Genomic DNA, 70970 nt, shown 5'->3' on the forward strand with positions numbered 1-70970 from the left:
GATTAGCATTTTGCGCAGTACTTCCTGGTAAGCCTGCCCTCCAAAGCTATGGTCTAGAAGAAAATAACATAGATATTTGTCCACAGATGGGAACATTATAAATTGTATGTCTACAATAATTTACATTCAATAACTGGGCTTACGTCTTTTTTTCTTAAGTGTATGACCATTTGAAATGTGCTTGAAATGCAATGACAAATACTTTACAAGACTACCATCTAGTGGTGTTTTTACACATTTACCGCTGGTCAATTATCCTTCTCCGGGAGAGGAGAGGGAGGTGGAAGCGCGAATGAGCTTTATATGGGCACTGGTGGTGCAGAGCTGGCAGGAGCAGTGGAACAGCAACACTAAGGACAGGCATCTATTCCCTGTTCAGAGTAAAGTCGGGGAGGATGGTATGAAGGGACAGAAGAGAGGAGGCCATTTTTACAAGGCTACGGGTGGGACACAGCCGGTTTAATAAGTCATTATATGTGATAGGGAAGCGTCCAACAGGAAGGTGTGATTACCGCGAGACATTGGAGGGGTGGGTATAATTTGTGGAACGTTCCAACAGGAATCCGTTCCAAACACGTCTTAAAGTACAAGGTTGCCAACAAACGCATACAATGTAACATGATCAATTCACCTAACGTTTGCTAAATAACTATCGAGTTGGTATCAACTCACCACGTAGCTTATTCGTAATGTTTGTCAATAGGTTACCAGAGTGAGGACAGACATTTTTCGGAATAAACATGGTGAGTGAAAAACGTTATTAATTAGCCCACTCCCAACTCGGTTTCGTAATATGCCACTACACGACTTTGTATGCGTTATTTGTGGGCAACCTTGTTATTTACGAAGTTTTTGGATCAGTCTCCTGTTGGAACGTTCCAAAAATTATACCTACCAACATTGGAACATGTGCTGATACAGTGTGGGCAGTATGATAGGGAGGGAGAGAGAGAGACTGAGAATAGGGGAGAATGGGATCCAGTAATTGAGTTTAAGTAGCATACTTAGTTGAACATAGTTGGATCAAATATATAACAACATATTTGTGATTGTAAGAGAAACGTAGCTGGCAGATAGGATTCAGTTCCTCCCAGTACAGTGGGTGGCACTAACGTTATGGTGCATAACGTTGAATGCCAACTGCCGATAAACGCCAAAGAAGAAGAACAGCCGTACCGCCGATAAACCGAACAGAAGAGCGTCAGCTGTATTGACCACGTGACATTTGAAGATGGCTGCCTGCGTGGAGAAAAAAATAAATTCAGGTACGTGTCACTATCTCTGGATAACACCAATAATTAACCCATATGACTCCATAAGAAGTATATATGAACGCAATTTCCTATTTAAGAAATACATAATTTAATACACGTAACCCTTCAATATTGCTAAAGAAGTAGCCAGCTGTTCAACTTGTTAGCTAGTTGAGCTAGCTATACCTAACGTTACCTGTAAAAATGCAATTCTGACAACTTATTTTTCAGGATTTACTCATACGGTATAATGACTTTGTTACAAATAAAGTAGCTAAGTAATGTGTATAATGTTTTGGAGTCAGTTATTCACAATGTGATATTGTGCTTGTACTCATTGGGGCCGATTCAGACTTAAGAACTTTACGCCTTTTCTACCCCTTTCCTACGCACTTCTCAGTATTTAGTATTCAGACTTACCTTATTCAGTCCCATAACGTGCTCTGCAGTTGTGGATACCCAAAATATTTTCTTGTGGAGTTTTCATTCAATAGGATTTTCAGTACATTATCTTAAAGCCATCCCGTTTAAATACGGTGTACATTTTTTTTTTAGCTCGAATTCTGTCAACCGAATAGAATATATCGAGAAAGTGGTTCAGAATATTAAGGATCAAAGAAAGAAATCCATCAAATATATGTATATTCCTCTGTTTCATCAACAATTGGTAGATTTGAAAGGGGTACACAGAATCTCTGAATGTCTCCCCTATGTGGAAGCTAGGTAGTAAATTGCAACAGCACTAGGCTGCATTCAAAAGACATTTCCCCGTAACGTGGCGGAGACTCACGCTTGAGCATTTTACTTAAGGTTTTGGTCCACCAGCTTCAAACGGTTGTAAAAATGTTATTTTTGTTATTGAAAATATATTTCACAGCGATTTTAATGGTACAGGGATTCCTTACACGATTCAATATTTGATTTCTCACAAACTGAAATTGAGTTAACTGTAGAATTTAACAACCAGAAAATGAGCGGGCTGCTTGACCCGATTTCCACTAGGTAATTCAGCCACAAAATACAATATAATGCAAAAAATATATATAATCCTATGTGTAGCTCCTTTAAAAATAGTCTGATTTTGTAGATTATTTAGATTTAGTAAGTAACGTTATTTATGAATCAACCGTTCTACAACCCATGTTGGAATATTCGCGTACATAGAATTATAATGGTGAGAAAAGTGTACAATAGTAGGCTATACCCTCATTTATTGCCGGCAGTAACCATGGAACTGTGTGATGACGGGCAAAGTATTGTGCCATGAGTCGGGTTCTGTTACCGTTTGGTCTGCGTTCTGCTCCATAACGATTTTAAAAAGCCTACATGTCTTTCAAAAACATATTATCAACCGTTACTAATCCTCAGCAACAACCACACGGCCGTGACGGTGTTTACAGAGGAAGCAAATTAAGGTAAACTAAACAATGTAATTAAATTGAATGATAATTTAGGTTATACCAACTGAAGGGAACTAAAAGTACATTGACAGTTGAATGTGTGGTTATTAGGCCTACTGACGGTCGATACTGATAGTGGCTAATATTTAACATAATAGAAATGGTAAACAGCTAAGTCTGGGTAGCCTGAAATTAAGACATTCTAGGGTGCCCACCCTGCTAGTTAAAAGGCTGTACAATTTAAATTCTGCATAATGGTACAGCATTTCAAACTACTATGGTAAAGTTGATATGCTTCAGTCAGCCATATGACTGGTTTCACATTTGTCTCCAGCGATTTACAAGGTAAAATAGATCTAAAACAAGTGTCATTTATATTTATTATTCCCTTATCCAGATGGATTGGGCGTGTTTCTTACATTGGTACCCCAGGTCATCTTAGGTTTCATTACATACAGTCGAGAAGAACTACTGAACATAAGAGCAGCGTCAACTCACCATCAGTACGACCAAGAATATGACTTTCGCGAAGCGGACCCTGTGTTCTGCCTTTCACCCAGGACAACGGAATGGATCCCAGCCGGCGACCCCAAAAAACGACTTCGAAAAAGGGGAAACGAAGCGGTCTTCTGGTCAGACTCCGGAGACGGGCACATCGTGCACCACTCCCTAGCATTCTCCTCGCCAATGTCCAGTCTCTTGACAACAAGGTTGATGAAATCCGAGCAAGGGTAGCATTCCAGAGGGACATCAGAGACTGTAACGTTCTTTGCTTCACGGAAACATGGCTCACTGGAGAGACGCTATCGGAGACAGTGCAGCCAGCTGGTTTCTCCACGCATCGCGCCGACAGAAACAAACATCTTTCTGGTAAGAAGAGGGGCGGGGGCGTATGCTTTATGGTTAACGTGACGTGGTGTGGCCAAAACAACATACAGGAACTAAAGTCCTTCTGTTCACCTGATTTAGAATTCCTCATAATCAAATGTCGACCGCATTATCTACCAAGGGAATTCTCTTCGATTATAATCACAGCCGTATATATCCCCCCCCCCAAACAGACACATCGATGGCTCTGAACAAACTTTATTTGACTCTTTGCAAACTGGAATCCATATATCCGGAGGCTGCATTCATTGTAGCTGGGGATTTTAACAAGGCTAATCTGAAAACAAGACTCCCTAAATTTTATCAGCATATCGATTGCGAACCCAGGGCGGGAAAAACCTTGGATCATTGCTATTCCAACTTCCGCGACGCATATAAGGCCCTGCCCCGCCCTCCTTTCGGAAAAGCTGACCACGACTCCATTTTGTTGATCCCTGCCTACAGACAGAAACTAAAACAAGAAGCTCCCGCGCTGAGGTCTGTTCAACGCTGGTCCGACCAATCGGATTCCACACTCCAAGACTGCTTCCATCACGTGGACTGGGACATGTTCCGTATTGCGTCAGACGACAACATTGACGAATACGCTGATTCGGTGTGCGAGTTCATTAGAACGTGCGTTGAAGATGTCGTTCCCATAGCAACGATTAAAACATTCCCAAACCAGAAACCGTGGATTGATGGCAGCATTCGCGTGAAACTGAAAGCGCGAACCACTGCTTTTAATCAGGGCAAGGTGACTGGAAACATGACCGAATACAAACAGTGTAACTATTCCCTCCGCAAGGCAATCAAACAGGCTCAGCGTCAGTATAGAGACAAAGTATAATCTCAATTCAACGGCTCAGACACAAGAGGTATGTGGCAGGGTCTACAGTCAATCACGGATTACAAAAAGAGAACCAGCACCGTCACGGACCAGGATGTCTTGCTCCCAGGCAGACTAAATAACTTTTTTGCCCGCTTTGAGGACAATACAGTGCCACTGACACTGCCCGCAACTAAAACATGCGGACTCTCCTTCACTGCAGCCGACGTGAGGAAAACATTTAAACGTGTCAACCCTCGCAAGGCTGCAGGCCCAGACGGCATCCCCAGCCGCGCCCTCAGAGCATGCGCAGACCAGCTGGCTGGTGTGTTTACGGACATATTCAATCAATCCCTATCCCAGTCTGTTGTTCCCACATGCTTCAAGAGGGCCACCATTGTTCCTGTTCCCAAGAAAGCTAAGGTAACTGAGCTAAACGACTACCGCCCCGTAGCACTCACTTCCATCATCATGAAGTGCTTTGAGAGACTAGTCAAGGACCATATCACCTCCACCCTACCTGACACCCTAGACCCACTCCAATTTGCTTACCGCCCAAATAGGTCCACAGACGATGCAATCTCAACCACACTGCCCTAACCCATCTGGACAAGAGGAATACCGATGTGAGAATGCTGTTCATCGACTACAGCTCGGCATTTAACACCATAGTGCCTTCCAAGCTCGTCATCAAGCTCGAGACCCTGTGTCTCGACCCCGCTCTGTGCAACTGGGTACTGGACTTCCTGACGGGCCGCCCCCAGGTGGTGAGGGTAGGCAACAACATCTCCACCCCGCTGATCCTCAACACTGGGGCCCTACAAGGGTACGTTCTGAGCCCTCTCCTGTACTCCCTGTTCACCCACGACTGCGTGGCCACGCACGCCTCCAACTCAATCATCAAGTTTGCGGACGACACAACAGTGGTAGGCTTGATTACCAACAACGACGAGACGGCCTACAGGGAGGAGGTGAGGGTCCTCGGAGTGTGGTGTCAGGAAAATAACCTCACACTCAACGTCAACAAAACTAAGGAGATGATTGTGGACTTCAGGAAACAGCAGAGGGAACACCCCCCTATCCACATCGATGGAACAGTAGTGGAGAGGGTAGTAAGTTTTAAGTTCCTCGGCGTACACATCACAGACAAACTGAATTGGTCCACCCACACAGACAGCATCATGAAGAAGGCGCAGCAGCGCCTCTTCAACCTCAAGAGGCTGAAGAAATTCGGCTTATCACCAAAAGCACTCACAAACTTCTACAGATGCACAATCGAGAGCATCCTGTCGGGCTGTATCACCGCCTGGTACGGCAACTGCTCCGCCCACAACCGTAAGGTTCTCCAGAGGGTAGTGAGGTCTGCACAACGCATCACCGGGGGCAAACTACCTGCCATCCAGGACACCTACACCACCCGATGTCACAGGAAGGCCATAAAGATCATCAAGGACAGCAACCACCCGAGCCACTGCCTGTTCACCCCGCTATCATCCAGAAGGCGAGGTCAGTACAGGTGCATCAAAGCTGGGACCGAGAGACTGAAAAACAGCTTATATCTCAAGGCCATCAGACTGTTAAACAGCCACCACTAACATTGAGTGGCTGCTGCCAACACACTGACTCAACTCCAGCCACTTTAATAATGGGAATTGATGGGAAATTATGTAAACTATATCACTAGCCACTTTAAACAATGCTACCTAATATAATGTTCCCTACATTATTCATCTCATATGTATACGTATATACTGTACTCTATATCATCTACTGCATCCTTATGTAATACATGTATCACTAGCCACTTTAACTATGCCACTTTGTTTACATACTCATCTCATATGTATATACTGCACTCAATACCATCTACTGTATCTTGCCTATGCCGCTCTGTACCATCACTCATTCATATATCTTTATGTACATATTCTTTATCCCCTTACACTTGTGTCTATAAGGTAGTAGTTTTGGAATTGTTAGCTAGATTACTTGTTGGTTATTACTGCATTGTTGGAACTAGAAGCACAAGCATTTCGCTACACTCGCGCTAACATCTGCTAACCATGTGTATGTGACAAATAATATTTGATTTGATTACTTATTTAACTAGCTCTTATCAAGTTGTAAATGTAAAGTGCATGGAGGATGGTGGTGTTTTTATTGGGGAAAAATAAAGTAGATGCTTTATCCACTTGGAACCGGCAGGTACGCTAGACCTTATTCGTGTTTTCTTTGCGCAAAAATGTGGAATTATTAGGGAATTAAGTCAAGGTCAGAATATAAAATCAAATTTATTTATATAGCCCTTCGTACATCAGCTGATATCTCAAAGTGCTGTACAGAAACCCAGCCTAAAACCCCAAACAGCAAGCAATGCAGGTGTAGAAACGACTCCCGCCCCGTAGCACTCACTTCCGTCATCATGAAGTGCTTTGAGAGACTAGTCAAGGACCATATCACCTCCACCCTACCTGAATACAGCGTATCTGTAGACACCACACCTTCATATATGCTATCTCCACCCCAAACGAATAGCAGGTGAATAGCATGCTGTTCTCATGCTTAAGTTCAAGATCTATATGCATAGAGGTGCATACAAAGTGAATTACGTTCCATTTACGCGCGCTTAACTTTTTTTTGTTTGTCATATTGCTTCGTTTTAATGCTCGCTTTTTGAGAAGGGGTGAAAATCATATCAAGCGATGTTTAATAAGAGCATGTTTCACTCTCCCCTCAGATGAACAGGAGTGGATACTGGAGCCTCTGTGTTTCCCTGAGCAGCCTGCTACAGACATCGGCACCAACTCATCCTCTCATCATGACATGGAGGTGGTGACCTGTGTGCTCTGCTCTCACTCCGCCCCTTTGTCAGAGAAGGACCGCCTCCTAAAGCACCTAGTACTGGTGCACAAGCTGGTCATCGCTGATGTCAAACTCATCGCTGACTTTCCTAAGTATGTATCAGAGATACTATATATTTGAGTATACAAAACCATTATTTTCATGACAGACTGACCAGGTGAAAGCTATGATCCCTTATTGATGTAACTTGTTAAATCCACTTCAATCAGTGTAGATGAAGGGGAGGAGACAGGTTAAAGAAGGATTTTTAAGCCTTTGGCCATTGAGCCATGGATTGTGTATGTGCCATTCAGAGGGTGAATGGGCAAGACAAAATATTTTAGTGCCTTTGAACTGGGTATGGTAGTAGGTTCCAGGTGCACCGATTTGTGTCAAGAACTGCAACGCTGCTTGGCTTTTCACACGCTCAACCGTTTCCCCATGTGTATCAAGAATGGTCCACCACCCATAGGACATCCAGCCAACCTTGCACAACTGTGGGAAATATTGGAGTCAACATGGGCAAGCATCCCTGTGGAAAGCTTTCGGCAGCCATGTGTGGGGCATTGGAGGGCACTGGGGAGTCAGGTCTAGCCAATTAGAATTAGTTTATTTTTTTCCCACGAGCTTTATTACAGACAGAAATACCCCACCCCCCCAGATGATCCCGTTGGTGAAGAAGCCAAATGTGGAGGTCGTGGGCTGGTGTGGTTACAAGTGGTCTGCAGTTTTCTAAAATAACATTGGAGGCGGATTATGGTAGAGAAATGAACATTCAATTATTTGTCAACAGCTCTGGTTGACATTCCTGCAGTCATTATGCCAATTGCATGATCCTTCAATTTGAGACATCTGTGGCATTGTGTTGTGACACAACTGCACATTTAAAGTGGCCTTTTGTTGTCCACAGCACAAGGTGCACCTATGTAATGACCATGCTGTTTAATCAGCTTCTTGATATGCCACACCTGTCAGGTGGATGGATTATCTTGGCAAAGGAGAAATGATCACTAACAGGGATGTAAACAAACTTGTGCACAAAATGAGAGAAAATCTGGGACATTTCTGGGATTTTTTATTTCAGCTCATGAAACATGGGATCAACACTATGTTGCGTTTTGTATTTTTGTTCAGTGTAAAATTTATGTAGCCTCTTCAGTCCTGACCACATAACTAGAATGCATCTATTTCTATGGTCCTAATTATCAAGTTCCCTCTCACAATTGCGGCACAGGTTTGATGATGTTGACCTATACAAACAGTTATAAAACAGTAATAGCTGTCATGAAAACTGGGATAAATCACATGGAGAGATTGTCAATCGTGGCTGGTTACTTTTTGTGTACAGTTCCCTCCCTCTTCTCCAGAGGAAATGTATCACATACGGCCTGTCTCACACAACATATTAATTGTGTTCTACTGTGTCCATTTCTTTCAGATACATGGAATACTGGAAGAACAGAATCTCTGAGCAACCCATCACAGATTTCTGCAGTGTGATCAAGACTAACTCGCAGGGCCCTGTTGGTAAGTAGTATTAATTTACTATAGATAGCCTTGAGGTTCACAATATCGCTGCTTCTACTTTACCCTGTTCTTGCATTATCTTATTTAATATACCCTCTTTATGTGCTTTTCAGAAAAACAGGAGCACTACTTCCTTCTGTGCGATGTCCTGCCAGAGGACAGGGTCCTCAGAGAACATCTCCAACAGAAACGACTGGTGAGTTACATTTTAGTCATTTAGCAGACGCTCTTATCCAGAGGAAGTTACAGGATCAATTAGGGTTAAGTGCCTTGCTTGACAGATTTTTCACCTAGTCGGTGCTGGGGTTTGAACCAGCGACCTTTCAGTTACTGGCCCAACGATCTTAACCGCTATGTTATCTTTTCAGAACAAGCTCTATTTTATGTATACAATATACTGTATGTCCCTAGGCTAATATTCACAAAGCATCTTAGAGTAGGAGCTCTGAGCTTGGATCAGGTCTTCCCTGTCCGTAGAAACATTCTTATTATAATTTAAAAGACAAAACTGATCCTAAATCAGCACTTCTACCCTGAGACACTGACTTACCACTGGGACTGCATAGTTTAATTTATGCTACTAACTCACACTGTGTTGGTCTACAGGAGGAGATCCTGGAGCAGCAGCAGAGGGAGAGGGATGACAACAGCTTCCAGCGCATCTGCATGTTCTGCAATGACGAGTTCAATGGGAACAGGTCGTCACTGCTCAACCACATGGCCAGGGAGCACTCGTTCAGCATGGGACTGCCTGACAACATAGTGTACTGCGTAGAGTTCCTTGACCACCTGCAGAGCAAACTGGATAAGTAAGTTAGTTTTTGGAATGGATATCCTTTTTATGTTAATGTTTGTTTATGCTATTTTTATCATTTGAAAAGAAAATTGTTATCTGTAGCCATCTGTAATTCACTAATTGGTAACACTGTAGTAAAGTTTTCCAGTACTTTTTGTTTTTCTGTGAAGGAGAGCGCTGCTGTAGTAACGTTTTCCAGTACTTTAGTTTTCACTGTGAATGAGTGCTGGTTGGTGTCACACATTAGCATTACTCAACCAAACAATGTTTCACAGAGCATTGAGTGTTTCATTGTTTTTTTGTTCCCAGTCTGCAGTGCCTGTATTGTGAGAAAACATTCAGAGACAAGACGACACTGAAGGATCACATGAGAAAGAAACAGCACCGCAGAATCAATGGCAACAACAGCGAGTATGACTGCTTCTACATTATCAACTACCTGGTACGCTCAGTGTTGTGTGAGAGTATAATTAATATAAATGCATATTGCCATATTTGACCTGAAAATATATTATTTTCACATTTAATTAAGGGTCATCAAATAATGATAAAGTGATGAAGACTGGTCTATTTTCCCTGCGACAGGAGCTGGGGAAAACATGGGAAGAGGTCCAATCTGAGGATGATCGGGAGATGGAAGATGAAGATGAGTAAGGATTGTCCTAGTGACACAGTCATTGTTGTTTGGGATGGTCAAACCGTAGTTAGATTTGTAATCAGTGTTCTCTAGGATTGGTATGCACTTTTGCAGTGTTGTATTTACCATTGAGGAAATGGCTCTGTCTGTCCTCTCTTCAGTGATTGGTCAGACTGGCAGGCTCACCCAGTGTGTGCTGTGTGCCTGTTCTGTGAGCAGCAGTCAGAGAGCATGGAGAAGATCTACACACACATGGAGGTAACAGTCCCCTTATGCAGTTGTTGACAAATTTGGCCCATGGTTTGCCGGTTTGGGAGCAGCTACTTCAATATGGTTCATGGATCTGTTTTTCTTCACTATGCATTTCCAGGAAACCCACGGATTTGATCTGCACAAGTTGAAGACCGAACTCAGTAAGTAATATTGCACAACTGCTATGCTTTGTTGTACAAAACCCACCATAAAAACAAACACGTACACCCATCCAAATGAATGGGCATACCAGTCTTTCCCATACTAGGGCTACATTTACAGGCAGCTGAGTTAAATTTTTCCACTAATTGGTCTTTTGACCAATCGGATCAGCTCTTTTGCCATTAATTAGGCAAAGGACCAGAATTTGGTTGTGTGTGTATAAATGCAGCCTAAGTGGCCTGATAAGCATGTCTTCTCCCAGATCTGCGGTTCTACCAGCAGGTCAAACTGGTAAACTACATCAGACGAGAGATCCACCAGTGCCGTTGCTATGGTTGCCAGGAAAAGTTTGGGTCCAAACCTGAGGTTATACGTCATGTAATGGAGGCAGGTCACGTGATGCAGCTACCAGAGACGTCAACCTGGGACCAACCACAGTAAGTTTGGAGCTCTCGTAAGTGATGTGCATGGAACATGTATTGTTTACTTGTAATATTGTTAACTAAAACCATATTAATAACCATACTATTGTTTTACTACAGTTTAAAAGTGATGTGTTATTGGCGTGCTGAATGAATGGTATTGTCAATTGCTCAGTTCTCCATCTGGTGGCTATTGTGACTGTTTCTGATGTCTAAATGCCAGTCATTGCAGCTCATTCTCCAATCCAGGTATTACTTCCCCACCTATGAGAATGACGCCCTCCTCTGTGCCTTGTCGGACAGTGACAGTGAATCAGAACACACAGGCCCTTGGAGAGACGTCCCTGTCATAGCTGAGGACATCTCTAACCTGAAAGTCCTGAAGCAGACCAGTGTCCTCAGCCACCTTCTGAAGAACACAGACAGCTCTAGTTAAAAAGCTGGATGGATGGACCAATGATGTTATAAACTCAGTGGGGAATGCTCAGGGGAGAACGGCTCAGAGGGACACAGTGCAACAACTTCTCGCTTCGCTGTATCTCCAACAAGACGGTGATGCCCATCAGACACTGTGCACTTAGCAGACCAGCACACATGTGCAGAAATGAACATGGCCTGTTTCACAAGAATTTCCTGAGCCTGGACTACATTTATGTATGATTTAATGTCATACTTGGTACAAATCACCATGTACAACATACCTGCAGGTGGATTTGTTTCATATAGTATGATTGCTGACAAACATGACCTCACTGCAGAGATGTGACAATTGCTAAATGTAAATAAACATTATGAATATACTATAACTGATGATCCCCTCTCGTTTAGCTTGCTTATACAATAGTTGAAAGAATGGCAGGTAGCCTAGTGGTTAGTGTTGGACTAGTAACCGAAAGGTTGCAAGATCGAATCACCGAGCTGACATGGTAAATATCCGTTCTGCCCCTGAACAAGGCAGTTAACCCACTGTTCCTAGGCAGTCATTGAAAATATGAATTTGTTCTGAACTTACTTGCCTAGTTAAATAAATAAAACACAACACTACATTTTCTAAAATCCCTGAGCTGCAGTAAAGTAAAAAACAGTACAGATTTAAATTGGAATCTGTCTGTTACTTAATAGAGAGGGGATGGACTTCCATTTTCTAGTGCTTTTTGTCAACCTTGGTGGTCTTAACATGAATAATGTGTTGTGTGGCTTTGTCCAGAACCAACTGCCGTACAGTCGACCCCCAAACTGCAAAGTACTCAGTGTCTCCACCACGTCGTTCACATCAGGACTCTCATTCAAACACGTCACTGAAACAGACAAACGCAGAAGTAACACATTTTGGATAAGTAATACGTTCAGTTAAAATACATCACATTATCAATCATAAGCAATTCATCCTGTCAAGACATTTCAATATTCATATTTTGGAAATGTGGGTGTCAGATTATTTTCAGTATTTTAGAGAAAAACATTACCTTAGCATCTCTGATACATGGCTGAAGCAGGTGTGTAAGTTGAGTTTAAATGTCACATGCAGCGTGTTACATTTCAGGGCACTGAACCTAAGCACAGAGAATACCTTCTGTAAGTCATGGTCCTCTCAAATGCACAAAAAAATGTAAAACAATTGTCAAGAGTTCCAGAAGGCATGCCTAATCAAGCCACGCTCAATAATTTCAAAGAAAAGATCTGCCCCCATCTCCTCACATCAGTGTGAGAGCTACCTGTCCCAGGGACGTCAAGGATTTGTTGATGTCTGTCGTTTGGCTTCTGTCTTGGCGATGAGCTCGGAGACCCGCCAAGTCACACAGGGTCAGGGTATTGTGAGACGACACACTCTGTACCCTCCAGTCAGCGTGAGCAACAGGTGGCCCGAGAGTTGAAGAGGGAGAGGCTCTTCCTAGCAATGGGTTCACAACCATACTGGTATTGACACGACTTGGTAGGCCTACCTTTGTTTGTTTTTTGGTTGAGCCAATCTTTCTATTCTTTTCTCCATTTCCATCACGTTCAGAATGCCGTCCTCGGTCTTCAACTCGACGTGGGTCAGCCCAGACACAGAGATGGACTTCCCCTAGGTCCATATCTCTAATGAACTGGTGGGACTTTGACAGGAGATCATTTAGGTCAGGGTTTCCCAAATCCGGTCCTGGGGCCCCTCGGTACACGTTTTGTTAATTGTCCTAGCGCTACACAGCTGATTTAAATAATCAAAGCTTGATTATGAGTTGGTTATTTGAATCACCTGTGTAGTGCTAGTAACAAAAACAAATGTTCTAATTACAAGAGGTTGGTGGCTCCTTAATTGGGGATGGGCTCGTGGTAATGGCTGGAATGGTATCAAACATAAAAAACATGGTTTACATGTGTTTGATGCCATTCCATTTGCTCCGTTCCAGACATTACGAGCTGTCCTCCCCTCAGCAGCCTCCTGTGGTCCTAATCCATTGGGTTCTGTGTTTCAATTAAATTCACCTACCTGTGAGGTGCTGAAGGGTTAGACTTTATCAAAGAGGAACTTGTTCTTGGTTCCCTTGTTGTTGACCAGATGCTCCTGGTCTGAGTATCCCCCTGGAGCTTCTTGTAGAGGGCCTCCTTGTAGAGCAGGGATGGGTTGTGGGGGCCACAAAAAAAATCTTAACTCATCATGGGGGGGGCGACAAAACATTTAGTGCCCCCCTTAACAGTATGCTTAGGGTCATTGTCCTGCTGGAAGACTGAAACAGGTTTCCCTCAAGAATTTCCCTGTATTTAGCACCATCCATCAATTCTGAACAGTTTCCCAGTCCCTGCTGATAAAAAACATCCCCACAACATCTCAATTTTATTCTCATCTGACCAGAATACTTTCTTCCTTATGTTTGGGGAGTCTCCCACATACCTTTTGGTATATTTTTCTTTAAGCAATGGATTTTTTCTGGCCACTCTTCCGTAAAGCCCAGCTCTGTGGAGTGTATGGCTTAAAGTGGTCCCATGGACAGATACTCCAATCTCCGCTGTGGAGTTTTGCAAGTCCTTCAGGGTTAGTTTTTGTGGGTGGCCCTCTCTTGGCAGGTTTGCTGTGGTGCCATATTCTTTCCATTTATTAATAATGGATTTAATGGTGCTCCATGGGATTTTCAAAATTTCAGATTTTTTTTTATAACCAAACCCTGATCTGTACTTCTCCACAACTTTGTCCCTGACCTGAGAGCTCCTTGGTCTTTATGGTGCCGCTTGCTTGGTGGTGCCCCTTGCTTAGTGGTGTTGCAGACTCTGGGGCATTTCAGAACAGGTGTACAGTCGTGGCCAAAGGTTTTGAGAATGACACAAATATAAATTTTCACAAAGTTTGCTGCGTCAGTGTCTAGATATTTTTGTCAGATGTTACTATGGAATAGTGACGTATAATTACAAGCGTTTCATAAGTGTCAAATGCTTTTATTGACAATTACATGAAGTTGATGCACAGAGTCAATATTTGCAGTGTTGCCCCTTTTTCAAGACTTCTGCAATCCACCCTGGCATGCTGTCAATTAACTTCTGGGCCACATCCTGACTGATTGCAGCCCATTCTTGCATAATCAATGCTTGGAGTTTGTCAGAATGTGGGTTTTTGTTTGTCCACCCGCCTCTTGAGGATTGACCACACGTTCTCAATGGGATTAAGGTCTGGGGAGTTTCCTGGCCATGGACCCAAAATATAGATGTTTTGTTCCCCGAACCACTTAGTTATCACTTTTGCCTTATGGGCAAGTTGCTCCATCATGCTGGAAAAGGCATTGTTCGTCACCAAACTGTTCTTGGACGGTTGGGAGAAGTTGCTCTTGGGGATGTGTTGGTACCATTCTTTATTCATGGCTGTGTTCTTAGGCAGAATTGTGAGTGAGCCCTCTCCCTTGGCTGAGAAGCAACCCCACGCATGAATGGTCTCAGGATGCTTTACTGTTGGCATGACACAGGACTGATGGTAGCGCTCACCTTGTCTTCTCCGGGACAAGCCTTTTTCTGGATGCCCCAAACAACCGGAAAGGGGATTCATCAGAGAAAATGACTTTACCCCCGTCCTCAGCAGTCCAATCCCTGTTCCTTCTGCAGAATATGAGTCTGTCCCTGATGTTTTTCCTGGAGAGAAGTGGCTTCTTTGCTGCCCTTCTTGACACCAGGCCGTCCTCCAAAAGTCTTCCCGTCACTGTGCGTGCAGATGCACTCACACCTGCCTGCCATTCATGAGCAAGCTCTGTATTGGTGGTGCCCCGATCCAGCAGCTGAAGCAACTTTAGGAGACAGTCCTGGCTCTTGCTGGATTTTCTTGGGCGTCCTGAAGCCTTCTTCACAACAATTGAACCGCTCTCCTTGAAGTTCTTGATGATCTGATAAATGGTTGATTTAGGTGCAATCTTACTGGCAGCAATATCCTTGCCTGTGAAGTCCTTTTTGTGCAAAGCAATGATGACATGTGTTTCCTTGTAGGTAACCATGGTTGACAGAGGAAGAACAATGATTCCAAGCACCACCCTCCTTTTGAAGCTTCCAGTCTGTTATTCGAACTCAATCAGCATGACAGAGTGATCTCCAGCCTTGTCCTCGTCAACACTCACACCTGTGTTAATGTTAACGAGAGAATCAGCGACATGTTAGCTGGTCTTTTTGTGGCAGGGCTAAAATGCAGTGGAAATGTTTTTGGGGGATTCAGTTCATTTGCATGGCAAAGAGGGAATTTGCAATTAATTGCAATTCATCGGATCACTCTTCATAACATTCTGGAGTATATGCAAAAAAAAAACTGAGGCAGCAGACTTTGCTAAAAATAATGTGTCATTCTCAAAACTTTTGGCCACAACTGTATATAGAGAGATCATGTGACAGATTAGGTGACAATTTGATTGCACACAGGTGGACTTTAACTAATTGTGACTTCTGAAGGTAATTGGTTACACCGGATCTTATTTAGGGGCTTCCGAGCAAAGGGGGTGAATACATATGCGTGCACCACTTTCCATTTTTTTTTTTTTAACAAGTTATTTTTTTTCACTTCACCAATTTGGACTATTTTGTGTATGTCCATTACATGAAATCCAAATAATATCAATTTAAACTACAGGTTGTAATGCAAGAAAATAGGAAAAACACCAAGGGGATGAACACTTTTGCAAGGCACTGTATGTGAGTCCCCAGGACTAGGGGGTCCTGATTTGAAAAACACTGTATTAACATTAAGTTTGTTACAAATCTGTAAACTCCGTCAATATCTAGCCTAATGTTCTTTGATAGCCTGAAAGGAGGTGGCTGGCTGCATTAGACTAATTTACACTTAATGAAGAGATTACAGCAAAGTGGAATAGACAGGCACACCAGCAGAGCGCATAATTTGTCCATATATCAATTAAAAACACTGAAATCTCCATTTTTATTGCATAGTTGAGAATTCTGTCAATGCTTAAGATTAAAACATTTCCATACACACAGTTGATTAGGCTAAGCTTGAATATCTAAATCACTGTATATGATAAACCCAGAATACAATCACGCATAAATGCAAGATCACATCCTACATTGGGTCCATATTCCTCCAGGTAGTGCAATCAGTATAGGTACAGTAACAACCCTCAGACTCCCTGAGGTAATTATGGTAGATACCAGACGTCCCAAAAGCAGTAAAGTTATTCATACAAAATAAATGAATAGCAGATGTGAAACAGCAGTGATTAGGGAAAGGGGGATACCTAGTCGGTTGTACAACTGAATGCATTCAACTGAAATGTGTCTTCCGCATTTAACCCAACCCCTCTCAATCCGAGAGGTGTGGAGTGCTGCCTTAATCGACATCCACGTCTTCGGCGCCCGGGTAATAGTGGGTTAACTGCCTTGCTCAGTGGCAGAACGACAGATTTTTACCTTGTCAGCTCTGGGATTCAATCCAGCAACCTTTCAATACTTTTCAAAGCTTTGACATAAAGTAGTTAATTAAAAGCTGAATATACAAATAGGCCTAGATGTATGGAAACGCATGGATAGCAATCAAATATGAAAGTATCGAACTATAAATCCACATTCCACTCTTGAAAATAAATGAACTATTATCGTAATACAATATCTTAATAACCTGATATCCTTTTTTGAACAGGGACAAAAGGCCATTTGTGAAAAATATCAGATTTACAAAGCTGGATGGGGGCATGCATTGGTCATAATAGATGAATGGTGCAATCAGTGTAACCACTGCAACTTTTTGTTGTTTGAAAATCCAATCTGGGAGAGTGACAATATGATACTACTTCACTACAGCAGCAGGGCTTCTCAGCCTGAAATTGTGATAAACAGGGAAAAAGAGGTATACATTTCAATTAGAATTTTTAGAGAGATTGAATTAAGAGAAAAGTTTTTTTTGAAAGGTGGGAATAAGCCGGTACAACTGGAGTTCAGAGAACGGTACAACTACCCCAATAAACCCACCAAAAGACTAGAAATTAAATGATTTAAAACAAAACTCTAATCAAATCAAATAACCACCACTAATGAATCTATAGAATGACTTAAGGAATAGCCAAACAATAATTTGGGAAAGAAATATGTAGTACATATAAAGTACTACATCAAAATACCATAGTACATCAAAATCAGGAACCTCATATCAGTAACTTAGTACTTTAGCACACATAAGCAAAACATATAGCTCACACACACTATCTGTAACTGTCTAGTTAGTCATTAAAGGGAAACCTTGGGATTTCAGCATGCTAGCAGATACCCATAGACATCCACTCATTGTGCTAATGCTAGTGACCTCTAACTTCCTTCATACTTGACACAGAGACATGATATCTACTAGTTCATCTGACTCTGGGGAAGTAGATAAAGAGCCTCATTGCCAAACTCCCGAAGTATCCTTTTAAGATTTCACAATCAACAGCTGCCTTCACTGAGGGTCCTAAAAACTCAGCGATCAATATCACGCAACCAATCAATCAATTACAAAAACTGATTTAGAAAAAAATTCTGTACGGTGAAAAACATGTAAATACAAAGTGAAGAAGCCTTAGACAGTATGATTCTTACAGAGGTGAATTTCTAAGATTTGACCAACTTGAATCCTTGGCCAGTGTCTAGTATGGCTGGGGGAAACCAGTTGAGTTTGACCCTTTTGAGGCACCGTAGGCAGACACTGCATAGCCAAAGCAGGTTCAGCCCCCCACACCAGAGCGCTAACTGGACCACGGGGTAGGTCATCCTGGGGAAGTACATCCTCCAGTGTTGAGTGACATCACTTTCTGTGGGCAGGTGCAGTGTGTAATCACTCCAGTGCTTAGAAATGCCGTAGGCAGCGGTGACAGTCCTTCCCCTCTCTGACCACTGGACAGTGCTGTCTGCATTGCAGTTGTACTCCACCCACTGAGAGGTGAAGTCCCCAAGCTGGGGGGTGTTCTGGAGCTCAATATCCGTGGCTCGGGCTAGTTGGGCCCCCTGCACCGCCACATAAAGCCCCCCCACCTTCCTTACCTCCTTCACCCAGGGTAGGGAGTTCTCACTGTCCAGGACCAGGATGAGGCGGGAGCAGGAGTCATTGTTCTTCTCCCTCCACCATTCCAGGATCTTGTCCAGTTGAAGGGTGCCCCCTCCTGACAGACAACCACAGCACAGGGCAGAGTTAGAGAGAGAGCAGTGGAATACTGCGGTGGATAGTACTTTATTTTGTGGTTTCAGTACCATAAAAGAATGTGCTACAGAGAGTGAGTTAAAGTAACTGAGCTTCACAGAATGACAAAACTTCTAAGTGATTGGTACCTGCTAGTGCCCACTCCCCACTGCGGTGGGTATGCCCACTGTAGAACACCACATAGGTGTCGTGGCGAGGCCCATCGGCTGTGCAGAGCTCCATGAAGGCTTTGAGCTTCACCTGTAGGGCTTCCAGAGTCACCCCGCTGGTGGAGTAGTCGCAGCCGAACGTCTCGATCATGTGGTGGGAGAAGAAATTCTGTATACTGTTCAACATGCCCGTGGAATGCATGTTCAACATATGTACCTGGTCCGGAGGTAACAGAGTGGGCTGCCCATCAGGACTGCAAGGGAGAGAGGAGGAGTGAGGATGATTGCAGTAAGGGTAAGTTAAATTAAAGACTGTACAAAAGTATGCGCCCGTGTGTTGAGTAAGTATAGTATAGTTTGTACTGTACAGTGCCTTCAGAAAGTATTCGTACCCCTTGACTTGTTACACATTTTGTTGTGTTACAGCCTGAATTCAAAATGGATTAAATATTATTTTCCCCTTACCCATCTACACACAATACCCCATGACAAAGTGAAAAAAAAAATGTTTTTAGAGATTTTTGAAAAAAAAAAGTATTGACAATTAAATACAATAGTATTTAGTATCTCATTTATATAAGTATTCACACACTTGAGTCAATACATGTTAGAATCACCTTTGGCAGTGATTACAGCTGTGAGTTTTTCTGGGTAAGTCTAAGAGCTTTGCACACCTGGATGCTACATTATTATTTTTTAAATTCTTCCAAGCTCTGTCAAGTTGGCTGTTGATCATTGCTAGAAAGCCATTTTCAATACGATTTAAGTCAAAACTGTAACTAGGTCACTCGGGAACATTTGATGTCGTCTTGGTAAAGCATCTCCAGCGTATATTTGGCCTTGTGTTTTAGGTTATTGTCTTGCTGAAAGGTGAATTGGTCTCTCCGTGTCTCATTGGAAAGCAGATTGAGCCAGGTTTTCCTCTAGAATTTTGCCTGTGCTTAGCTCTATTATGTTTATTTTTTATCCTGAAAAACTCCCCAGTCCTTAATGATTACAAGCATACCCATAACCAATGTGCCCTCTAATATGTGGTGTTCAATGCAGGCCTACATTGCATGAGACTTTTAGAAAACATTTTTAGATTATGAAGGGCTTGATATGAATAAATGATATTTTACTTGATCTGTAACACCATGGGCCAAATAGGTGACTGTAAATTGCATTGTATTGTGAGATGCAAGAAACCACTTTACAAAATATAATGAATTATTATTACCATACAGAGAATTAGATAATGTAGGCTACCCCTCTACCTATTTGCATAATCAAGCCTGTCTCAAAATACAACACTGCCCCTTGAATTAAAACATAAGCTTTTTTTTCTCTCACCTGACTGGCTTTACAACAACAGCTTGAAATGTAGGAAACAGTAATTCCCCATTGCTGACCTATACTTATCTATAACTGGGCTAATAACTCACACCTAGCAAAGAATATCAACAAATGTGCACATGCGCAGCTCTGCACTCTGATCTGAATAGCGCATTCACTCGCTGATTAAAAGACCGCTTGTGGGCTACACCTGACGATAGAATTCTCTGGCTCTGCCTATAACAAATTTGCAGACTTAATCCTGCAAAGTTAGATTTGGTTTGGTCTGTTGCATTGAAAAGGGGCAGATTTGATGTGGATTCCATCACAGAAAAAACATTGATTTATATAGTGCAAACTAGTTGTGCAAACTCAGTAAGGTTTCTTCTCTTGCGTCTCTGCCCGGCATGGCATTTCTTCTGCGTGTCCTGGAGGAAGTGTGTGGCTGCGCACACACACAGTTTAGAGGGAATATATCCCAAAACATGATGCAGCCAACTACTATGCTTGAAAATATTAAGTGGTACTCAGTAACGTGTTGTATTGGATTTGCCCCAAACATAACACTTTGTATTCAGAACATAAAGTTAATTTATTTGCCACATTTCTTGCAGTATTACTTTAGTGCTTTGTTGCAAACAGGATGCATGTTTTGGAATATTTTTAATTCTGTACTTACTGGCTTCCTTCTTTTCACTCTGTCATATAGGTTAGTATTGTTGAGTAACTACAATGTTGTTGATAAATCCTCAGTTTTCTCCTATCAGAGCCATTAAACTCTAACTGTAAGCTGAGTTAGGAAAGACACCTGTATCTTCGTAGTGACTGGGTGTATTGATACACCAATTAATTACTTCACCATGCTCAAAAGGATATTCAATGTCTGCTTTTTCTTTTACCCATCTACCAATAGGTGTCCTTCTTTGCAAGGCATTGGAAAACCTCCCTGGTCTTTTTGGTTGAAATTCAATGCTCGACGGAGGGACCTTACAATTAATTATGTGTTGGGTACATATATTGGGTAGTCATTCAAAAGTCATGTTAAATACTATTATTGCACACAGAGTAAGTCCATGCAACTTATTATGTGATTTGTTAAGAAATGTTTAACTCCTTGACTTAAGGCTTGCCATAACAAAGGGGTTGAATACTTATTGGCTCAAGACATTTCAGCTTTTCGTTTGTAATTCATTTGTAAATATTTCAAATAAAACTTTGACATTATGACGGTATTGTGTACAGGCCAGTGACATAAAATCTCAATTTAATCCATTTTAAAGTCAGGCTGTAACATGAAAATGTGGAAAAGGTCAAGGGGTGTGAATACTTTCTGAAGGCACTGTATATATTTGGGTGTCCACTATCCATACATTCCTACCTGCAATAGTTGGTGGGGATGACCACTGCATACCCCACACATGTGCCACCTAGGCAGTTCCCCAGCTCATAGAAGAGGCCATGGAACAGAGACTCCAGAGCCAGGACCAGCAGGAGCATACTCATAAAGATACTGCTGGAGGACTGAGACACAGACAGACACAATGGGTCACATTCACACACTAACCAAATAAGGAGGACTATGAGGTTGAGAAGATGGCTCTGAATATCAATGACCTCAAAAACTATGGGAAAGTGTCCAATCTCAATTTATTTTACGCCAGTTAACATAGCTTATCAATAAAACAGACTAAGTTATATGAGCCATTAATGTATAACATTGCTTGTCTGGACTGAATAACAGTGCTATATCAATGACTGGAGACATACCTGCCATGATAAAGCAGCCAAGATGACAGTGGACACCAGACTGAAGAGCACCAGGCGTTCAGAGATGAGACAGAAGTGTCTGACTCCTTTAGAGGCCATAACCTTGTCTATGCAGCTGCTTCCGGCTCCCTGGGCCAGACACACCCTCTGGCAGTCACTAAGCTTGGTGTGGAAGCCCCACAGAGTGATGATGAACACCACGTGACAGATGGCCCAGAACACCCCACTCAGAATGAAGCCCGGGATCATCAGGTACCACCGGTCCAGGTCCACCAGCTTCAGGGCTGCCAGGATCCAGAAGCCCACCTGGGAACAAGGACCACAATGCAAGTAAGTCTCCTGTTGACTATGTGTTTTTATCCTCAATTATTTTTTGTGTGCATCATTGTACTCACATGGCTGGGGAAAATCTATGTGCATTTTAAATGTGTCAAATAAAATGAATTCAAATCACCTCCGCCAGCAGCAAAGGCAGGAGGGACAGCCTGCGCCACAGCCCCCTCCAGGCAAGGTAGGGCAGCCAGCGCTCGGTCACCGACAGCCCACTGAAGTACACGTCCAGCAAGGGGTCGCAGATCAGCTGGCTGAAGAAACATGCCAGGGCGAAGGGGTTGGTGGTGATGCCCAGAGCCTTGAAGAACAGCACCGCAGTGATGATGGAGAAGCAGACCAGGTTGGGCAGGGCCAGGAGAGCCTTCATGCGCAGGGCCACCATCAGAGTAGCCAGGGCCACCACCAGCACCACTACGCTCATGGACTTCTGGATGAATAAGACAGTACTGGCGATGGCAAAGCCTGCCAGCTCCAGGGCCTCTGCTGAGGTGAGGAAGGCAGGGCGGTACCTGGTGCAGCCACACATCCTCTCCAGCAGAGCCCACAGCGTCCTCAAGACAACACTGGCCAGCAGGAGGTAGTTGGTAGCTTGCTCTTTGATGTTGCTCTCCAGAGTGGGGTTGTTGAGGAAACACAGGAGGCCAAGCAGGAAGCCAAACCACAGGTGGAGGAGGCTCAGGCTGACTTTTTCCATGCTGAAGTAATAGTACAGTATGCTTGCTATACCGAGGACAAACAGGGCCAGAACAAATATGATGAGGATCATGGGTTCCTCAGTCTTCTCCCATCGCACATAGAGCCCCAGGCAGAGTGCCACCAGCAGGTTCAGACCAGACAGGTAGCCCAGACATCTGACAGAGGACCACATGTTGACCTCTCCGTTGACCTCCTCCAGTCTGGTCATCGCTGCATGCAGACAGTGACTGACACAGTACCGTAAGCGAAACATTTTGATATGGAAGAGTAGTTAACAGTTTGTTACAGCTGGTAACGTTATTAGTTAAGAGTTCAGAGGCAATTAAAACCTTTCCATGAAGCAAATTTAGCTAGCTAGATTGCAAGACCATGGCGAAAAAAATGTCACTCACTAGCTAGCCACCTTGAACTAACAGAGCAGCAAACTTTGAGCTAGTGATAGGTCGTCTAAGCTAGCTAACGTTAGCTAGAAGTTACTAGCTAGTTAGCTAGTTTTTGCTAGTTAGCTAGCTACATGGTTTTTGCTAGTTAGCTAGCTACATGATTTGCCGGTAGCTAGCTTGCAGTTGTACGACTGGCAGATGGTACGCTTGATTACATGGTCCGTTTGCTGTTTCTCTTCTTTCGTATGTAAATAGATACGTCTCATACAAACCTAGCTAGCCCAAATTAACTTATTTCACTTGAAGAAGCAGGAGACAAAAATACTTATTTTCCACTTCGAAAACTTTTCGGTCAAATGACTGCCGCCATCAAACTAGAACGTCCTCTCGACGTCACTACGGCAAGTCAGTAGTACAAACAAAGTGGCGGAAAGTCGAAGTATGGAAATTCATAATGTGTGATGACTAATCAATCAATCTAGACGTACTGTAAATGAGGCTCTTCCACTGAATATTACAAATACTTTATCAATATAGGTCAAAATATACTACACATTGATATACTTATGCCCTAACTAACATGATCAACACCTAGTAAGCAGATTGTAACGGGCTAATGTGATGCTCAATTAGCCGTTACAAGACAGGTAGTTTGGCGTAGCAGAGAATTTTAGACCAACCTTGGCCATACTATCTTCTTTAGAGTCACCCAAACATGTATCTTCTAGAATGTTGGTGTCCAGTTGCAGGTGGTTCCCTTGAATTTAGAAAATGTACCATTATTAAAATAAATGCAAATGTTGTAATCCAACAATGCATATGCCACTATCTTGTCTACTTCATATCTTCTCTCATTGCGACAGTTGAGTCCACCCGAAACTGCCGCTTGTCGTGACACTCACTGGTCTCGATCAATGAGAGAATATTTGAAATAGAAACAATCGTAGCGTACCCATCATTGGATTACTTCATGAAGCAAAAACATTTTAATAACAGAGGATTTTCTCAATTGAAACGAACCACCTGAAAATGGACATTTTAGAAGCACATGTTTGGCCGACTCGAGAACGAAGATGGTATCGCCAAATTAAGGTTGGTCGAAAAGTCTGCTACGCCAAACAGTACCTATCCTGTAATGGCTAATGAAAGCATTACATTAGCCCGTTACAATCTACTAGCTAATCAATACCATGACTCAATTAGTTTACTTCAGTCCTATAGGAAAACAGTGAATGGAAGAGGACACAATAATCACACATGAACACTGCATTTCCATTCATTTATAAAAGAGAGAAGAAAAAAAATACACTGTCGAATTCCTTAATACTGAAAATGAAGCTATTCATGCAAGTAATGGACTTAAATTCTTGGAAGACAGATGAGATGTATCCCTAAATGCTAACTGGTACAATTGACAACGCTCAAGAAAATGAACTATAATGAGAAATGTATTTTGTATTTTCTGTTAAAGAGAAATAGTTGAAAGTGCACCAAACATGAACTGACCAGAAAGTTAACAGATTTAGAGCAAGTTGAATGCAAAGTAATTATTAATGAAAAATGACAAATTTAAACAAAATATATTGTTCTTAGGGTAAAACATTGAGCCAATGATACTTTGCAGTGGTAGATGGTAGCTCATTTGGGCAGTTGCACATGACAAACATTTGGCAAAAGAAGCCCGTTGTATGCCGCCAAGTGAAGTGTGAGTTTTCCAACACAGTATGGCATGAGAATCAGGATTGCAAAAACATTACTGGGGATAAGTAAGAAGGCACCTTTAGGATTACAGGTATCCTGATGTACATCATACTGTTTATACTAGTAAGACTATGGTTGTTTGTGCAGCATCCCAAATGGCACCCTATTCCCCATATAGTGCACTAGTTTTGAGCAAGGCCCATAAAGAATAGGATGCCATCTGGGAGACCTAATTCCTAAATCCCCCATGACAGGAATCACATGACTCATGGCAGCTGAGAGATTCATCTACTATTTATGAAGTAAAGTGCCACAAACAAGTACATTACAACAAACACACATCCACACTAAAAAGGGGAACATAAATACCATTCCCCATAAGATACAGTACTTTCAGGATACACCTGGCTATTGCTAAAATGCACTTTGATGGGATCAGAAGTTGCATGACCAATGATGAGACAGCAGGGTATTAGTGCAAAACCTCATTGAGGTGAATCATTTGGAATTGTTTGAGCGCTCATAACAAGATCATTTTAAATTGTTTGGAGTTAAAACTTAAGCAGAGTACACATTTAGTACTTTCATGTGTAAAGTGAAAGTCAAAATGTACTTCCTGATGCAATGAATGACTCAGTATTTGTTGATACACCTATACTAGCAACCCATGAATGAAAAAAAAACAAAAAAAAAAACAAAATCATAAAAACAATTAATATTTTTAATTCAGAAATGACGAATGCTAGTCCCATGTAGGATTACATGGTAGAGAGTGGCACTTGTAGCGCCAGGGTTATGGGTTTGATTCCCACGGGGGACCAGTGTGAAAAAAGTATTAAAATGTATGAACTTACTACTACTGTAATGACAAAAATGTAAAAATGCTTAAGGCAAATGTTTCTGTCCTCAGATACGACGTAGAGTAAAGGAAGAGAGATGAACAGCAACTGACAGCTAGAGCTTTAGTCTCTTGGTCGACCTGTTTCACGTCAGTGAACATAATAAAATGTTTTATCACTACATACACCGGATAGGTGCAGTGAAATGTGTTGTTTTAAAAGGGTCAGCCATAATAGTACGGTGCCCCTGGAGTAAATTAGGGTTAAGTGCCTTGCTCAAGGACACGTCGACAGAGTGTAGGCAGTCTTCTTTTTTGGAATATGTTACCAGTACCCATAGAAGCTACCAGCTACCTATAAAGAAGCAAAGACATAAATCCAGACATATTATTGATTTGATAATGTAGCCTAAGTATTGTTACAGAAAAGTGATTACAAACAAGGATGTAATGACAAAATGCTAAATCTTCTGGGTTACAACATTGAAGGTAAATTAACATGGATTAAAACCAGTTTCTTCACACCAGCACAGAAAAGAGAGCAATGACTATTTCACAACTCGTACCATGTTACACAATGAGAAAAACACAGTTAAGTTTCACATTAGTAAAAGTAATTACGTACACCTATCTTAAAGTTCTGAAAATGCTACAAATCTATTGTAAAAGAGCCATGAAATCAGCCAAAATGCTGAATTAAATCGCCATTTTCACACACTTTTGGCTGAGAGTACAATGTATTTTTCTTCTTATTTTTTTAGAAAATGTAAATGCACACCAAGAATTAGAGAAATTCTAGCCTCACCTGACTAACATCTCAATTGCTCCACTCCAACCAAACTTGACAAACCTCTGTGGTATGAATCCATTTAAGAGGGATTTAAAGTCAGCGGCTTGCTGGCACTGAAGCACATTCACTGTCTAACTACTAAGAAAAAGCCTTTGAAGGAGTAAAGATTGCTTTTCTTCTGTTAGTAGAGTGAGATCAAAGATGTTTTTTTAAATCCAAGGGGCAGACTTACTCTCAGTCTATCCTGAGGGTATTCAACGACCAAGTTTTTATTTTTTTAAACTACCTTATTTACTGACGTGTGTATTGTGTTGAGTGACTAACCATCGAAGATATTGAAAAAAAATAAACTGACTTCTGTAAACATCTTTTTCTTTCACTCTGTGCAAACTGCATGGTTTAGTTAAGGAAGAGGAGGAGTGTGAGAAGAATGCAGCAGGTTCATTTGGTAGCGCAGCAGTTGTGTACAGACAGACTGTATCCCTCCCCCCTTGGGCCTAACCACTCGATGTTGCATGTCTGAAGGCTCTGGATAGGTATAAGTAGTGTGGCGTTAAAGCGTCACCCATATTGCTTCCACATTACAGCTCTGCAAACATTGAAGGGTTATGGCCAAGAGGAGTGGTGGGATCGAATTGGAACTGGTAAAAGAGAAGAGAGTAGCTAGTAGGGTTTTAGCTGGTCTAGCTCAGCTCTGCAGTAGAATGGGGTCCTCCAGCTCGTGTAGGAAGGGTACAGAGCTGCTCTGGCTCTCTCCGCTATCCGAGTCATATGGCGTGTCGGGCAGCTCCATGAAGCCCCACGCCAGCTGGTCGTCCTCGAAGTCAGAGCGCACTTGAACTGGCACGTCGGTGTAGTCCTCCTCCTCGGGGGATTGGAAGTCCTGAGGAATGTAGAGCATCTCGGGGTAGTTACGGCTGACCAGGTCGCTGGTGGTGGCCAGGGACACCTTGCGGAAGGCGATGAGGTGCATGTGGGAGAACTTGATGTACTTGCAGCGCCTGAAGCCAAGCGACTCCACCGCCACGCGCCAGCTGCGCATCATGAGGGTGTGGCGGTTCTGGTGGGAGGAGTCTGGGGTGATGATGAGCAGCAGGCCGTGCAGTTCCAGCAGCTCGTGGGCCTTCTTGCAGCAGATCCAGCGCTGGTAAGGCGAGGGGAAGTAGGACAGGAGCAGAGAGAAGACTACTACGTGGAAGAGCTGGGCGGGCAGGGAGTCGATGGGGCTACGCAGCTGTCTCAGGAAGGCTTCCACTGTGTCGCCAGCCAGTTGCAGAGGCTGCTGGAGCTGGAGGTTGAGGAAGTCACACTTGTATACACTCTGAGGGGAAAGGGTAGAAACAGATACTTCAGAGCAACACAAGCTGTTCTCATCATTCAGTGGCATTTTAGACCCATATCTAAGACGTACTGTTCTTAATCCATTTAGTTATCTAAATCACTCGATGCTAATATTCTGCCAGTTCCTTCACAGCAGGTCAGGTTTCATTCCCATCACCTGTTGACACTTACTGTCAAGGGACAGCATTGTTCTGTGGTCTGATATTCACACAATGAATATCCCTGACATTTTAAATTTTTTATTTAACTAGGCATTTTGTCCCGGTAGCAAATTAGTGAGTAAGACACTAAGAGTCAGAACTTTCTAGCTGGGACCGAGGGAGTGATCACGGAGAGTAATAGTACATACCTCGACCGCAGGCACTATGTCAATACCGACTGTGAGGAACTCGTCAAACTTCAGGAAGGGGTTAAAACAGCTGCCAACGTCCAGCAGCCGCATTTTACCAAGCTGGGGGATGGACCTTCAACCAGAAGCTTTAAGTTAGCGTTAAGTATGACAGAGTAAGAATGCTTAATGAGAGCAGTAGCTAATATAGGTAAGATGTGTCAATATGAACGCACAACAGAGCATGCTGAAACAGAGCAAAAGTCAGATAAAAATGGACATGTTTGATTTAACACTGTCACAATACAGTACCTGGGGATAGAGGAGCTATAGGGCTGATCACTCAGAGCTGTGGCCGACATGGCCATGGCAAGCCTGGCACTCTTCTCATCCTTCTCCAACATTCTTTTCATCCCACCATCCTGAAAATACTCCTGGCAAACACTGGAAAAATAGTCCCGAAACATCACACATAATGGTATTAATGCCTTACTGTTAAAACAGTGATATGCTAAGAAATAAAATGGGGCAAATCCTAACTTTCCATTGGAATAAATGCATGACTAAGTGAAAATTCAATAAGCAGAAGTTAGGATTTACCCCACAGTGTTGATATCGAAAGGGCTGGATGAGTCATCGGAGTAAGCATAGAGCAGTGGAGTTCTGAGCTAGTACAACACAGCCAGAGGGTTATTTACAAGGTCTCCTTTTGTGGGGGACTATTTTACCTGCGACACCACTCGATGCGTCCCTCTCCCTCGCAGGTCTTGGCCCAGTGGTTGTCAGCCAGGTTCCTCATGGCCAGGGCGTATTCACTCAGAGTCTGTTCATCTTCACAGTGCTCTCGCCAGATTTTCTCAAAATCCCCCACTGTGGAAAGATAACAGGCAGCAGGAGGTTGAAACAAAGGCAACCAAATCACCTCACACCATACAGTATGACATACTGTATGACTACTAAGCACTGTAGGCTACATGAAAGTGGGCCAAACACTGATGCTTTGTTTTCCCCATATCATCACATTGAAATTCTTCATTATAAAATGGCAGGAATTGAAAGTTTGTCCTGTCAGTTTTGTTTCTAAAAAATAACACGCAAGCATAGTACGTACGTAGAGTGCACAATAAGCCAACATGAATGTACCTACTTATAAAGTGTGGCCATTCATTCAAGAGGAATCACAATCGTTCAGCCCTTCAGATGAAAACACCACAGGCTAACACCGCTGCTTCAACATTTTCAAAACAGTTACTCGTCATTATATGTCTGGCATATCTGAAAACTGGATTTTCAATAGATGTCTTCACTTCTGTTCCTAGGTCTAGATCTTCACAAATTTCCTGCAACAGGTCTTCCCAGACGCACAGCAGAATGTGTGTTTCGTGAGCAAACACGCTGATAAGGAAGAAATCCCATGACCACATGGGGAAAAAACCTATATCAGATTTGCAGAAATGAAACGACAACAAGACGGGCTGGAATAAACAGCAGTAGTACAAAGCATGATTACTGTGGTAGCAATGCCAAGCAGACCAGATCATGCTTTACTTATTAACCAATCATGGTGTCAGCTGACAGGGTCTTTTCAAGAGCATCAGCTAGCCAGTCCTTCTGCTAAAGTGGAAAAGGACCTGTTGAATGCTACTTTTTTTACTTTGTGTGATTATTGCAATATATACCTACATACCAGTTGAAGTCTGAGGTTTACATACACCATAGCCAATTACATTTCAACTCAGTTTCACAATTTGACATTTAATCCTAGTAAAATGTCCCCGTTTTAGGTCAGTTAGGATCACCACTTTATTTTAAGAATGTCATGTCAGAATAATAGTAGAGAGAATGACTTATTTCAGCTTTAGTTCTTTCATCACATTTCCAGTGGGTCAGAAGTTTACATACACTCAGTATTTGGTAGCATTGCATTTAAATGGTTTAACTTGGGTCAAAGGTGTCGGGTAGCCTTCCACAAGCTTCCCACAATAAGTTGGGTGAATTTTTTGCCCATTCCTCCTGACAGAGCTGGTGTAACTGAGTCAGGTTTATAGGCCTCCTTGCTCGCACACGCTTTTTCAGTTCTGCCCACAAATGTTCAATAGGATTGAAGTCAGGGCTTTGTGATGGCCACTCCAATACCTTGACTTCGTTGTCCTTAAGCCATTTTGCCACAACTTTGGAAGAATGCTTGCGGTCATTGTCCATTTGGAAGACCCATTTGCGACCAAGCTTTAACTTCCTGACTGATGCCTTGAGTTGTTTCTTCAATATATCCACGTAATTTTCCTCCCTCATGACATGATGCCATCTATTTTGTGAAATGCACCAGTCCCTCCTGCAGCAAAGCACAACATGATGCTGCCACCCCTGTGCGTCACGGTTGAGATGGTGTTCTTCGGCTTGCAAGCCTCCCCATTTTTCCTCCAAAACATAACAATGGTCATTATGGCCAAACAGTTCTATTTTTGTTTCATCAGACCAGAGGACATTTCTCCAAAAAGTACAATATTTGTCACCATGTGCAGTTGCAAACCGTAGTCTGGCTTTTTTAAATTAATGACGAGTTTGGAGTAGTGGCTTCTTCCTTGCTGAGCGGCCTTCAGGTTGTGTCAATATAGGACTCATTTTACTGTGGATATAGATACTTTTGTACCCATTTCCTCCAGGATCTTCACAAGGTCCTTTACTGTTGTTCTGGGATTGATTTGCACTTATCGTACCAAAGAATGTTCATCTCTAGGAGACAGAACGAGTCTCCTTGCTGAGCGGTATGACGGCTGCGTGGTTCCATGATGTTTATACTTGCGTACTATTGTTTGTACAGATGAACGTGGTACCTTCAGGCGTTTGGAAATTGCGCCCAAGGATGAACCAGACTTGTGGAGGTCTACAATTGCTTTCTGATGTCTTGGCTGAGTTCTTTTGATTTTCCCATGATGTCAAGCAAAGAGGCATGGAGTTTGAAGGTAGGCCTTGAAATACATCCACAGGTACACCTCCAATGGACTCAAATTATGTCAATTAACCCATCAGAAGCTTCTAAAGCCATGATATAATTTTCTGGAATTTTCCAAGCTGTTTAAAAGGCACAGTCAATTTAGTGTATGTAAACTTCAGACCTACTGGAATTGTGATAGTGAGTTCTAAGTGAAATAATCGGTTGAAACAATTGTTGGAAAAATGACTTCTGTCATGCAAAGTAACAGACTTGAAAAACAATAGTTTAACAAAAATTTGTGGAGTGGTTGAAAAATGAGTTTGAAATGACTCCAACCTTAGTATATGTAAACTTCTGACTTCAACTGTATATACATAACATTCAGCTATTTTTTTTAGCTGCCCGGCATCTGAACAAAACAGGCTGCAGAGCAAAAATACTAATAGGGCTGGATTCAAGCCGTAGCTCTGAAGTTCGACGTTACAGCGCAATTGAATTTTAAAAGGTCATTTCCGATTGAGCCGACATATGGAGCTTTTACCTTTAATGCAGTCTCTGCTAACACGGGAACATTGCCTTTAACATTTGATATCGCGTTGTTGCGTAGCTGTTCAGCGCTACAGACTGAATTTAGCCCTAGACGCTGCCCAGTTTGATAATCACAACATAAGAGCACAGGGCAAATCAACCATTCAACTGGTAGAATAACTTAACACAATCTAGCCTTAATCTGTGGCACTGGATACTCTTTCAGTAAGATTAGCTAATTTGGGATCATGCATTGCTGCAACGCAACCAAAATATCTGCAGTTGAGAAGACTTGCCTCATGATAAACAGTCTGTTAGAAATTAGTGATGGGGGAGGGGACGATAAGTTACATGTCAGGATATTTAAAATAAAATAATAATGTATGTACAGTATCCTATTAAACAATATGTTTCCTTCATAGCTTGTACTCTTTAAATAGAGAGCCAATTTGTTTTCAGCACTTTAATTTCCATGACTGATTAAAACTAGTTGCATGCTCTCTCGTCCCTCTGCAGCAGACAGTGCCTTCAGAAAGTGTTCACATCCCTCGACTTTTTCCACATTGTTGTGTTATAGCTGGAATTTAAAATGGATTAAATTAAGATTGTATGTGTCACTGGCCTACACACACACACAATATCCCATGATGTCAAAGTGGAATTATGTTTTTCAAAAATGTGAAGATGCTGGAGGAAACAGGTACAAAAGTATCTATATCCACAGTAAAACGAGTCCTATATCGATATAACCTGAAAGGCCGCTCAGCAAGGAAGAAGCCACTGCTCCAAAACCGCCATGAAAAAGCCAGACTATGGTTTGCAACTCCACATGGGGACAAAGATCTTACTTTTTGGAGAAATGTCCTCTGGTCTGATGAAACAAAAATAGAACAGTTTGGCCATAATGACCATTGTTATGTTTTGGAGGGAAAAGGGTGATGCTTGCAAGCCGAAGAACACCATCTCAAACGTGACGCACAGGGGTGACAGCATCATGTTTTGGAAGGTGCTTTGCTGCAGGAGGGACTGGTGCACTTCACAAAATAGATGGCATCATGAGGCTGGAAAATTATGTGAATATATTGAAGCAACATTAAGACATCAGTCAGGAAGTTAAAGCTTGGTCGCAAATGGGTCTTCCAAATGGTTAATAACCCCAAGCATACTTCCAAAGTTGTGGCAAAATGGCTTAAGGACAGCAAAGTCAAGGTATTGGCCATCACAAAGCCCTGACTTCAATCCTATAGAAAATAGGTGGGTAGAACTGAAAAGGCGTGTGCGTGCAAGGAGGCATACAAAGGAGGCCTACAAACCTGACTTAGTTACACCAGCTCTGTCAGGAGGAATGGGCCAAAATTCACCCAACTTATTGTGGGAAGCTTGTGGAAGGCTACCAAAAACATTTGACCCAAGTTAAACAATTTAAAGACAATGCTACCAAATACTAATTGAGTGTATGTAAACTTCTGACCTACTGGGAATGTGATGAAATAAATAGTGAAATAAAAATCACTCTACACTATTATTCTGACATTTCACATTCTTAAATTAAAGTGGTAATCCTATAAAACAGGGACTTTTTACTAGGATTAAATGTCAGGAATTGTGAAAAACTGAGTTTAAATGTATTTGGCTAAGGTGTATGTACACTTCCGACTTCAACTGTAATTTTATGGTCCCTCAGTCAAGTAGTGAATTTCAAACATATTCAAACATGGAGGTTTTCCATTCCCTCGCAAAGAAGGGCTCCTATTGGTAAAAATAAAAAAGCAGACATTGAATATCCTTTTTTAGCATGGTGGTTATTACATTTTGGATGGTGTATCAATATACCCAGACACTATAAAAATACAGGTGTCCTTCCTAACTCAGTTGCTGGAGAGGAAAGAAATTGCTCAGGGATTTCACCACAATGCCAATGGTGACTTTAAATTAGTTACAGTTTAATGGCTGTGAATGGAGAACTGAGGATGGATCAACAACATTGTAGTTACTCCACAATACTAACCTAATTTTAAAAAAGAGTGAAAGTAAACCTGTACAGATTAAAATATTCAAAAACATGTATCCTGTTTGCAACAAGGCATAAAAGTAATAATGCAAAGAAATGTGGCAAAGCAACTATTTTTTTGTCCTGAATACAAAGTTATGTTTGGGGCAAATCCAATACAACACATTACAGAGTACCTCTCCATATTTGCAAGCATAGTGGTGGCTGAATTATGTTATGGTTATGATAGTAATCGTTTTAAGGACTGGAGTTTTTCCAGGATAATTTTTTTTTTAACGGAATGGAGCTAAGCACAGGCAAAATCCTAGAGGAGAACCTGGTTCAGTCTGCTTTCCACCAGACACTGGGAGATGAATTCACCTTTCAGCAGGACAAGTGTGGCCAAGTTACAGTTTTGACTTATATCTACAGCAAGACCTGAAATGGTTGTCTAGTAATTATCAACAACCAATTTGACAGAGCTTGAAGAATTTTGAAAATAATGGGCAAATGTAAAAATCCTGGTGTGGAAACCTCTTAAGAGACTTACCCAGAAAGAGACTCACAGCTGTAGTTGCTGCCAAAGGTGATTCTAGCATGCATTGACTCAGGGGGTTGAATACTTATCCAAATCAAGATGGTGGATTTTTTTCATTTTTTTTATACAGAATGTCAGAATTTTTCTTCCACTTTGATATAGTATTTTGTGTAGATCATTGACAAATAAAAGGACAATCAAATCAATTTTAATCGCCTTTTGTAACAAAACGTGGGAAAAGGTGAAAGAGTATGAATACTTTCTGAAGGCACTGTATGATGGTGAGCAATATTTTTGGAACATCCAATCGCAATAAAATCACAATACATATCGTATCAGCACCTAAATATTGTGATAATATCAAGTCGTACGGTTCCTGGCAATTCCCAGCCCTATTAGGAATACGTTTACTGGCAGATTCCTCCATTGGTTATGTCTGTACCGCCTGCACTACATCTGAATGGAAGACAAATTCCTGCAAAGGCCAATAAAGTGAACTGAACCAGAAATGCCCATTCTTCTGACCTCTTTATGGTGTTTGGTTTGTGACCAATGATCTGTGAAGGGTCCAATAATGAAAAGCATGTTTGCGTTACCTTTGTTTTCGATGAAAGGACCTAAATATTAGAGTTAATAACAAGGAGATAGGATTAAGTCTCAATACTAGGCCTCAGACCTTTCAGAGTCCACTTTTTTAAAATGTAACTAGGCAAGTCAGTTAAGAACAAATTCTTATTTACAATTTGTAAGTCGCTCTGGATAAGAGCGTCTGCTAAATGACTTAAATGTAAATGTAATGACAGCACACCCAGGCCAAACCCGGACGACGATTGCACTTTGAAGGACATGTTAGAAAATGTTTGTTCAAAACAGACAATCTCAATTCAACAACTCTGGATGATATGTGCTCATACTATTGGCATATGCAGGTGTCTCATAACATCACATAATGGATGCGCCTGAACTTGAGTTTACTTGTAGGGTCTTGTTCTTTTCAGTTTCAGAACAGGGGTGTATTCATTAGCTGGATTCCATTGCAAAACGTTTGCAAAATAAACTATAGGAACCAAACGGAGAGGGACCTGCATTTGTCCAATAGAAACTCTCGTTTTTGTTTCAAAACGTTTTCCGATTGGAGTAAACGGTTTCCGTTGCTAAACATTTTACAATAGATAAAACATTTTGCAACAGAGTCCGACTAATGAATATACCCCATGACGTCAAACAAAATGCCATACAACCCATGTTGATCTCTTTGCCAGTTCCCGTGATCCAGTATGTTACAATTGAACAACATTACCAAATCACTGGATGGCTGGCTATAAGAGGCGCGATTATTATTATTTTTTAAATTGATGACTGCCAAATCTAATGAGGGACAAACATTGCAAACAGCCTAGTTTAAAGTGTATACTGCAGATTGAAATGTTCACAGGCGGCCTTGATCTAGCGTTAGTTTAACCGTATTTAAATTAAGTGAATGTAACGTTAGGCACATGTGCCATGATTGCATGACAATGTTTTTGTTTTTTTAGACAGTAGAGCAGCGAGACCCTGACATGTTGCCAGTCACTTGCAGTTTGTGCAAGGCCCCAAAAAAATGAAAATAACGTTAGCTACCTAATCCGGGCCTTGTTTTCGATCAATTTAAATAGCCCGTTTGATGAGACGCCGTACTCCTGAATTGGGCAAAGCTAGCGTACCTTCTCTGTATTTTCTTCGCAGTTTTCTATGGACGTTCTTGACAACTCCGGACAGTTTTTCCTGCTCCTTTTTTTTGCACCGCGTTTCTTTCGGAATGAGAACGTAGCACGGTTCCAGTTCGGTTTCTGTCTCTCCTGTCTCAGCATTGTTCACCGGGTCCATAGTCCTACGACACTTCTGCTCCTCCTTCACGTCTAGCTACTAGCTAGCTACCGGTGTCGGCCCCCGCGCACCCGATCCACTAGCCAAATACGCGCGCGCTGATTGGTTCGCCTGGAAAGATATACTGTGGAGTTGACAACTGTATGACCAATCACAGAGCTGAAAACAGAAACGCCTTCTTATAGAATTTGTAGCGTCAGCATACAGTTGCATGTGCTGTTTGCTGTTTAAATTGAATTATACCAAATATTATGGACATACTGACAAGATACATGTCTCTCCGAGTCCGCCCACAATGGGAGTCGTTGTCCACAAAGTGGAACGGTGGGCTGTGTAGTTCCCGGCTTTATTTTCTTTAGATTGGTGGAAACATCTCATTATTGTCATCTTTTTTTTGAGTATAGCCCCATACCATGAATATGTGTAGCCATCTCGAGACAACTCCGATATAAAAATAAAAAATTATCGAAGTTGCCGTGATGTCACGTGCCGTGATGTCACTACTTATATCAGTACACTCATAACAATTTAATAATTACAAAACGTATATTTGATCACATAAACCTCACATAGCAAACAAGCCATTCATTTTTATGTTGACCAAATTCGACACTCTCATTGACCTCCATACAAAAACTCCTTACTTGGTGGGCGAAACGACGAAGAAAAAAAACCGCCACTTGCATTGAGGGAGACAGATTTTCTGCCGAGTTGGTAATCTCTCTTCCTCTTCCATGGCGTTGTTAAATATTTGTTTCTGATTGGTTTGAAGGGCATTCTAGAGCGTGGATTATTTCAGAAATAAGGCACGAGGGGGTGTGGTATATGGCCAATATACCACGGCTAAGGGCTGTTCATATGTATGACCCATCTTGGAGTGCCTAGACACAGCCTTTAGCTGTGGTATATTGGCCATATACCACACACCCCTGAGGTGCCTTATTGCTATTATAAACTGGTTACCAACATATAATTAGAGCATTAAAAATAAATGTTTTGTGATACCTGTGTTATACGGTCTGAAATACCACGGCTGTAATTCCATTTATAAACGGGGTGGTTCGAGCCCTGAATGCTGATGGCTGAAAGCCGTGGTGTATCAGACTGTATACCATGGGTGTGATCAACAATTACTATTTACTGGTCTAATTACGTTGGTAACCAGTTTATAATAGCAATAATGCACCTCAGGGGTTTGTGGTATTTGGCCAATATAGCATGGCTAAGTGCTGTATCCAGGCACTCTGCATTGCATGGTGCCTAAGATCAGCCCTTAGCTGTGGTGTATTGGCCATATACCACACCTCCGTAGGCATAATTGCTTACATAACATACAGTATAATTCAATGGCTATAGTTCATTCTTACATTTTCTATTGAGCTGCTTTTGAAAGCAAAAGTCAAATTGAAAACATTATTGGTGTAACAGTATGGCTTCCATCCCTCTCCTCTCCCCTACCTGGGCTCGAACCAGGGACCCTACTTCAAGGTCTCAGAGCGAGTGACGTCACCGATTGAAACGCTATTAGCGCGCACCCCGCTAACTAGCTAGCCATTTCACATCGGTTACACTCACCACCCTTTTGACCTCCTCCTTTTCCGAAACAACCAGTCACGGCACCAATGTAACAGTATAGCGTCCGTCCCTCTCCTCGCCCCTACCTGGGCTCGAACCAGGGACCCTCTGCAGGTGTGAGTGCATCTGCACGCACAGTAAGGCGAAGACTTTTGGAGAGTGGCCTGGTGTCCAGAAAGGCAGCAAAGAAACCACTTCACTCCAGGAAAAACATCAGGGACAGACTGATATTCTGCAAAAGGTACAGGGATTGGACTGCTGAGGACTGGGGTAAAGTCATTTTCTCTGATTAAACCCCTTTCTGATTGTTTGGGGCATCCGGATAAAAGCTTGTCCGGAGAAGACAAGGTGAGTGCTACAATCAGTCCTGTGTCATGCCAACAGTAAAGCATCCTGAGACCATTCATGTGTGGGGTTGCTTCTCAGCCAAGGGAGTGGGCTCACTCACAATTTTGCCTAAGAACACATCCATGAATAAAAAATGGTACCAACACATCCCCCGAGAGAAACTGCTCCCAACCATCCAGGAACAGTTTGGTGACAAACAATGCCTTTTCCAGGATGATGGAGAACCTTGCCATAAGGCAACATTCATAACTAAGTGGCCCGGGGAACAAAACATAGATATTTTGGGTCCATGGCCAGGAAACTCCCTAGATCTTAAACCCATTGAGAACTTGTGGTCAATCCTCAAGAGGCGAGTGGACAAACAAAAACCCACAAATTCTAACAAACTCCATGCATTGATTATGCAAGAATGAGCTGCCGTCAGTGTGGCCATCAATGTGGCCCAGAAGTTAATTGACAGCATGCCAGGGAGGATTGCAGAGGTCTTGAAAAAGAAGGGTCAACAATGCAAATATTGACTCTGTGCATCAACTTCATGTAATTGTCAATAAAAGCCCTTGACAAATGCTTGCAATTATACTTCAGTATTCCATAGTAACATCTGACAAAAATATCTAAAGACACTGACGCAGCAAACTTTGTGAAAATTAATATTTGTGTCATTCTCAAAACCTTTGGCCACGACTGTACACCTGTTCTGAAATGCCCCAGAGTCTGCAACACCACTAAGCAAGGGGCACCACCAAGCAAGCGGCACCATAAAGACCAAGGAGCTCTCAGGTCAGGGACAAAGTTGTGGAGAAGTACAGATCAGGGTGTGGATATAGTAGTTCTGTGTGGATATAGTAGTTCTGTGTGGATATAGTAGTTCTGTGTGGATATAGTAGTTGTGTGTGGGTATAGTAGTTGTGTGTGGGTATAGTAGTTGTGTGTGGGTATAGTAGTTGTGTGTGGGTATAGTAGTTGTGTGTGGGTATAGTAGTTGTGTGTGGGTATAGTAGTTGTGTGTGGGTATAGTAGTTGTGTGTGGGTATTGTAGTTCTGTGTGGGTATAGTAGATGCACTATTGTAAAGTGGCTGTTCCACTGGATGTCATAAGGTGAATGCACCAATTTGTAAGTCGCTCTGGATAAGAGCGTCTGCTAAATGACTTAAATGTAAATGTTATAAAAAAAAAACTGAAATTTTGAAAATCCCACGGAGCACCATTAAATCCATTATTAATAAATGGAAAGAATATGGCACCACCCACAAAAACTAACCCTGAAGAACTTGCAAAACTCCACAGTGGAGATTGGAGTATCTGTCCATGGGACCACTTTAAGCCATACACTCCACAGAGCTGGGCTTTACGGAAGAGTGGCCAGAAAAAAAGCCATTGCTTAAAGAAAAATATAAGCAAACACTTTTGGTGTTTGCCAACAGGCATGTGGGAGACTCCACAAACATATGGAAGAAGGTATTCTGGTCAGATGGGAATAAAATTGAGCTTTTTGGCCATCAAGGAAAATGCTATGTCTGGTGCAAACCCAAACACCTCTCATTACCCCGTGAACCTCATCCAGCATGGCTGTAACGGTTTTTTAATGGAGAAGGAGAGTCGGACCAAACTGCAGCGTGTAGATTTCGATCCATGTTTAATAAAACAACGTAACACAAATAAAAATATAAACTCAACAAAACAATAAACGTAATGAAAACCGAAACAGCCTAAACTGGTGCAAACTAACACAGACTCAGGACATCAAGACACTAAGGACAATCACCCACAATACAACCAAAGAATATGGCTGCCTAAATATGGTTCCCAATCAGAGACAACGGTAAACACCTACCTCTGATTGAGAACCACTTCAGACAGCCATAGACTCTCCCAGAACACCCCACTAAGCTACAATCCCACTAAGCTACACACCACATACAAAAACCCATGTCACACCCTGGCCTGACCAAAACATAAAGAAAAACACAAAATACTTCGACCAGGGCGTGACAGAACCCCCCCCCCAAGGTGCGGACTCCCGAACGCACCTCAAAACAACAGGGAGGGTCCGGGTGGGCGTCTGTCCATGGTGGCGGCTCCGGTGCGGGACGCGGACCCCACTCAAACACGGTCTTAGTCCCTCTTCCTCGCGTCCCTGGATAGTCCACCCTCACCACCGACCATCGCCTAGTAGTCCTCACCCAGAAACCCACTGGACTGAGGAGCAGCTCGGGACGGAGGCAGCTCGGGACTGAGGGGAAGCTCGAGAGTGAGAGAAAGCTCGAGAGTGAGAGAAAGCTCGAGAGTGAGAGAAAGCTCGAGAGGAAGGGAAGCTCAGGAGTGAGAGGAAGCTCAGGAGTGAGAGGAAGCTCAGGAGTGAGAGGAAGCTCAGGAGTGAGAGGAAGCTCAGGAGTGAGAGGAAGTGAGAGGAAGCTCAGGAGTGAGAGGAAGCTCAGGAGTGAGAGGAAGCTCAGGAGTGAGAGGAAGCTCAGGCAGGTTGATGGATCTACCAGATCCTGGCTGGCTGGTGGTTCCGGCAGATCCTGGCTGACTGGCAGATCCTGGCGGATCCTGGCTGACTAGCGGTTCTGGCAGATCCTGGCTGACTGGCGGATCCTGGCTGACTGGCGGATCCTGGCTGACTGGCGGATCCTGGCTGACTGACGGATCCTGGCTGACAAGCGGATCTGGCAGATCCTGGCTGACTGGCAGATCCTGGCTGACTGGCGGATCTGGCAGATCCTGGCTGACTGGCGGATCCTGGCTGACTGGCGGATCTGGCAGATCCTGGCTGACTGGCGGATCCTGGCTGACTGGCGGATCCTGGCCGACTGGCACTACTGGCAGATCCTGGCCGACTGGCACTTCTGGCGGATCCTGGCTGACTGATGGATCTAACTGATCCTGACAGACTGGCGGCGCTGGGCAGACTGGCGGCGCTGGGCAGACTGGCGGCGCTGGGCAGACTGGGAGCACTGGCGGCGCTGGGCAGACTGGCGGCTCCTTGCAGACTGACGGCTCCTTGCAGACTGACGGCTCCTTGCAGACTGGCAGCTCCTTGCAGACTGGCAGCTCCTTGCAGACTGGCAGCTCCTTGCAGACTGGCAGCTCCTTGCAGACTGACAGCTCCTTGCAGACTGACAGCTCTGGCTGCTTCATGTTGACTGACAGCTCTGGCTGCTCCTTGCAGACTGGCTGCTCCATGCAGACTGGCAGCTCCTTGCAGACTGACAGCTCCTTGCAGACTGACAGCTCCTTGCAGACTGACAGCTCTGGCTGCTTCATGTTGACTGACAGCTCTGGCAGCTCCTTGCCGACTGGCAGCTCTGGCTGCTCCATGTAGACTGACAGCTCTGGCTGCGCTGAACAGGCGGGAGACTCCGGCAGCGCTGTAGAGGAGAAAGGCTCTGGCTGCGCTAAACAGGCGGGAGACTCCAACAGCGCAGGAGAGGAGAAAAGCGCTGGCTGCGCTGAACAGGCGAGGCGCACTGAAAGCCTGGTGCGTGGTGCTGGAACTGGTGGTACTGGATCGAGGACACGCACAGGAAGCCTGGTGCGGGGAGCTGCTACCGGAGGACTGGAGTGTGGAGGTGGCACAGGGCAGACTGGCGGCGGTGGGCAGACTGGCGGTACTGGCGGCGCTGGGCAGACGGATAGCTCAGACGGCGCTGGGCAGACTGGAGAAAAAGGCTCTGGCAGCGCTGGACTGAGGAGTACTGGTGCCTCTGGAATGAGGGGCTCTGGCGCCTCTGGCATGAGGGGCGGTAGCTCTGACAGCGCCGGACAGGCGGGAAGCTCCGGCAGCGGCGCCGGACAGGCGGGACGCTCCGGCAGCGGCGCCGGACAGGCGGGACGCAGCGGCGCCGGACAGGCGGGAGGCTCCGGCAGCGGCGCCGGACAGGCGGGACGCTCCGGCAGCGGCGCCGGACAGGCGGGAGGCTCCGGCAGCGCTGGACAGGCGGGACGCACTGTAGGCCTGATGCGTGGTGCTGGCACTGGTATGCCGTGCATACTATGCCACGCCAACAGCTTTCTTTCTACTCTGTCCACTACATCCTCCACACTCTCAGACTCAGCACTCTGCTTCGCCGACAGCTCCAAATCCATCCATGGCTCTGCCCAGGGTCCTTTTCCGTCAAGGATCTCCTCCCAAGTCCATTTATCCAAAGAGTGCAGCCTCTCCCACTGCTGCTGCTGCCTCTGTTGCTTCTCCTGCTGCTGCCTTTGCTATTGCTGCTGTTGCTCCTGCTGCACCTGTCGCTTCTCCTGTGGCTCCTGCCTGTTGACACGCTGCTTGGTCCTGTGGTGGGTGATTCTGTAACGGTTTTCTAATGGAGAAGGAGAGTCGGACCAACCTGCAGCGTGTAGATTTCGATCCATGTTTAATAAAACAACGTAACACGAATAAAAATATAAACTCAACAAAACAATAAACGTAATGAAAACCGAAACAGCCTAAACTGGTGCAAACTAACACAGACTCAGGACATCAAGACACTAAGGACAATCACCCACAATACAACCAAAGAATATGGCTGCCTAAATATGGTTCCCAATCAGAGACAACGGTAAACACCTGCCTCTGATTGAGAACCACTTCAGACAGCCATAGACTCTCCCAGAACACCCCACTAAGCTACAATCCCACTAAGCTACACACCACATACAAAAACCCATGTCACACCCTGGCCTGACCAAAACATAAAGAAAAACACAAAATACTTCGACCAGGGCGTGACAATGGCGGTGGCAGCATCATGCTGTGGGGATGCTTTTCATCGACAGGGACTGGGAAACTGTTCAGAATTGATGGAATGATGGATGGTGCTAAATACAGGGAAATTCTTGAGGGAAACCTGTTTCAATCTTCCAGAGATTTGAGAGTGGGACGGCGGTTCACCTTCCAACAGGACAATGACCCTAAGCATTCTGCTAAAGCAACACTCGAGTGGTTTAAGGGGAACAAATTAAATGTCTTGGAATGGCCTAGTCAAGGCCCAAACCTCAATCCAATTGAGAATCTGTGGTATGACTTACAGATTGCTGTATACCATCGGAATCCATCCAACTTGAAGGAGCTGGAGCAGTTTTTCCTTGAAGAATGGGCAAAAATCCCAGTGGCTAGATGTGCCAAGCTTATAGAGACATACCCCAAGAGACTTGCAGCTGTAATTGTTGCAAAAGGTGGCTCTACAACGTATTGACTTTGGGGGGTGAATAGTTATGCACGCTCAAGTTTTCAGTTTTTTATCTTATTTGTTTGTTTCACAATAAAAAATATTTTGCATCTTCATGGTGGTAGGTATGTTGTGTAGATCAAATGATACAACCCCCCCCCACAATCCATTTGAATTCCAGGCTGTAAGGCAACAAAATAGGAAAAATGCCAAGGGGGTGAATACTTTCGCAAGCCACTGTATATTAGCTCCATTTAGAGGTGAATGCTTTATAATGTATTGCAGCCAATCTATAACATGTATCCAAAGGTGGATGTAAGAGAACAGGTTGCTCCGGTTTTAAAGTCTGGCCACAATGAGCTACTGGAGACATTGTTCCTGTATGTATGTTGTTCCAGGGACAACAAAATAATGAGGTCCCTGGGCATGATGCTAAGAGCCTGGAACAACATATATTTAGGATGTTTCTGGGACAATATTTAGGCATAGAGATTCCATCCTCTCTGATTTTGCTTGATGTTCTTGAATTAAATTCCTGGCCTGTAGCAGCACTTGTAACGCTGGGTTACTTTGTCGCTACATACTGCCACCTAATGGTAGGTAATATTGAGACAGAATCCTCCTCAGACCTTCCAGAGTCCACTATGGAGGACATGTTAGAAAATCTTGTTCAGACAGGGATCTCAATTCAGCAACTTTGGATGAAACCATGTTCTCATACATGAGGCCTGTGGCTCATTAAACTTTCCATTGTGGATGAGCCGTGTGAACTTTAGATTTGACTTGTAGGTTTGTGCTCTTTTTAGTTTCACAGGTAACAATGACATCACACAAAAGCCATTGGTGACTTTAACATTGACATGGAAACGTCCACAGACCCACTCCAAAAGGCTTTCGGAGCTATCATCGACTCAATGGGTTTTGTCCAACATGTCTCCGGACCTACTCACTGCCACAGTCATACTCTGAACCTAGTTTTGTCCCGTGGAATAAATGTTGTGGATCTAAATGTTTTTCATCAAAATCCTGGACTATCGGACCACCATTTTATTACGTTTGCAATCGCAGCAAATAATCTACTCAGACCCCAAACAAGAATCATCAAAAGCCATGCTAAAAATTCTCGGACGACCCAAAGATTCCTAGATGCCCTTCCAGAATCCCTCCACCTAACCAAGGACGTCAGAGTACAAAAATGAGTTACCCAACTAACTGAGGAACTCAATTTAACCTTGCGTAATACCTTAGATGCAGTAACACCCCTAAAAACAAAAAATATTTGTCATAAGAAACTAGCTCCCTGGTATACAGAAAATACCCGAGCTCTGAAGCAAGCTTCTTTGACGAAAAGTTCATGATCATTAGAAAGCAAATTATGGACTCCTCTTTAAACCTGCGTATTCCTCCATAGCTCAGTTGTCCTGAGTCTGCACAACACTGCCAGGACCTAGGATCAAGGGAGACACTCAAGTTTTTTAATTCTATACTACAATGATTAAAATAATCATGGCCTCTAAACGTTCAAGCTACATACTGGACCCTATTCCGACTAAACTACTGAAAGAGCTGCTTCCTATGCTTGGCCCTCCTATGTTGAACATAATAAACAGCTCTCTATCCACCGGCTGTGTACCAAACTCACTAAAAGTGGCAGTAATAAAGCCTCTCCTGAAAAAGCCAAACCTTGACCCAGAAAATATAAAAACTATCGGCCAATATCGAATCTCCCATTCCTCTCAAAAAAATTTGAAAGAGCCATTGTGCAGCAACTCACTGCCTTCCTGAAGACAATGTATATGAAACGCGTCAGTCTGGTTTTAGACCCCATCATAGCACTGAGACTGCACTTGTGAAGGTGGTAAAATTACCTTTTAATGACGTCAGACCGAGGCTCTGCATCTGTCCTCGTACTCCTAGACCTTAGTGCTGCTTTTGATACCATCGATCACCACATTCTTTTGGAGAGATTGGAAACCCAAATTGGTCTACACGGAAAAGTTCTAGCCTGGTTTAGATCCTATCTGTCAGAAAGATATCAGTTTGTCTCTGTAGATGGTTTGTCCTCTGACAAATCAACTGTACATTTCGGTGTTCCTCAAGGCTCCGTTTTAGGACCACTATTGTTTTCACTATATATTTTACCTCTTGGTCATTTGGAAACATAATGTTAACTTTCACTGCTATGCGGATGACACACAGCTGTACATTTCGATGAAACATGGTGAAGCCCAAAAATTGCTCTCCCTGGAAGCCTGTGTTTCATACAAAAGGAAGTGGATGGCTGCAAATGTTCTACTTTTAAACTCGGACAAAACAGAGATGTTTGTTCTAGGTCCCAAGAAACAAAGAGATCTTCTGTTGAATCTGACAATTAATGTTGATGGTTGTACGGTCATCTCAAATAAAACTGTGAAGGACCTCGGCATTACTCTGGACCCTGATCTCTCTTTTGAAGAACATATCAAGACTGTTTCAAGGACAGCTTTTTCCATCTACATAACATTGCAAAAACCAGAAACTTTCTGTCCAAAAATGACACAGACAAATGTATCCATGCTTTTGTCACTTCTAGGTTAGACTACTGCAATGCCGGGCCTCCCGGGTGGCGCAGTGGTTAAGGGCGCTGTACTGCAGCGCCAGCTGTGCCATCAGAGTCCCTGGGTTCGCGCCCAGGCTCTGTCGTAACCGGCCGCGACCGGGAGGTCCGTGGGACGCACAATTGGCCTAGCGTCGTCCGGGTTAGGGAGGGCTTGGTCGGTAGGGATGTCCTTGTCTCATCGCGCACCAGCGACTCCTGTAGCGGGCCGGGCGCAGTGCGCGCTAACCAAGGTTGCCGGGTGCACGGTGTAGCCTCCGACACATTGGTGCGGCTGGCTTCCGGGTTGGATGCGCGCTGTGTTAAGAAGCAGTACGGCTGGTTGGGTTGTGTATCGGAGGACGCATGACATTCAGCCTTCGTCTCTCCCGAGCCCGTACGGGAGTTGTAGCGATGAGACAAGATAGTAGCTACTACAATAATTGGATACCACGAAAATTGGGGAGAAAAAGGGGTAAAATTCCACAAAAAAAAACACAAAAAAAGACTACTGCAATGCCTTACTTTCCGGCTACCCGGATAAAGCACTAAATAAACTGCAGTTAGTGCTAAACACGGCTGCTAGAATCTTGACTAGAACCAACATTTTTTATCATATTACTCCAGTGCTAGCCTCTACACTGACTTCCTGTTAAGGCTAGGGCTGATTTCAAGGTTTTACTGCTAACCTACAAAGCATTACATGGGCTTGCTCCTACCTATCTTTCCGATTTGGTCCTGCCGTACATACCTACACGTATGCTACAGTCACAAGACGCAGGCTTTCTTTCTGTCCCTAGAATTTCTAAGCAAACAGCTGGAGGCAGGACTTTCTTCTATAGAGCACAATTTTTATGGAATGGTCTGCCTATCCATGTGAGAGACGCAGACTCGGTCTTGACCTTTAAGTCTTTATTGAAGACTCATCTCTTCAGGAGGTCCTACGATTGGGTGTAGTCTGGCCCAGGAGTGTGAAGGTGAACAAAAGGCCACTGGAGCAACGAACCGCCCTTGCTGTCTCTGCCTGGCCGGTTCCCCTCTCTCCACTGGGATTCTCTGCCTCAAACCCTATTACAGGGGCTGAGTCACTAGCTTACTGGTGCTCTTCCAGGAGGGTTGCGCCACTTGAGTGGGTTGAGTCACTGACGTGATCTTCCTGTCCAGGTTGGCGTCCCCCCTGTGGGTTCGTGCCGTGGGGGAGATCTTCGTGGGCTATACTCTGCATTGTCTCAGGATAGTAAGTTGGTGGTTGAAGATATCCCTCAAGTGGTGTGGGTGCTGTGCTGTGCAAAGTGAGTGTCCTGGGGTATCATCGGACGGGCCACTGTCTCCTGACCCCTCCTGTCTCAACCTCCAGTATTTATGCTGCAACAGTTTATGTGTCGGAGGGCTATGGTCAGTCTGTTTTATCTGGAGTATTTTCTCCCGTCTTATCCGGTGTCCTGTGTGAATTTAAGTATGCTCTCTCTAATTCTCTCTTTCTCCCTCCCATCTCCTCGGAGGACCTGAGCCCTAGGACCACCTGGCCTGATGACTCCTTGCTGTCCCCAGTCCACCTGGTCGTGCTGCTGCTCCAGATTCAACTGTTCTGCCTTTGGCTATGGAACCCTGACCTGTCCACCGGACATGCTACCTTGTCCCAGACCTGCTGTTTTCAACTCTCTAGAGACAGCAGGAGCGGTAGAGATACTCTGAATGATCGGCTATGAAAAGCCAACTGAAATTTACTCTTGAGGTGCTGACCTATTGCACCGTCTACAACCACTGTGATTATTATTATTTGACATTTGAACATCTTGGCCATGTTCTGTTATAATCTCAACCCGGCACAGCCATAAGTGGACTGGCCACCCCTCATATCCTGGTTCCACTCTAGGTTTTTTCCTAGGTTCCGGCCTTTCTAGGGAGTTTTTACTAGCCACCGTGCTTCTACACCTGCATTGCTTGCTGTTTGGGGTTTTCGGCCGGGTTTCTGTACAGCACTTTGTGACATCAGCTGATGTAAGAAGGGCTTTATAAATACATTTGATTGATTGATTGATACAACCCAACCAGGTTAACCTGTCTGCCAGTGTCCATAATATAGGCCTGTGTGTGATTGAATAATCCATTTGTGATTAAAGTCAAATGAAAGTTACCACCCTGCTATCAGTTACCACCCTACAATTCAAACATATCATACCTGATTTATTCCAGGAAAGAAGGGATGATTGCATTTCATTTAAATTTGTGGCATATTGGGAGAATTTATGAAGAGTCCTGTCACAATTGCCCTATGCTAACACTAATAATTGTAATACATTGGTTTTAAAGCGCCTGTTAAATATAAAATAACAAGGACACTATACAACAAAATATAAGAGAATAAATCAAGGATAAAAACAAAATTGTGAGTAGCTTAATGTCTCTTGTGTTTCAGATCTAGCCAAGGCATTGTATCTAATGCTTAGTGTACACAGAAGGTCTACTCTGTATGTGGCTGCCTCCCAGGAGTACTCTGAGGCCCCACAAACACATCCCCATTTTACCATAACAGGTACACTATAGTGTTAAGGTGAGAGGCTAAGGCTCAAAATAGTAAATATGTTTAAAAACAATAACTCTCAGAACTTGTCAAGATGTAACACATATTTGATGGGATTTCAAATGCAATGTTTTTTTCCCTCCAAATTGAAAATACATTTGTTGATCAAGTTTTTGGTCAAGGTAACTTTGAAAGTAACCAGTTGGTTCATACAATGTTGCATACAAATATACAAAATAATCCAGTCTCAGGTAAAAACAAAAAAAAGTTAAGTCAAACCTTTACATTCATGCTTTCAGCCCTCAAGACAAGCCCTCAAGCTCAAGAAAAATAATTGAATTACATTCTGGTTTAAATGTAGAGGGAATTTCTTTGCAACCATTTCAAAACAATGCTCATTTTCCTTTTTATTTTAAAATGTTTTGAGGATGGTCTTTTTCGTATTCCAAATAACTGTATGCACAAATTCGCCTCAAAGCTCTCATTCTCAAAAATTCAAACCATAACATTCGCACACATACTGTGTGCTAGAAGTCCTGCCAAACAAGGTAGTTGTAAAGTCTGGCTGGTTCATGTCACTTTGTATATGTAGGCGATGATGTCTAGCTGGTACTGTGTATCTTAAATGCTGGCTGTAGCTTGGATGGTAAACTCTTTGGCAGGATTCTGATTTTCACTTATTCGCTCTCCTTGTTTCCTACAAATAGAAACAGATTACTTATTTTATATCCCCTGCTTTTCCCACACGAATACCACTTGTTAGACTTAGAAACAGTATAAAAGTAAACAGTAATCTTTGATTTCAAATGATGATACCAGGGAGTGTGAGTGGGTGGTACGTTTAATGTGTCCAGTCTCTAGGGGCTCTGTGCCAGTAATATTAAATATCTTCTGGTTTCAAATGGCCTCTATTCCTTGGTTGGCGTTCATTTTGCTATGTGAAACAGTTTTCACAACCCCGGACTGGGGGTTGTGTTTAAAACAGACAGGTGCTGTACACAGTGACTTTGTGACTGATCTCCTGCAGCAGCTCTTTCACAGCCTTCTCCAGATCCACCAACTGGTTGGCCTTGTCTTCCAGAGTCTTCTGGTTGTCCTCGTAGGACTTCTCTAAATCTGGATGGGAACCAAAAAGGAGAGATCCTACCGTCAAACTACTTGCTCATAATCACAGGATGTGTAGTATCCCTCCACACACCGGCTTTATAATCAGAACATGTAGAATGTCATGCAGTGAATACACACACTTGAGAAGAGAAAGTTAGAGGGCCTGCGTCATTTCATGTTCAACTCTTGATTGGGAAAAGTGAATCAACATGAAGATGGAGATCTCATAGGTATTACAAACGGATCATGTTTATATATCCACTAAGCAGACACCATTGAAAAGTAGAGTCTGTGTAGTGTAATGTTTGTGGTAATGCCTGCCTCAATGCGTTGTAAGGTCATATCATGGTTGGACCCTAAGGGTGTGTGTTTTAGGTAGTGAGTTGTGATTGTACACTGAACAAAAATCTAAACGCAACATGCAACAATTTCAAAGGTTTTACTGAGTTACAGTTCATATAAGCAAATCAGTCAATTGAAATAAATTCATTAGGCCCTAATCTATAGATTTCACATGACTGGGAATACAGATATGCATCTGTTGGTCACAGATACCTTAAAAAAAAGGTGGGGGCGTGGATCAGAAAACCAGTCCGTATCTGGTGTGACCACCCTTTGCCCCATGCAGCGCAACACATCTCCTTCACATACAGTTGATCAGGCTGTTGATTGTGGCCTGTAGAATGTTGTCCCACTCCTCTTCAATGGCTGTGCGAAGTTGCTGGATATTGGCGGGAACTAAAAACAAGCTGTCCTACACGTCAATCCAGAGCATCCCAAACATGCTCAATGGGTGACATGTCTAGTGAGTATGCAAGCCATGGAAGTACTGGGATATTTTCAGCTTCCAGGAATTGTGTACAGATCCTTGTGACATGGGTCCCTGCATTATCATGCTGAAACATGAGGTGATGGCAGCGTATGAATGGCACAACAACGGGCCTCAGGATCTCGGCACGGTATCTCTGTGCATTCAAATTGTCATCGATAAAATGCAATTGTGTTTGTTGTCTGTAAATATCTAAATAAATGGTCTATTGATTCTCTATCCTCACAACAAAATCTGCAGAGCTTCGATGATTTGGTCTGCGGTTGTGAGGCCGGTTGGACATACTGCTAAATGATCTAAAACGACGTTGGAGGTGGCTAATGGTAGAGAAATTAACATTAAATTCTCTGGCAACAGCTCTGGTGGACATTCCTGCACATTTTAGAGTGGTCTTTTATTGTCCCCAGCACAAGGTGCACCTGCGTAATGAGCATGCTGTTTAATCAGCTTCTTGATATGCCACACCTGTCAGGTGGATAGGTTATATTGGCAACGGAGAAATGCTCACTAACATGGATGTAAACACATTTGTGCCCAACCTTTGAGAGAAATACGCTTTTTGTGCATATGGAACATTGCTGGGATCTTTTATTTCAGCTCATGAAACATGGGATCAATACTTTACATGTTGCGTTTATATTTTTGTTCAGTGTATTTTCATGCAAGGCGCTCCCCAAGCTGTTGTGGAAGATTTATGTGGTGCATGTCTATGTGTGTGTGTGAGAGTGTCAGTGTGTGTGGATAGAGACCTGTGTGCATATAGCCAGTGCAGGTATGTATGTGTGTGTACTGTACCTTTCAGTAGCTGTAATTTGTCACTGGCCTGTAGCAGAAGGTCTGTGGCTTCCTGCTGTAGAAGCTCCGCCCTCTTCTTGGCGTCGGCCACACCCCCGGCCTCCTGTTTGATCAGGTCCTGCACGGTGCTGTACTTATCCTTCAGCTCCGACTCCAGGTCCTGCACGCACACACACACACACACACACACACACACACACACACACAACACGAACAGTCATATGCAAGGTCAGCCATTTATTGTGAGAATGACAAGGATGAAAAATAAACCACAAACTCTCACATCCCAATTTAACACAAAGTAGCTCACAAACCTTTTTGACCTGCTCAGCCACTTTGTTGATGCTCTCTGCATCTCTCTCGGTTTGTTCAGAGCTAAGTGAGGTGTTCTGTGCCTTCTCTCTGAGCAGTGTGATGTCTTTCTCTAACCACAGTAGCCTCTGGGTGGCGTTGTTCAGCTTGAATTCTGAGTCTGCTGTCTCCGACTCCACCTTTTCAGACATAAAGACAAGCACCGGGTGTCTTAATGGTATACTTGTACATTTTAATGGGTCAAATACCTTAGCTGTGCTTGATTTAGTTTTCCCGGTACATGGAACCAATGGATTAGTCCCAAAAGTTCAAACTTGCTGTGTGTGATAAAATGGAGGATGTTGACTCACTGAGGACAGGAGGTCATTTGTGCCTTTAATGTCAGTGGTAGCCTGTTTGATGGCCTCGGCTGCTGCTTTCTGGGCACGCTCAGCCTCTTCCAGAGCCTGCTTCACCATCTCTGCTGTTTCCCTCACATCTGTGGCCTCTTTACTGTGGGACACACACAGAGGGAGAAAATAATAAGCCCACCAAGCACCAGAGTGTGTGTGGAGTGCCTGGCATTGCGCACATGCCTCATCATCTGTGCTCCATTCAAGGATAATCTTGACAAGTGTGTGTTAGTGTGTGTCACCTAGCTCTGCCTGCCTGCTTCAGTAGGTTCTCGGCTCTCTGCACATCGTCAGCACTCTGGTTGAGGATAGTCTCCACTTGGGCCAGGTCTCGCACCCTCTCCCTGATCTCGTCTGTCAGATTCTGGAGCTGGGCTGGCGTGCTGGGCATCTGCATGGCCAGCACCTCGTTGGCCACTGCCTCGATGCTCTCCATGTCTGCTGCATCCTCTAGGGGGTGCCACAGGAGAGACAAGGGTTGTACTAAGCTTGTGAAAGGGACAGTTGTACTAAGTTTATGAGATACAATCTTCTAGAATCAATGGGTGAAATTATTTGAAACATTTAATTGAAATTACAATTAAACAGCTAGATTGTACCTTTAAGCCACAGGTTAGTAAACATATGTAGTTGATTGGAGGAGTAGACATACGTGTGAGGAAGTCTCTGATCTGTCGGATGAGGCTGCGCAGCTCCTCATTGCTCTGGTCCACGCGCTGCTTGGTCTCGTTTGTCTTCAGCAGCACGTCCTGGGCACTCAGCTTGGCCTCGTCTGCCTTCACCTTGGCCTCTGACACCTGGACACATGATCACAAACAAACAGGTTAGGAACCAAAGTGGGTGTATGTCTTGTCTAAAGAGAGTTGGTTAATTTTAATTCAAAGACAGGATCTCACCATCTTGGAGAGCTTGTCCACCTCCTCCATGGCCATGAGGATTTCCTGGTCAAAGTCCTTGGCCTTATGCCAGGCATTGTTGGCCAGGGTGACCAGACCGTTACACCCCTCACCCCCACACCTCCTGTTCCCCTCAGAGTCCACACAACTCAGACCCCCGCACGGAGAGTCTGCACACGCCTCACCAGCTGGGCTGCCGCACGTCTGCACGTCAGAGAGAGGCCCGGTAGAGTGAAAAGAGTTGACAAGTTCAAATGTGATCTAAGCATATGCTTCTCATTCAATCAAACCTATCATTCTTCCTGACCTACACATAAGCTTTGATTTAACAGCTCAAGAAAATGTCTTGTTTTCGATGGTTTTATCTTGCAAACTGGGATTTGATTGAGTCCGATCTCTGTCAAACTCAGATCAACATCAGCAAGCCAGTTTCAGGCCAGTTATGGCCTTGGATGGCCTTACCTTCTCGCTGAGTTCTGATAGATCCAATGTCTCCAGCTGATCCGCCAGGTCGTCCAGTCTCTTGGAGTGTTCTTCCTGCCTCCTATGGAACTCGTCCCTGGTGTCGTTCATCTTGTCCTCCGTAGCTTGTCGTAGAACGAAAGAGCTCTCCACCGGGTTGAGTGGGTCGGTGGTGGAGGCGTTGGCCTGGGCCCCAGCAGCCAGAGACTGCTGGTAGTACTTTGTGACACTGTCTGTCGCTCCTGTCATTACAAAAACAATGTTCAATTTCACAGAGTTGACAAATGGAAGTATAATGAACATGAAATTGTATATCACAATCATCAACAAGTCAAACAGCCTTGTCCCAGTCCCTTACCCCGAACATCAGAGTTCTTGATGAGCTCCACTTGCTCCAGCAGCTCCTTGACGGTGCGATCCAGTTTCTGGGCGTCCTCTTTGAGAGAGTCCAGTTTGGTGTTGGTGCTGTTGTCATCAGATGATACTTGGGCCAACGCCTCCTCAGTGAGGTTTAGCTTGTTGCTCATCTCTTCCATTAGATCTCTAAAGAACAGAAATGGATCATACAGAAATAATTTGTATATTATTGCTTTTGATGTGTCTACTACTGTTTTTGCATTTTGACCCCACTTACGTGGCTTGCTCCAGTAGCTGCTGTATCTCTGACAGTGGCTGTGTAGCCAGGTTCTGGGCCAGGATAGTTCTTATGGACCTGGCGCTCTGCTCCATGTTATCTATGGCGTGTTTGTATGGTCCGGTGATGCCGCTGGCCTTGATGGTGTTCACCTTGTTGACCAGCCTGTGGGTCTGGTTGGTCAGCTGACCTACGATCACATCCCAGTCGGCGAAGCACTGGTGGCAGCGTTCGCAGTAGGGGAAGGTGCCAGAGGAGCCCCGGGCGCAGAGATTACAGCGGGGACCAGACACGCCCTCCAAGCACACACAGTGACCGTTGGCCTTGTTGCACTGCTGCTCGGCAATGCCTTGTGGGTCACAGTCGCATGCTGCAAGGCAATAGGAAACATAGGTTTTACTACTAGTATAGCCTTTTTTTCATTCAACTCTAAACTATTTCAGCATGACTCAAAAAAACACACTTTTTCTACAACTCATTTTGTTCCATCCTGATCCTGACTGGTCAGTCACCCTCCAGGGATCCTAAATGGGAGGGAGACATTTCAAAAAGGTAGATGATGTCCCATAACAATGGACAAGAGCCTATAAAGCAGTCTTACAAAGCCAGGGAAGTGCTTTTAAGTAGCCCGCCTCTCTCTCGCTAGACATCAAAGGACATGTCTGTCTCGTCAGGTCAACTTACAAACTCATTCAGTTTATTGGCATCCTCCTAAAGTCATTTCAAAGTGCTCCACTGTGGAGTGGGGAAAGGAGCTCCTGTTGCTTTATGGGTCGTAACCTTTATAGGTTTGTAATCACATGTTAATGTGTCAAGCACAGTTGGCACCCTGTTGTAAGCACCTCTGAAATGTGGACTAGCAAGCCTAACCTTTGGTTCTAATAATAGTTTTGACTTCATTTTCATTATAATTCAAGTTCTTTAATGCTAGCCATATTGCATTTTAAATCTACTGATAAGCCCACATGTATTTCTGGGTGAGTGTCCATTGGGAGAGTTAAGAGTGGACAGCTGATGTATTGACTGGTGGATAAAATGTTTTCGGTGGAGTTTCAACTAGTAAAGATGATGTCAGCTGAAATTCTGGTGAGCCAAAGATCAATGAAACACAGCCATCCACATTAACCCAGCGACCTTAGGGGGGCTGGTTGAGTGAATAGGATAGGATGGAGAGAAGGGGAGTGGAGGAGGAGGAATGGAGAAAGAGGAGGATGTTTGCCCACTTCAAAGCCTCGTTACGGGAAGTGTGTAGAGTGTGTGGAGAACAAAGGGGCCACCATGGGCCCCTACAGACTCTGCAAACAACCCCCCAGGAACCACTGATGACAACCATATATCTAACTGTGGTACCTCCTGTGTTTACTCTTACACACAAACTTGAAGAATCTATGGTGAAGTGTACATACTTTCTTGGACACACCACACACTTGTAGAACCACAAACCTTTACAAATATGTAGATGTACACACACACTGAAAAAGTACTTTTAGTCACCTCAGGGTGCTAAAGCAACAAAAGAGGAGGGGAAATGGGGGCTTAGATGTGTGGCGTAATCCTCCTATAGCTTTGTAAGGCATGAGGGTGAGGGGCCTGGGCTCAGTGGAAATATGTAATGAATGTGACCTGTCCTATTGTCCCCCGTCTCTCTTCCTCTGTGCGTTAACTGGCTGTGTGGGGAGTCAGTCACCAGTCTCCATTATCAGCAGACAGGGGGACAAAAGGAAAGGTCACATTCATGACCCCACACGCCACACTACAGCACCACCCCTGAAGGTCCCCATTCACACAGCCCCATCCCCCACTGCAGATTAAAGCACTGCCTCTGTTTACACAGGGTGATGGCTTTGACACACAAAATGGCCACATAGGCCAGGTACGGAAGGGAGGTAAATATTGACCCTCACCCCCTACCCGTCAAAATTAACAATGGCCCTCATTGCAGATTGAACACACTATAAGCAATATGTAGAGGGAACTGGAATCCATGGCACAATAAGACATGGCTGATTAACACAGGCTTTCTGCTGTTTCTAACAAAATTACACACATTTTTAATAAAGGCCTTTTATAGAAGATAGCTGGACCTCTTTTCTTACTTTTCTACACAGCATCTGTTGTATGTTACAGGTCAGATAAGATGATTGCGAGCAGGCAGGGTAGGGAAATGCCAGCTGTTTTTGTTACATGGATCCCAACATGGCTTCTATTCCTCTGTGTTGGGGGATGATGGGGGCACATCAGTAAACTACAGCTTTAATGGTCTACAGCTGGAGCAGTCTTTCACCATGGGCCAACACAGACACACACATGCACACACACACCCCCAAAGGCTTTGATGAACAAGAAACGGTAGACATGGCTCCCATAGACAGAAAACTGTCTTCAAATAGTAAACTGATGTGATTAAAAGGGTCAAATCACTGCAAAAGCCACAAAAAATGGCTGGAGGTGCACAAGAAAGTAAACCGTGATATCAATTAATGTGACCACAAATTGAGCAGTTGACCATTCCCTCCCTTCATTTAATTGTTCAAAGTGTACAACATTACTATGTTTCCAGAGAAACTAACATCCCACAAACTAACAGGGATCTGTACCATTTGAAGCTAGTTTTAGTGTAATGTTTGGCTGTTGGACTGATCCAGATTACGGGTATGTCAACATTAGTTGCGGTAAATGAGGTAATCCGATATTAGGGAACCAGAGCAGACTTCCTTCTCCAAACAAACAGTCAGGACTGTCAACACAGATCCTTCTCCGCAGAGCAAAGAAACACAAACCTTTCCGGCATGCAACACTCCCTGCTAGTAGCAGCAAACCACAAGCCTGAGAAAACTGCACTGTGACGGGACAGCAAGGACTTTTATGACGCAATTGACATGGTGCAGCCTGCCTGGAAGGAGTTCGATGTTTAAACAGCTGTCAAAGTGACCTCTGCATTTTTAGTTTGATCACAATAATTTTTTAATTTCATTGGTAACAATGTATACAGAAGTTTAAAGTAGATTCAACTACCACAGTGGGCCATTTGTAGTCACTGCACGTTTCCACTCAAGGGACTAGCCTACATCAGAAGCCAATTCATGTGTCCTTCAGTAGATAATTAAGCAGGCTGCTCTGCTCCAGTGACGCTACCCTGGGACAAAGGGTCCTTTCTGTCAGCAGCAAGCACTGTGTTGGACAGCTGTCCCTCCAAAAGGACACCCCATCAGAACAAAGGTGCATTGTGGGGGACGGCGGGATATTGGGAGGCTCGGACAGATCCCCCGCCTGTTCGTCATAGAAACACAGACGTCGGGTGAGAGAGCACATCTGGCCTTAATATTGGCTCCCACAGTAAGGAGAAGATGCGGTGAGTTTCTCCACCACAGCTGAAACTCCTACACATTCCCATGATAAGAGGCTAGAGGAATGAGGCTGCTTGTAATATCTCAGTGATTAACACTAAAGGCCTGCTTTGTGTGTGTTGCAATTTAAAATAGTTGGGTTGGAGCTTTCTCACACACACACACGCCTGGCACGCAAGTGCTTGCACACACACTCCTTAATGTGTGTCAAGATGGGGATTTAGGCAGTGTAATGCCAGCACGGATAACTACTATGCTGCTGATTGAGATGTGGCAACTCACCATTGCATTTGACTTCAGGGTCTCCCCAGAACAGCTCTCTGCACTCCTGACACATTTTACCCCCAAAGCCAGGTTTACAGGAGCACTGGCCACTCAGCTGTGGACAAAACACATAAATATTAGTAATGTGACATTAGGATAGGATTAAAGAGACAGGAGCATTAAGACCCAACAGAAGAAGGGTGTGGCCTTGTGAGAACTCACCTCGTTGCAGGACGTTCCAAATGAGTGGTTGGGGTCACAGTCGCAAGATTCGCAGCCCCTCTTGCTGGCCATGTTCCAGGTGTCGGGGGCACACTGATCACAGTGCTGACCCACCACATTTGGTAGACACTGGCACTGCCCGCTGCCCAGATCACAGTGGCAGTCGCCCACCGCCGGGCACGTGGCTGGGTTGGTACCCAGGTGGTTACACACACACTCTGAGGGAGAGAAGAGACGTCGCTAGCAGGTTAGTAATTGGACAATGACAACCACTCACATTGACACATAAAGAGTTGCAAGTTAACTTTTTTTACTCACTTCTGCAATTTTGTGTGAGGGCATCTCCATAGTAACCCAGCTTGCAGCTGTGGCAGCCTCGACCCTCGGTGTGGTAGAGACATTTGAGACATTCACCCGTCCTGGCATCACAGGACTCCTGGTCCAGCATGTCAATGTTGTTGTTGCACTGGCATGGTTGGCACTGCCCGCCGTTCTCATGGGGATTTCCATAGTAACCTGGGGCACACTCCTCACATCTGGCACCTGTAGGGGAGAGGAAAACATAGAGGAAGAGAGAAGAAACGAGAGGTAAAAAGGGGGAGGAGAGAGAGCAACGTGCTTAATTAACCCTTCACCAAAAACAGTGTCATCCCTCACCTCTACAACAACACATCTTTTCAAGCCATATATCAAACTGTAAGTGTACATGGCCGGCAGCTACACATCATGGAAAGTCACCAAGCTTCCACACTGTAACATGAATGCATACAAATCTACTGCTTCCTAGGAAACAGGTCTGAACAGAAGCACTTTGACATGAGTAATCCTGCCATGCGCCGCTAGTTTACAGGGTGCTCTATACATCTTGGCAAGTGGTTGTTATTGGCTGCCTACCTCTGTATCCAGGGTTGCAGATACAAAACACCTGGTAGTGAGAGTCCAGACCGTGGTAACATCCACCGGCAAACTGCCGCCCACTACCTGGCCCGTCCGGACACATGCAGGGACGACAGTGGTCCCCTGAACCCAGGACAGGGTCGCCATAGTAACCTTCCAGACACCTGTAGAGAAAAGGCATAAGGTGGTTGGTCATAATCACTCTATCATTCACATGCATGCCTATAATATCTAAGTTATCTATGTTTTAGGAGACTGATTGACTACCTATTCTAATGCCGACCCATCCAGCACATACACCAATGAGCCTCCTTGACCCCTGACTCCTCAACCAAGACTAACACTTGTCTGACCTCTCACACTTGTGCCCGGTGGTCTGTTCTCGGCAGCCCAGGCATTCTCCAGAGTAGGGGTCACACTGCTCGGTGTGGCCATTGCAGGTGCAGGGGCGACAGTTGGGGAAGCCCCAGTGTCCCGGCAAACAGTGGTCACACTGACGGCCGTACACCCCGTGGATACAAGCACACTGGCCAGTAGCCTCATGGCAGAATACATGCTCCGATCCCTGGGGATTGCAATCACAGGCTGGGGGGAGAGAGCGGCCAAAGAAAGTGATGAGTGTCAGATTCAGTGCCTGTATTGTGCAATACAAAACACATGCACTCAGTCACTTTTCATTCAGTCAAACTCACATCTGCAGCCACTGGGTCCAAACAGGTAGGTGGCAGGGGAACATTTGTCACAGTTCCTGCCTACTACATTGGGGCGACACTGGCATTGCCCGCCGCTGGCATCACACACCGTGCTGAGAGAGCCCTGCGGGTCACACTGGCATGCTGGGAAAACAAATACAGGAGGAAATATTAAAGAGAGAGTGAGAGAGGGAGGGGATGGGCTTAAAATTGAGTTGAACACATAATCTGGAATGATATGTTCAAATGGGGGCAATAGTTGCTGCTGGATACAGGAGTAAGGTATTTCACCCAAGCTGTTTTGAATATGGTATAAGTACTAACTGTACATAGAACTCTGGTTAACCCCTTGTCTCAATACATCTTGCTTCTGACATACTAATAAAGGTTTGTTTTATTAATTAAGGTGACTGAGGTATTTAATCAACAACACTTTTTTTTATATATTACACTTACAGGCTGACAGGGCCTGTAACCTTCTCAATAGACGAGTGGAAAGAAAGAGAAAGCCAGGGACCAGACATTCCATAGAAGACATTGAGTCCATGTAGAGGAGAAAGACAAGTGAACTGGTATTCACTGGGTCACATCATGGGAGTGGGATTTTAGGCTAGCATGGGCGTGTGTGGTGTGTGTGTGTTCAAGCTTACGTACATGAAACCTTACAGAGTGTAAGTGTTGTGTCCCTATATCCACTAAACATCCCCCGAGCGGGTACTGACATGCTCTAAGCCAGACTCTGCCCAAACCTAGACTCCTTCAACACTATCCTCTGAAGTCTCTGCTGCCCTCATAAATCTGAAACTCCTCTAAACCACTATTGTTTAAGGGGACACCACAGCAATGTGGGAACTTTCAGATCTAGGATAGGCAAATTATTTATGGGACTAGATTATTGCACGCAGAACTTGAAGACTGTGGTTAAGACTCTCTGATCGTTACCAACTGCTAAGACTGGGGTAAGACTTAAAAGGGACCTGTGAAACCACATGATTTGTAAAGACCTGCAGCAATGTGTAGATGAGGGACCTACATCTGTGCAGGAGACCTCAAAAAACCTGCTAAATGAGACAAGATTATGTGACTTTCACAGCTGGGAGGATTTGAACTCATACTGACTGCATTCCCAAGAAAAAATGTATACAATAAAATCATATCATATTTCAATAACAATTCATTCTCATTTAACTACATGTTGCAATTTAAGTGCCATGATATAAATGCTATGTTTAGTTTTCCTTGATGCTTGCATGTGTAAGAAAAGTTTTCCTCAAGATAATAGAGTATTATATTTGACTTCATCCTTTACATTATGTTATACTCTTGTAATCTAATCTGACCACCTACATGAATAAATCCATGAAATCTGTCCTACGATAGCATGGACCCGTATATACTACTAGACTGGCAGCAGAGACAAGTTCTCACTCTGTCTGGCAGGGTAAGAGATTTACTGCTGTGGCGGGCTGAGAAAGTTCCTCTGTGGTCTTTTCAGTGTGTCAAGATCCGAGAGGGCTTATAATCAAGTTTAGGGCCCCAGGGTCCAATACAAGTCCACACATGAGGAGAGTAGACAGACATAGCGTAACTGTTGATGAGGGACATGGGTTGGAAACTGAAGACAACATCAATATGCCAGAGGCACAGGAAGGGATAAGGTATGGAATGAAAGGAAAGGAAATAAAGAGAGAAGAAAAGAACGGGATTGAAACAGCTGATGTATAGAGGAGAGAAAATATAATTTTAGTGTAGGGAGTGTACGAGGAGATGGACTGAGGATGATTGTCAGACAGAGGTCAACATTGGAATGAAATCCTGTCATTTCCAAACAATGCCGACCAGGGTCAATTGTATGTGATTGACAGACAAACTTTATGACAATGACCTTTAGTTAAGAAACCTTCTTTAGTTAAAGTGGAACTGGCAGCGTTTGAACTACTTTGCAGATATGAAACAAATAGGCAATCATAATATCAGTGAACATGTTTAAAATCCCAGTTTATGCTACAAAACCAACTGCATAAAAATAGGTTATAAAATTCCATGACGTTGAGTAAGCTATTGTTGTCAGAATAGATGGATGCAGTTCAATGCATAATTAATATAGCTAATTCACCAATACATTTCTTGGTAGTCCAGCAAATATTGCTATCAGGTTGTAAATCACAGCTGGCCTGGTACATTGTTTGCTGCCTCCAGCAATTCAGGTTCACTGTTTCATTGACTGAATAATTTGGACAAAAACAGACAACTGGAAATAAGGCTGGAAATGTCAATACAATCAAACTAGCAAGGGCAATTACCAGATAACATGGCTAATAGGCTAGCTTATCCATTTATGTAGCAAGCTAAAAACACAGAGCCTAACGTTAGCTAGCCAACTAGCTAGCTGCTGGGAGGATGTCTTGTTATTTGATGAGTGGATGAGTTTTTCGGTGGCTACAGCTAGAGATATAGGTGTCATTTGGTTAGCTAGCAAGACATGTGAAATTTCTAGCTATGCTGAACTTGAACGACAATCCACAGTTAGCATATCTCTTAGTTGTCAATCAAATCTATCTTGGCCAGGTCGCAGTTGCAAATGAGAACTTGTTCCCAACTAGCTTACCTGGTTAAATGCAGTTAGCATTAATCAAATGGGCGGACGGGCAGGCAGGCAGGCAAGTTCCCATTCAGTTGTCAAAACGTGGGTTGAGAAATCAGTTGTTGTAAATTCAATTGATTGGACATGATTTGGAAAGGCACACACCTGTCTATATAAATAAAAATACAACTTTGATTTATATAAGGTCCCACAGTTGACAGTGCATGTCAGAGAAAAAACCAAGCCATGAGGTCGAAGGAACTGTCCGTAGAGCTCAGAGACAGGATTGTGTCGAAGCACAGATCTGGGGAAGGGTACCAAAAAATGTCTGCAGCATTGAAGGTCCCCAAGAACAAGGTGGCCTCCATCATTCTTAAATGGAAGAAGATTGGAACAACCAAGACTATTCCTAGAGCTGGCCTCATGGCTAAATTGAGCCATTGAAAAGGGCTTTGGTCAGGGAAGTGAACAAGAACCCGATGGTCACTCTGACAGAGCTATAGAGTTCCTCTGTGGAGATGGGAGAAACTTCCAAGGACAACTATCTCTGCAGCACTACACCAATCAGGCCTTTATGGTAGAGTGGCCCGATGGAAGCCACTCCTCAGTAATAGGTACATGGCAGCCCGCTTGGAGTTTGCCAAAAGGCACCTAAAGACTCTCAGCCCATGAGAAACAATATTCTCTGGTCTGATGAAACCAAGATTGAACTCTTTGGCCTGAATGCCAAGCGTCACATCTGGAGAAACCTGGCAACATCCCTATGGGGAAGCATGGTGGTGGCAGCATCATGCTATCAGAATGTCCTTCAGTGGCAGGGACTGGGAGACTAGTCAGGATTGAGGCAAAGATGAATGGACAAAGCACAGAGAGATCCTTGATGAAAACATGCTCCAGAGTGCTCAGGGCCTCCGACTGGGGTGAAGGTTCACCTTCCAACAGGACAATGACCCCCATGCACACAGCCAAGACAACACAGGAGTGGTTTTGGGACAAGTCTCCGAAAGTCCTTGAGTGGCCCAGCCAGAGCCTGGACTTGAACCCGATCTAACATCTCTGGAGAAACCTGAAAATAGCTGTGCAGCAACGCTGGCCATCCAACCTGACAGAGCTTGAGAGGATCTGCAGAGAAAGAATGGGAGAACCTCTCCAAATATATAAGTGATTGCTTCTCATAAAATGTAAAAAATAAAATTAAAAAAAGGCATTATATTCTTCCTAGGGGTATATATGAACAGATTTTAATACGATGTTATGTTGCTAAAATGCTGTCAGTTCCACTTTTAGTTAAAAAGACCTTTAGTTAAGATACCCTTTTAGACCCTTAGTTGAGAAACACATACATGAGCAAACAAGTATGTTCAAGCACACATGACTGGAGTGTGGTGCCATACCTTTAGCTCCCTGGTGCAGCAGAGCAGATACGCTGAAGATAAAGTTGCGGCAGATGTCTGTGGACGGGGTCTTCACTACGCTCTGACTGTTCTCCAGACAGCGGTAGCGCTGGAAGGTATTCCAGGCACTGCTGGTGGCCAAGTCACCGCCCTCAGAGCCAGTGAAGATCTCCAGGTTCTTACAGTGGGGCATCAGCACAATCTACAGACGGGGAAGAAAGTTACAGGAGATGGAATGAGATTTAGTATGGAGTCAGTAAGGGCCCAATCCTAATATGAAATCCTAGTAACTGAAATTTCTGCCTAAGTCTCGAATAGACATCGATGGATATTTCAAGCAAGAATCAGAGTTGTGTCGATGTGTTTGACAGTGTGTGTGTGTGGGAACTAACCGAGTCGATGAGTGTATATGGGGACTGGACGTCACTGAGTGCGGAGTAGAGGGGCAGACTCAGACGAACAGTGTAGTTCATCCCTGCCTCGAAACACACTGGTCTGGGGAGCACTGCATATCTGAAGAGACAAGAGAGAGATGGATGTCAGAAAACACATGTTTAAAAATACTCCTATGACACACACACTAAATCAGTGTTTTCAAAGGGGAACCCTCAGGGCGTATACAGGGTGCATACACAGACTCAGAGAATACCTAATACACAGACTCAGAGAATACCTAATACACAGACTCAGAGAATACCTAATATACAGACTCAGAGTCTACCACCTAATATACAGACTCAGAGTCTAACTAATACACAGACTCAGAGAATACCTAATATACAGACTCAGAGTCTACCTAATACACAGACTCAGAGACTACCTAATACACAGACTCAGAGCATACCTAATATACAGACTCAGAGTCTACCTAATACACAGACTCAGAGTCTACCTAATACACAGACTCAGAGAATACCTAATACACAGACTCAGAGAATACCGAATATACAGACTCAGAGAACACCTAATGTACAGACTCAGAGTCTACCACCTAATATAGAGACTCAGAGTCTACCGAATATACAGACTCAGAGTCTACCTAATACACAGACCCAGAGTTTACCTAATATACAGACTCAGAGTCTACCTAATACATAGACTCAGAGTCTACCGAATATACAGACTCAGAGTCTACTTAATATACAGACTCAGAGTCTACCACCTAATATACAGACTCAGAGTCTACCACCTAATATAGAGACTCAGAGTCTACCGAATATACAGACTCAGAGTCTACCTAATACACAGACCCAGAGTCTACCTAATATACAGACTCAGAGTCTACCTAATATACAGACTCAGTCTACCTAATACACAGACTCAGACTCTACCGAATATACAGACTCAGAGTCTACTTAATATACAGACTCAAGAGTCTACTTAATATACAGACTCAAGAGTCTACCTAATATACAGACTCAGTCTACCTAATACACAGACTCAGAGAATACCGAATATACAGACTCAGAGTCTACCTAATATACAGACTCAGTCTACCTAATACACAGACTCAGAGAATACCTAATACACAGACCCAGAGTCTACCTAATATACAGACTCAGTCTACCTAATACACAGACTCAGAGAATACCTAATACACAGACCCAGAGTCTACCTAATATACAGACTCAGAGAATACCTAATATACAGACTCAGAGACTACTTAATATACAGACTCAGAGAATACCTAATACACAGACTCAGTCTACCTAATACACAGACTCAGAGAATACCTAATATACAGACTCAAAGACTACTTAATATACAGACTCAGAGTCACAGACCCAGAGTCAGAGAATACCTAATACACAGACCCAGAGTCTACCTAATATACAGACTCAGAGTCTACTTAATATACAGACTCAGAGACTACTTAATATACAGACTCAGAGTATACCTAATATACAGCTTTGGAGTTTACCTAATATACCTACTCAGAAGATACTTAACATACAGACTCAGTGGATACCTACTATACAGACTCAGAGTTCATCTCTCACACCCACCCACCAGTTACCAAACAGTCCTCCTTCCCCAACACTGACAGAGGAGGCGGTGTGTGTTTACCGTGATCCGGGGTGGAGGGATATCATCTGGTTGTCGTCGTCAGGCATGGTGTTGGCACAGCGACTGTCAGCTGAAATCACACTGGGCCGCATCACCGTCATCAACACCTCCTCCCACTGGTCTGGTAACTACGGCAACGTAACAGGTACATATACATTGGTAAACAGGTAAACAAAAGGGTAATGACAGGACCTTGACAAGCAGCGACGTTACCTAACATAATCAATTAAGTAAAGAAAGAAATTAAAACCCTCTGACACTCATGTGCCCCGGAGTTTACGTCCATTGGGAAGGCAGTATGTTCTGGGACTGACCTGAGGCTCGTAGCGGATGAGGATGTCGTACTCCATGGAGTGGGGGATGTTGTCGATGGAGAACTCCAGGTAGGCCCCCTCTGGAACATTGACGAAACCTATCCCTGTCCAGGTGGGGCTACGGTCCTGAGGGTGGGGTCTCTGCACTACTGTCACACCCTGGAGATAGAGAGGGAGAAAAGAGTCACGGATTAGTAGGGAACACCCATGATCCCAGAAGAACTTAGAAGAAGAAAGACACATCAGGGTCATTGGCCAAAGGTAGAAAGGTAACTCACAGGTCCAAATTTGGCGTCCTCTGCCTCGTAGGTGTAGTGGTCCAGGGCGATGAAGTAGAAGCCTGACTCCACCTGGTCACAGCGCCGGCCAAACATGTGTTCTCGACACACACACTGACCAGTCTCCTGGGAACAACTGGAGTGAGAGAGAGAGGGGACAGGGAGGGAATGTCAGGGAGTTTAATCAGAGTTAAAAAAGTGTTCATCTTAGTGTTGCATTCAAGGTAACAGTTCATTTTAAGACTTCTGTGGCTGTATGAAAAGAGGCAACTATGAAGAATCGTTTAGAAATTATATATTTTTTAAGTGAGGCATTTAGATTAACGAATTAGCCGGGTGAACTTGAGCTCACTCGTTATTGATGGCTCCACCCAGGTCACAGTCACATGGTCTGCAGCCATCCATGTCATTGCTTAGCCCCCAGTGCTGAGGCTGTAGGACACACAAATACACACACACACGCACATTGTTAAAAACAACCCTTTAATGACACCCATCTATACACAATACCCCACAATGACAAAGTGAAAACATGTTTTAAGACATTTTTGCATATGTATAGAAAATAGAAGCTCCATTGGCAGCGATTACAGTCTTTCTGGGTAAGTCTCTAAGAGCTTTCCACACATGGATTGTGCAACATTTGGTCATTATTCTTTTTAAAATTCTTCAAGTAGACAGAGCCAGGTTTTACTCTACAGTACGCTTAGCTCCATTTTGTAAAAAAAATGTATCCTGAAAAAATCCCCAGTCCTTAACGATTTAAAGCATACCCATAACATGAAGCAGCCACCATTATACTTGAAAATATGGAGAGTGGTATTCAGTAATGTGTTGTTTTGGATTTGTCCCAAACATAACACTTTGTATTCAGGACAAAAAGTAAATTGCTTTGCAACATGTTTTGCAGTATAACTTTAGTGCCTTCTTGCAAACAGGATGCATATTTTGGAATATTTTTATTCTGTAAAGGCTTCCTTCATTTGACTCTCTCAATTAAGTTAACTACAATTTTGTTTATCCATCCTCAGTTTTCTCCTAGCACAGCCATTCAACTCTGTAACTGTTTTAAAGTCACCATTGGCCTGATGGTGAAACCTCTGAGTGGTTTCCTTCCTCTCCGGCAACTGAGTTAGGAAGGATGACTGTATCTTTGTAGTGACTGTATTGATACACCATCCAAAGTGTTATAATAACTTCACCATGCTCAAAGTGATATTCAATGTCTGCTTTAAAAAAAAATCTAACTACCAATAAGTGCCCTTCTTTGCCAGGCATTGAAAAACCTCCCTGGTCTTTGTGGTTGAATCTGTGCTTGAAATTCACTGCTCGAATGAGGGACCTAACGGATAATTGTATGTGTGGGGTACAGAGATGAGGTAGTCATTCAAAAATCATGTTAAACACTATTATTGCACACAGAGTCCATGCAAATTATTATGTGACTTGTTAAGCACATTTTCACTCCTGAAATATTTAGGTTTGCCTTAACAAAGGGGATGAATACCTATTGACTCAAGACATTTCAATTTCTCATTTTAATTTATTTGTAAAAAAAAAGTATATATAAAAAAATATATAATATTAATAACGTTGAAAAACATAACATCACTATGACATTATGGGGTATTGTGTGTAGGCCAGTGACTCCAACAAATATTCCATTCAGGCTGTAACACAACAAAAGTCAAGGGGTGTGAAAACTTTCTGAAGCCGTGTATGTAGTAGATGTGTGTAACAGATGTGTAACTAGTGGCCATTGGTGATGTCAAATGCCATGAGATCATAAGTCAACTGTCTTTCACAGAGTGAAAGCGTTAACCTTTTGGTCCATCAGACAGCAATGTGCACTTTGATTAGCGACTCTTGCGTACAAAGTATGTAAATCAGAAGAATAAGGTTCCTTACCATACATTGGTCACAGTCCCTCCCGGTGACCAGGCGTTTGCAGTAACAGACTCCTGAGTCTGTATCACATGGGCTCCCTCCAGGAACTGTCCCCAGGGCATTACAGGTGCAGGCTGGGAAAAACAACAATTTATAGGTATTCAAATAAAATGTAGACATCTTCCTGCTTGAAAAAGCTACAGACTCCAATAACACATGAGTAAATGTGTGTGTGTGCCTTTACCCATGCAGCCCAGAAGGTGGTCTCCCAAGCCGTAATGGGCCTGTTTGCACTGGTCACATTGCTCTCCCTCCACATTGGGCTTGCAGCGACACTGGCCAGCGATCAGTCCAGACAACACATCAGTCATCCTGTCACAGATCCCACCGTTCAGAGAGCCCACCGGATCACAGTTACACGCTACAGAGATGGGGAAACATCAGGAACATTGAGTTAGGCAATATGTTGTAAAATTGAGTATTGCGAGTGGAACTGGGGGAGTAGAAAGCTGTAATGGTGACTAGCTAACAGGACGAAGAAAAAATTGTGAAGTCCACATTCATGGAATGGAAGTCAGACTTAACAATATCGATGGGAGCTATTTGATCTTTCATAAGGAAAGTACATCCTCTTCAAGAAAGGTACACATTGTAATCTCTGAAAGTTATTTGAAAATCCCTTAAAAAAAATTCTTACATCTGCTTGAAGAATTTAGTAGCTACTGTAGCTACCTGCAGGCTAACAATAATATCAAACTGAATACCAAAGGGGAGAAAAAGCTTACAAAGGATGTTACGGCATTATCGGGAAAGAGCAAGCAAGAAAGACATTTCATTGTACTTGTGCAAGTGACAATAAAAAAGTTGAAACTTGAATGGACGTTCTCTCTCACACACCACAAACACAAAGACTCAAAACACTGGTGAGACAAGTGTGAAAAGCCTAACAAGCCCATCATTCACACATCAAAGCAGAGTAGGATGAAGTTCTCCCAGATGCTAATCTGAGGTCAGCATCCCCTGAGGCCTGAGGTCAATTTCTACCTAGAGCCATGAAAGCCTAGGGGGGAGGTGACACATGAGAAGGGTCTCTCTCCACCCTACAGTGGTTTGGAGTTAAAAGGAGACACCACTGGTTTGGCTGATAAAGCTTCAAAAACCCAGGTGTTCCCTCTCAGATCCAGACCACAGAGGCAGGATCAAAGAGCCAGATGGGAGGAGGAGAAAATATACAAATATATTTCTGAAGCGAGACAGACAGAGTCACGGATGAGATGAGGGAGAGTGGGAGTGGAAGAGTGGAACAAACAGTAGGGGGTAAGAGGTGGAGAAGTAATGGGGAGAAAATAACAGGATGGATAGATGGAAAGACGGATGGAGATAGGAAAGACTGGGTTTGGATGGTGGGGTGTGGAAGAGTTGAGGGGGTTGGAGTTTGAAGTTCAAGGTTCAACCTACGTTCACAGATACTGGGGTGACGGATGTCCCTCTCTGGGTGCTGGAAGTAGAAGGGTTTGCACTGTTCACAGTTGTGTCCCATAGTGTTGTGCTGGCACTCATTACACACACCACCGCTCACGTTACCCGTGGATACGTATACTGCCATGTCGAAGTGACACGAGTCTGAGTGCTGGTTACAGTTACATTCTGCAGAGAGACAGACAGATTGGGGGAAGGGAGGGGGGCAAAGACAACATGTTGATTCACAGTGTTTATAAAAAAGGCAGTTGGATGGTTGTAAATGGTCTGAGCAGCCACTGCAGCCTGTCATCACAAGTGATCAATTGAAAGGGGACACAAACTATAATATTCCCCTTTGGGAACTCTTTATTAAGACAGTTTGTTAGCTTAAGGTGGCTTACTTTTACAGGCGTTGGTATTGCGTCCCTCGGCTGGTCTCCAGGGCAGGTCATGGTAGAAGTCCTGACACTTCTCACAGTTCAGCCCCATGGTGTTGTGGTTGCACATACAGTGGCCATGGACCTTAGGGAAAACATACAGAGACAGAGGTGAGAAACTAGCATTAATAAGCACTTACAAGCAGTGAATAAGCAATTACCTCATTGCTATGCATGTACATGAACTATTTATTCATATCCAGCTTAAAATGATTTCACAGGCCATATTCAGGGTTTAATAGTGCAGTTCAGGGACCTATCAACTACTGTGCAGAGACTGAGGCCTCAGTGCTATTTGACTGTGCTCCCCTTGACCATCATGGTCAATTACATCTGAGATATCAGTGCAAAAGCAAAGGGAAACTACAGATGAAAGGCGGTATTCCTATTCCAGATGACTGCAGGACATGTTTACAGTGTTGATTGACTAGCTCTCATCTGTTCTGCATTAAACTGAATGGACAAATGCCAATTTGCTGACAGATAAACAGACTCAAACTAACAATTCAATATTAAAACCTTCAACAAAATGTCAGATACGTGCCACGCATTTGGTGTCATGACTTGAGCTGTTATAACAGGCACTATGTCACTCATGACAGGATTGTGTAGTTTTTATGTTGGGCATCTTCAGGCAAGGTGTAACTGTATCTTGTTTTGTCTTTAAGACATTGTAATGTAAGGGAATCAATTTGACAACCACTGCAAAATGGGTTTGAGAAGAATAAGAGCGTTTGATTTATCTTAAGTTTTGTTTTATTTATTTAATTTATTTAACCTTTGTTTAACTAGGCAAGTCAGTTAAGAACAAATTCTTATTTACAATGATGGCCTAGGAACAGTGGGGTAAGTGCCTTGCTCAAGGGCAGAACGATAGATGTTTGCCTTGTCAGCTAGGCGATTCGATCTAGAAACCTTTCAGTTACTGGCCCAATGCTCTAACCACTAGGCTACCTGCTGCCCCAAAGTTAATAGAGTTACTTTCCTATTTCTTAGTGAATAGGCTTTATAATAACAGTGAACAAGAGGTAGATTAGCCTAGCCGCAGACAGACACAGACTGTAAACAGACCATAGCAGAGACTAAACAGGAAGTGCACTGCCTTTTCTCTCCCTAGCATACACAGACAGACAAACATGTACACACACAGACACGTTGTCCACAAATACACACACACAGTCTTCCAAGCACACACAGATGGAGAAACACATTCTCACAAACACAAACTCAGTTGTTCTCAAACAGTGACAAACACATGTAAATGCACAGACTTCGTGAATCGTGAATTTTTTTAAAGTTATAATTTTTTTGATAAAACGATATTAAATATATTCACGTCACCAAAATAATTATTAAAACACACTGTTTTGCAATGAAGGTCTACAGTAGCCTCAACAGCACTCTGTA

At 43.6% G+C, this 70970-nt stretch overlaps 4 protein-coding genes across 5 annotated transcripts in view; 1 reads left to right on the forward strand and 3 right to left on the reverse strand.

The window, feature by feature from the left end:
• Positions 1-1176: 1176 nt before the first annotated feature.
• On the forward strand, positions 1177-11792 carry znf277 (zinc finger protein 277). The gene is made up of 11 exons (XM_029667500.2): positions 1177-1265; positions 7087-7303; positions 8629-8717; positions 8831-8913; positions 9324-9526; positions 9823-9955; positions 10099-10163; positions 10312-10408; positions 10521-10563; positions 10827-11001; positions 11236-11792. Exons 1-11 carry the CDS (start codon positions 1232-1234, stop codon positions 11420-11422), a joined length of 1326 nt encoding a protein of 441 aa, XP_029523360.1. The 5' UTR covers positions 1177-1231; the 3' UTR covers positions 11423-11792.
• A 4555-nt stretch (positions 11793-16347) lies between these two features.
• tmem168b (transmembrane protein 168b) lies at positions 16348-23665 on the reverse strand. The gene is made up of 5 exons (XM_029667502.2): positions 22298-23665; positions 21844-22149; positions 21455-21597; positions 18742-19016; positions 16348-18575 (listed from the first exon to the last, which is right to left on the reverse strand). Exons 1-5 carry the CDS (start codon positions 23123-23125, stop codon positions 18028-18030), a joined length of 2100 nt encoding a protein of 699 aa, XP_029523362.2. The 5' UTR covers positions 23126-23665; the 3' UTR covers positions 16348-18027.
• An 855-nt stretch (positions 23666-24520) lies between these two features.
• Positions 24521-36185, reverse strand: bmt2 (base methyltransferase of 25S rRNA 2 homolog). Of its 2 annotated transcripts, none has more exons than XM_029667503.2 (5): positions 35948-36185; positions 28982-29123; positions 28566-28697; positions 28275-28389; positions 24521-27905 (listed from the first exon to the last, which is right to left on the reverse strand). In XM_029667503.2, exons 1-5 carry the CDS (start codon positions 36108-36110, stop codon positions 27273-27275), a joined length of 1185 nt encoding a protein of 394 aa, XP_029523363.1. In that variant the 5' UTR covers positions 36111-36185; the 3' UTR covers positions 24521-27272. The 2 variants fall into 2 exon arrangements, with proteins under 2 accessions (XP_029523363.1, XP_029523364.1); XM_029667504.2 differs by lacking the exon at positions 35948-36185 and adding an exon at positions 29401-29625.
• Positions 36186-47934: 11749 nt separating this feature from the next.
• The window catches only part of LOC115134006 (laminin subunit beta-1-like), a 31676-nt gene continuing 8640 nt past the window's right edge, over positions 47935-70970 (reverse strand). The window contains exons 8-33 of the mRNA XM_029667505.2: positions 69528-69648; positions 69124-69312; positions 67910-68086; positions 67687-67799; positions 66131-66210; positions 65779-65914; positions 65501-65659; positions 65187-65314; positions 63512-63632; positions 63120-63321; positions 59142-59285; positions 58803-59034; positions 58447-58613; positions 57871-58095; positions 57553-57770; positions 57349-57445; positions 53720-54089; positions 53444-53628; positions 53086-53327; positions 52624-52827; positions 52380-52524; positions 51970-52177; positions 51686-51827; positions 51338-51514; positions 51024-51183; positions 47935-49408 (exon numbers count right to left, since the gene is read on the reverse strand). Coding sequence (XP_029523365.2) covers positions 49269-49408; positions 51024-51183; positions 51338-51514; positions 51686-51827; positions 51970-52177; positions 52380-52524; positions 52624-52827; positions 53086-53327; positions 53444-53628; positions 53720-54089; positions 57349-57445; positions 57553-57770; positions 57871-58095; positions 58447-58613; positions 58803-59034; positions 59142-59285; positions 63120-63321; positions 63512-63632; positions 65187-65314; positions 65501-65659; positions 65779-65914; positions 66131-66210; positions 67687-67799; positions 67910-68086; positions 69124-69312; positions 69528-69648 — 4482 coding nt within the window. The 3' untranslated portion in view covers positions 47935-49268. The remainder of the gene's footprint in view (positions 49409-51023; positions 51184-51337; positions 51515-51685; positions 51828-51969; positions 52178-52379; positions 52525-52623; positions 52828-53085; positions 53328-53443; positions 53629-53719; positions 54090-57348; positions 57446-57552; positions 57771-57870; positions 58096-58446; positions 58614-58802; positions 59035-59141; positions 59286-63119; positions 63322-63511; positions 63633-65186; positions 65315-65500; positions 65660-65778; positions 65915-66130; positions 66211-67686; positions 67800-67909; positions 68087-69123; positions 69313-69527; positions 69649-70970) is intronic.

Source organism: Oncorhynchus nerka, linkage group LG9a (assembly GCF_034236695.1).
Source record: "Oncorhynchus nerka isolate Pitt River linkage group LG9a, Oner_Uvic_2.0, whole genome shotgun sequence".
In the NCBI taxonomy this organism is placed as follows: Eukaryota; Metazoa; Chordata; class Actinopteri; order Salmoniformes; family Salmonidae; genus Oncorhynchus; species Oncorhynchus nerka.

Bases quoted from the DNA above. Each gene is read 5' to 3' on its own strand.
- znf277 (XM_029667500.2), top strand. From the start codon at position 1,232: ATGGCTGCCTGCGTGGAGAAAAAAATAAATTCAG. The intron at 8,914-9,323 runs GTGAGTTACATT...GTTGGTCTACAG, and splicing joins ATCTCCAACAGAAACGACTG to GAGGAGATCCTGGAGCAGCA. The intron at 9,956-10,098 runs GTACGCTCAGTG...TCCCTGCGACAG, and splicing joins TCTACATTATCAACTACCTG to GAGCTGGGGAAAACATGGGA.
- tmem168b (XM_029667502.2), bottom strand. From the start codon at position 23,125: ATGTTTCGCTTACGGTACTGTGTCAGTCACTGTCTGCATGCAGCGATG. The intron at 21,598-21,843 runs GTATGTCTCCAG...TCTGTGTCTCAG, and splicing joins TGGCTGCTTTATCATGGCAG to TCCTCCAGCAGTATCTTTAT. The intron at 19,017-21,454 runs GTAGGAATGTAT...TCTCCCTTGCAG, and splicing joins ATCCCCACCAACTATTGCAG to TCCTGATGGGCAGCCCACTC.
- bmt2 (XM_029667503.2), bottom strand. From the start codon at position 36,110: ATGGACCCGGTGAACAATGCTGAGACAGGAGAGACAGAAACCGAACTG. The intron at 28,698-28,981 runs GTAAAATAGTCC...CTATTTTTCCAG, and splicing joins CGCATCGAGTGGTGTCGCAG to TGTTTGCCAGGAGTATTTTC. The intron at 28,390-28,565 runs GTACTGTATTGT...TTCTGGTTGAAG, and splicing joins TATAGCTCCTCTATCCCCAG to GTCCATCCCCCAGCTTGGTA.